This window comes from Emydura macquarii, unplaced genomic scaffold (assembly GCF_026122565.2).
Source record: "Emydura macquarii macquarii isolate MOO-44397 ecotype Brisbane River unplaced genomic scaffold, CSIRO-AGI_Emac_v2 contig_2768, whole genome shotgun sequence".
In the NCBI taxonomy this organism is placed as follows: Eukaryota; Metazoa; Chordata; order Testudines; family Chelidae; genus Emydura; species Emydura macquarii.
This window is the reverse complement of record NW_027132905.1, coordinates 46,151,672-46,222,991: the sequence shown is the minus strand read 5'-3', so window position 1 is coordinate 46,222,991 and position 71,320 is coordinate 46,151,672. Positions and strand designations below refer to the sequence as shown.

At 48.8% G+C, this 71,320-nt stretch overlaps 1 long non-coding RNA gene across 1 annotated transcript; it reads left to right on the top strand.

Annotated features, from left to right (window-relative positions):
• Positions 1 to 12,995: 12,995 nt before the first annotated feature.
• On the top strand, positions 12,996 to 65,125 carry LOC137165895 (uncharacterized). The gene is made up of 3 exons (XR_010923516.1): positions 12,996 to 13,207; positions 56,083 to 56,223; positions 64,707 to 65,125. It is a non-coding gene; the product is annotated as an uncharacterized lncRNA (long non-coding RNA).
• The last annotated feature ends 6,195 nt before the right edge of the window (positions 65,126 to 71,320 follow it).

The window sequence follows — 71,320 nt, the reverse complement described above, 5'->3', positions numbered from 1 at the left end:
AAAGGGCCATTCAGATTCTGGACTCATTGAGTGCCATCAAAATTATTCCTTGGTTGCATGAAGTTCACTGTTATCGGTGAGGCTAGAACCCGGATCTTTCTGTTCCGAAAGCAGAATGCTCAACCACGTGAGCTAAAATGGAACTTCTCTTTGAAATATCTAAGCTTTGATCCTCTTTATTAGCCAGCCATTTCTGGGCAAACTATCCACACTTCAGCCGGCCACTAGAAAGCAACAGAATATAAAGTCACTGGTGTGTGCATGCATACACGTACACACCTCTTCCTTTGATAGTCCTTGTGCTAACTGGTACAATTTAAATAAACACAAGAGTTAGGGTGAAAGTGCACATGAAAGGTGAAAATGTAACCAAAGGAAACACTTCCTTTGCAGAAAGTTACTGTATACTGATCTATCAGTATTCCTGTTAGATCTACCTATTAGAAGGGATATCTGTAGACTGACTCCAACCAATCTGTGTTTGATGATACATTTTTCCAATGCTGCGAAAGGACAAAGCATGGCTCAGAATTTTAGGCCAATCTTATGATAAATGGCATCACAGAAGATTATTTTGCAATGTCAGGGCCAAGCTACGGGAATTTGAGAGAGAATATTAATAACCCTTACCCTCTGCAAAACACTTTACAATGTGACTTGGCCCCGCAGCAGCCGAGTGAGTTGAATATATACTGAGACTTGACTGAGCCATCAAAGGGTCACTGTGTTAGGATTCAGTTACTTGGAAGCTTCTTCCACTCTTGCACGCAGACTGCCAGATGATGCCGCTCTCCTGGACTCTCGTGTAGGAGTAAGGAATTTATAATACCTTGATGGCTCTGTTGCAACTGCTGCTGGAATACTGCACCTGGTTCCGGTTCCTCAGTTCAAGAAGGATGTTAATAAATTAGAGAGAGTGCAGAGAAGAGTCACAAGAATGATTAAAGGATTGGAAAACATCCCATATAGTGATAGGCTATAGGAGCTCATTCTATTTAGCTTAACAAAGAGAAGATTGAGGGGTGACTTGATCACAATCTATAAGTATGTACAAGGGGAAGAAATATTTAATAATGGTCTATTCGGTCTAGCAGACAAATAGATAACACGATCCAATGACTGGAAGCTAAAGCTAGACAAATTTAGACTGGAAATAAGGCGTAAATTTTTAACGGAGGGTAATTAGCCATTGGAACAATGTACCCAGGGTCATGGGGGATTCTCCATCACTGGCCATTTTAAAATCAATACTGGACGTTTTTCTAAAAAAGATCTGCTCTAATTCAAACAGGAACTGTTTTGCGGGAGATTTCTGTCCTGTGCTATAGAGGAGATCAGACTAGATGATCACAGTGGTCCCTTCTGTCCTTGGAATCTATGAATCTGTGGAAAAGCTTCATGGATTCAAAGGGAGAGGAAGATTCCATGCATGCCCAGGGAAAGTGAGATGCAAAGATGAATATAGAGATACAATATTTAAAAAAAGAAATGAACAAGTAAGGGCTTGATCCAAAAGCAACGGGAGTCCTTTCAGTGACTTCAGTGAGCTTTGGCTCTGGCTCTGGCTGTTTTATATAGACATATTTAAAATTGTTAAGAAAGCTCAAAGATGATGATGAGATTGTAAACTTTCAGCGCTGGTGGCTAGATAGTGTACCACCATCCTCCGAAGGGATAGATGCTACATCAAGATGATCAGGGAATTATGTGCATAAAATAAATCCTCGGGCTTTAAGATAAGAACGCACTGCAGTTCCTTGAAGTGTGGTTCAAACTAAAATTTCTTTGCTAGCCCAGCTCAGATTTTCTTGCTTTTCCTTCCCGATATGTTCCAGCTGAATGCAGCTGATCATGTACTGTTCCAATCGTGATAAAAACAGGACACATCGGTGCCCACTAAGATCTCAATCCTGTAATCTAACCCCTGATGACAGATCTCTGCAGCCATGCAGGACCCCATTAGCTTCACTGGGACTGTGTGAGTGCCTTGGGGTCTGTCTGTGTGTAGCAGGTAGCAAGATAGGGACCTGAGTCTGCTTTTAGGGTGGGACTTCGGCAAGCGCTCAGCATTGGCCTAACTGTGCTCTCACTGAGATCCATGGGAGTTTTACCATAGGGGAGTTTTACTGTTGATTTCAATGGGGAGCATAGCTAGGCCCAAAGCTCAGCACTTTAGGAAGTCTCTCAGGAAAAGGATGATCAGAGAGGGGTGTTACTGTAAGCTCTGAGGAGGGGGAATCTCTTAGTTGGAGTTAGTGTTTTGATCAAACCTGTCTGAAGTGCTCAGTCCAAGGTGATTGGATTTGACATGAGAGCGAGCTGTTAATTTGACTGAATAAAGATAAAAGAATGCAGGCGTCGCTGGGTTTGCTGTTTATCTGGGCATTGTGTAATGCTGCAGAATCGGACCTGGCTCTTCACTTTTGCACAGAGATGCCAAGGGAGAAGTACAAATTTATTGTTAAAAACCAGTCAAAGGATCACACAGCAAACCCCTTGGGGAGGGCTTGGGTGCCAGGGTGTATGGGGTGGCTGGAAGGAACATGAAGAGTAAATTCCCCTTCAGTCCTGAAGGAGGCAGCCCCTCTTTGTCCAGAGGAGGGTCCATGGATTGTGATGGAAGTCTAAGATTTAATGAACAGAGAAGGCCTCCCCAAGGCAGCATTCAGCTGTGAGCACAAACTCATGGGGTTACCAGCCCCCTACATGGGAAGGACCTACCTAGGAGGTTGTCCAGCTTCGGGAGTAAATTTCTGTTTCCCTTGCAGTGCAGAGCAGAGCAGAGCGACAACATTGGGGGAGCCCCGGTTTGCGGGACAACTGAGAGTAACCCATGCCTCTTGCATCCCATGGCATGGTAGGGCCATATGGGAGTGGGTGAAGTCAGGGGAGTGTGAATTCACCCCAGGATGGGATAATCCTACATGGTTGGGATGCAGGATCCTCTAGTTATTTAATTTAGAAACAAAACGGGGAAATGAGAAATGCAGAAGTTGCAAAGAAAAGAAAAGCCCTTGGATTGCAGAAGGTCTGCGAGGTCCCACCAGGTCTGGATTGATTAGTATTCAGTATTTATAATATCACCATAATGGTAAAACAAAAGAAAACAAGCCCAGAGAATGCATTTTTAATCATCAATCATTGCTCTTTGTTTGTTGTGAATGAGCAGCAAGGGGAAATAGTCTCCCATAATCACCTCCCTTCACATCTCCTGCCATGCAGACCTCACCGGGTGTGCTAAAAGGGAAATAAATAAACAAGCAGCAGATCTCAAAATAAATCCAAGAGGCCAGGGTGCTACGTGGGTTATTGTGCCCACGCTCCAGGGGCTTTTTGAAGACACAAGGTGGGGGAGGGAGATGGAAAATGGGAGAACAAAGGGAAGGGGGGAGCGTGAAGAGAACATGCAGTGGAGAGAGGGGTGATATGAATTATAGGGGGAACCACACTGGAGAACGAAGAGTTTCTGAGCTGGACATCTCTAGCGCTCTCCATCCAAAGACCTCACGGCCCTTTGCAGAGAGCCATTCTTGGAGACTCACAGAATTCTGGAAGGCAGAGAAGCATCATGCTCCTTCCTTTACAGGTTAGGTGACTGAGGGTATGTCTACACGGCAGCTAAAAACCTGTGGCTGGCCAGTGTCAGTTGACTCGGGTGAAGGGGCTGTTAATTGCAGTGTAGATGTTACGGCTCAGGCTGGAGCCTGGACTCTAGGATCCACTGAGGTGGGTGGGGCAGCCTGAGACCGAACATCTGTAGTGCAATTAAACAGCTCTGCAAGCTGAGCCTCACGGCCCGAGCCAGCTGGCACGGGCCAGCCACGGGTGTCTAACTGCAGTGTAGATGTACCAGTTCAGGACGTTTTTCACAAGCAGCCTTTGCTGACTGAATCGAGGCTGATGAGCACCGTCCTCAAGAGTCAGGGATCCTCAGTAATGATGAAAATCAGGCGCTGGGTGTGTCAGGTTGAGCACCCAAAAAATGAAGGCACCCAAAATCAGAGGCTCATTTGGGGCTTAAGTGACTGGCCTGAGGCTACACAGGGAGGCACTGGCCAAGCCGGAAACAGAACCCAGCTCTCCTGGTGCCCAGCCCCCACGCCTTTAGCTCAAGATGCTTCCTCCCTATAGTAAAAAATTACAGTGAGAATGGCCAGGGATGCCATTCTTGATGCCCAGGTTGTCTCCTTCCCCTGTGTCCATCTCGGTGCCTTTTTCCACACTACTCTAAGCACCACCCCATGCCCATTCTCTAGACCCGCCAACAGAGCCGTGTCTTCCATGATTGCCACAAGAAGTGAAACATGAGCAACAAATCTCTGAGCTATTTTTTCCTCAGGGCTTCCCCACAAGGCCTGTCTTCTCTTCCCATTCTATTCAGGTTCTTATGCTGCACCCATCACCGTGGTATCGGAGCACCTGCTTTGTGTCTGGCTAATAGGCCCCCAACTGCGAATGTGAGGCATGTGCTTAACTTGACTCTCATGAGTAATCCCTTTGCAGCCAGTGGGGCTACTGGCCTGCATCAGTTCAGTGGGTGCATAAGTGTTTGCAGGATGGTATCCTTGGACTGTGAGCACCATAGGGACTGGGTTCGTTGTGTGTCTCCTAGAGAGCTCAGAACACTGTCAGCACTTACCAGGTAACCGGCAAGTGGATAAATTCATTAATAATGTAAGAAAAACAAGAAAAAATGAAACCTTCTCCCCCTCTCTTGATGACTGACACCATTACATAGGGACTGACTGGACAAGCTGATCTTGTCACATCTGACATGGCCAATGAAGGATCTCAAAGCACTTTGCCAACATTGCTTATTCCCCTTGCTCACATGGGCTGAAATTCACCCTTGTGCAGAAAACAAGGCCCGGGCACCACTGAAGTGCTGGAGCCCTGAGCACCTTCCATCTCCACTGAAGCTAATGGGAGTTGGGGCCACTCAGCCCCTCTAGTTGCCCATATCTTTACAAGATTGGGCCCATTATGCCTTTGGTATCATACTGGTGCTGAAGCAAGGTTCTGCCTGACTAAGGGCCTGATCCAGATTTCACCCGAAGCAATGTCTTGGGCTTTGGAGCAGGCTTTCAGGGCCCAATCCTGTTCCTGTGAAAGACAATAGTATACGCTGTCCCTTTTGATTATTGGAGCAGGGCCGGACCTTTGCTGAATCCACTCACCTGCACAGAATCTAGCTCAGGCCTGTTCCAAAATGGCAACAGCTGCCTCACAGCTTTCAGGGCTGGTGACCCCATGCCATCTCAGAGTGTTTAGCATGAAGCCAGTGAGATGAAAGCTTTGAGCCATCAGAACGGCCGGGCCCGTGAGGAACAGACACGCTAGATCTGAATCCAATTGAAAAATAATAAAAAGGTAATTACTTTGTCATTACTGGACACTGCTTTGTCTGGAGGGGGGAGGGTTCTTTTTGCACTTGTGCTATAAATAATGCTTTCCATTACCCTGTGAAGTGGACATACGCTCCCCACTAACTCCAGCTTAACCGTAGCTTTACACATGCCCGGTTGGCGCTGCCCACTTGTTAAACGCATCGCTCACATCCTGGCAGGCTGGCACAGATCTCTTGGAGTCAGTTACACAGCAGGCAGGGTGAGCCAGCTTGTTTGTGAGCCCACGCCCTGCTGCTGACGTGAGCAAGGAGGGCACAAATTAAAGCACGCCCGCAGATGGGAAAAAGGAACCCATTTCAGAATGATCTGTGTAGAAAAGTGTTTGAGCCCTAGAAGCTGCTGTTTTCATATGTTGCCAGATATAAACATCCCTGGTCCTCTGAAGTGTAGGAAGGAAGGACTTGACAGTACTCTCTTTGCTTTCTGTGCACTTATCTACAAGAGAAAATTGCACCTATTCCTCTTAAATTGGATTAGTTAAACCAGTGCTAGTCCTGTGTGAACACCCTGAGTTTATTTTAATTTAAATTGATTTGTAACCAATTTAAGTGACACTGAAATAAGCCTGATTTAAACCCAAATGAGAGCATCCCCTGGAGTTTTTAGTGGTTTCAAATCATACCTTGGGTTCAATAGATGCAACTTGCCATGTGGACAAGTCCATGTTTGCAAGGGGCATTGTGACTGATTCATTACCTGTCCACATGAGAAAGCAGGAGTGGTTTAAATGAGGTACAATTTTAAACTGATTTATTAAAAAACAAGCAATCCCCTGTGGACACTCTGATTTTGATTTAAACCATGCCTATTACACTTTAGCTTAATTTGGTTAAGAATTGGTCTGAGCGATACCCAACTAAGCGTCTCTTAAACTTGAATAAACTTGAATTCTCAAACAGATAAAAGTGACCACATAGTGCTTTGCACCAGTTTAACTTAAATCAGTTTGATTTACGTGAAACCCATACAACTTTCTAGGGCAAGGAAGGCTTTAGAGCTAAGGGCTGACAGTCAGGATGGTCCAGTTCTGTGCCTGGCTCTGCTACTGACTCACTGTGTGACCTTAAGCAAGACTGTGAGTCAGTTTTCCCTTCTATAAAGTGGGGACAATAAAACCTGGCTGGAATGGGGTTGATTAATTAGTGACTGTAAAGAACATTGAGTCTTGAAGGTGGTTCTGTATCAGTGCAAATTAATTGTTTTATTTTATTATTTAGTGTAGCTGTATTGTATTTGATTTGTATTCGTTTTATTCTCACGCACAGGATACTGCAAGCGCAACTTCACAGTCGGAGGAGTGAAACAACCTTTAATATTTAACCATTTGTTTACTGGTTTTATTGTTGTTGGTTATTGTTTTGTTTTATTTTATGAATTGCCTCTAGAGGCCTCAATGAGGCTGGGACCCCTATCTGTAGGCACTGGCCAGGCTCAGTACTAGGCAGTCTCTGCCTTGAGCAGCTTACAATCTAGGGAGAAGACAAACAAACAGTTCTAGGGTGATATATAAGCAGAATGTCAAAGGAAAGCACTTCAAGATCATGGATTAATTAAATCCCAGGCCTCCCTCTGGAACAAGTAAGTAAATAGCTGTGATCTCATTTTATAGACAGGGAAACAGGCACAGAGAGGTGAAGTAACGTGTCTGAGGTCATACAGTGAGTCAGTGGCGGAGGGGAGTTAAACTTCAGAAAATCCCATTCTAGTCATCAGGCCTTTACCAACTATAAATAACAGCAACAGGGCCAGATCCTCAGCTGGTGCAAATCAGCAAAGCTCTGCTTTGATTTACACCTGCTGAGAATCTGCCTTGCCGTTCTGTGGGCCTGGCACTTGACCGGCAATCTCAGCCTGATTACCTCGCTTTGTTTTGTTCATTTCTAAACACACAGTCTCTGATGTTTGAAAGTGACATGCAGTGTCAAAACAAAGCCAGTTCCTCATCTCGTGTGAACAGCCCTAGCCCCACTGCAGTCAGTGGAGTGAAGCCCATGGTCACCAGCTGAGGATGTGGCCCATCACACAGATGTTGATCGGTTGAAGATTGGGGGTTTTTCTTTTATTTTGGAGTTTTGTATAACTCACAAAAAAAAAGTTGCATGTAAGCAAATGGCACTTTGCAAACTGTGACTCTGTGATATGCTCTACTTGCTTTTGGTATTCTGACAGTAAAAACCAAAAATGAAACCAGATAGGATGATGCTATTTACCGTTGAAAAGTGGCGGCTACTTCTGCACAGTCATTTATTTATTTTCCGACAAAAAAAAAATCCCTATCACTTTTCTTCTGCATGTTTGCATGGCATCCACATTCTCCTGGCTGGGCTTGGGTGAGAAAAAGGGGGAATGGATTCTATGTTGGCGGGGCTGTAGGATACAGGACCTTTCACTGGGGCTGGTGTAGAGAAGGTCAGTGGTGACAGTCCCAAGGCTGTTTGGTGGCCTATGTGAAATAGATCATGGGGCTGAGTCCAGTTTGATTGGGACTCTGGACCCCTCACCACCCAGTGTCCAATTCTCCTTCGTTCACACATATGCCACTAACAGGCGGTAGGAGGAATTCACCACTATGCACAGGGCCAGCGCGTAGTGTATGCACCACTTACACCTTATGAGGGACTTAAAGTGACATAGGCCTTGTGTGGGCCTCTTCCCAGTGGGGAATGCTCACTAAGAGAGGAAGGGTGGTGTAATAGATAGAGCACTAAACTGGGATTCAGGATACTTAGGGTCTATTCCCTGCTCTGCCAGTGGGTGACCTGAGGCAAGTCACATCACCCTCTCTGTGCATCAGTTTCCCAGTCTAGAAAATAGGAGTAATGATACTGATCCTTTTTAAAGTACTTTGAGATTTGCTGATGAGAAGAGCTATTATTATCCACTCTGAGCAGGTCAGGAATGGGGCATCAAGGGGCGCCCTTATATAGGCCCCCTCTTACTTCGTTTAACTACAGCAGTAGCCAGGTCACAGCAGGATGAGCTGAGGACAGAGTTAGAGCCTTCTGCCTGACTTTCCAGGCCCTTGTCATTTTATCCAAGGCCTTTCTTGTGTTGTTTTTAATTTCACTTCCCTTGTGTGAATAATTTCTTAAGGGTAAGGCTGACTGCATGGTCAGAGCTCAGCCAGATGAGAGAATGTTCTGAGAAGGGGAGTATTGGTGATGGGATGGGGGGACTGGCATGGAAGGTTTGGGGCCTCCTAGGTGTTAATAAAAGAATCAGAGCAGGAAACATTAAGGCCTTGTCTACACTAAAAATGTTTTACTGGAAGACGTTCTGCTGGCATAATGCTACCTACAAAACTGTTTCTGCAGAGTGAATTCATGCTCAACCACTTACGCCAGTGCATTGTGTCCTCACAACATTAGGATGTATTGGCAAAATGTGTCTTGCATGGGGGCAGCATCCCAGTATAGTGCTGTATGAGTAACTGATTCATTCGTTCGGTGGCTAGATCTGAAAAAACAGGAATAATTTTCTTTGAAGAACATTTTTTCAAATTGTTCAGCAAAGCCAAAAAATCAGAAAATGCTGTTTGGGGTCAAACAAAATCTTTACTTTTGATGAGTTTTTTTTATCTTTTTTTTTTTTTTTTTAATGAAATGAAAGTAAAATTCTTAATGAAAAGTCGTTTCAACATGGAAAATTGAAATGTTTGAACTTCTTTGGAATTTTTGTTTTCAGCCAAAATGGCAACATGGATTTTCAACATGTTTCAGTTGACCTGAATCAGCATTTTTCAAAGAAAAAATGTTGCCCAGCTGTAACCTGGTGTTCTCTGTGCTGCCTTCTGGCATGCTGCCTTGTGGGAAATTGTCACTGTGTATTGTGGGGCAGCTCATTGCCATAGTATCTGGGCACCTTCCAATAGAGCATTAAGAAATCTAACTGGCACTTGTCACGGATGTACTTTAAATCTTGCAAGCACAAAGAATTTGGTAGGACTTGAAGGGAGTACATAGGGGAGAGCTTGGGCTCTAAATAAGGGACTAGACATAAATTTTGGCCCATGAGTTGCTGAAGACACTTTCTGCAAACTTCAGAATTATAAGTCCTCGTTCAGCTTTGTAATCAGTCGTTATTTTAAAGCCAACTCTCATGATTTTATCATGAGTGCCATGAAATTTGATTATTTTTTAAAGTCCCAGCTCCTGGAATCCTATGATTATATGAGAATCTCAGCTTTCATTAAAAATACAAGTAACTTCATAGCCTTCAAGACTGCAGACAAAAGCCTGAAAATGTGAACCCTCAGAGCTCAAACATCAGGAGGCAAATAACCTCCCCAACAAAGTATTATTATTATTTTTAAAAATCTCTTGATATTTAAACCTATCTCACAATTTGGGCGGGGTCTAACATAATTTTTGAAGCCTTGTGGTTGGCAGTACAGTACAGATGATTTATTGAGGACAGTGGGTGGGGTTGGCATTGTTATTTTTTATTTATTTTCAAGAAGAAAAGAAATGAAAACAAAAATCTATTCATGCGAACCAAAAGTAAATATGACTAAGCTATACTAGGAGCTCATGTATTGTAACTATGTGGCAAATCCCACTCAGCCCCTTCCTTGTATTTCCCAAACAGAACACTTTGGCCCTGACCTTCAAAATTGCTCAGTGGGGTGAGGGCCCCACAACTGCCAGGAGCCCCACTGAAGTCCTCACAGGCAGGGTGTCGCCAGCATGGAATCAGGACCTTTGTCTGGGCTCTTACCTATATGTGATTAGGATCCAGTCCTGCTGATGGTCTGCACACAAAACTCTCAAAGACTTAAAAGAAAGTGCCATCCGCAAGCCCCGATCCTGCAGAATCTTCCGTGCTTGCTTCACTTGACATCCTGTGACTCTGTTCTTGCAGTGTATAAAGTTAAGTGTGTAAGTCCATGCAGGGTCAGGGGCACTGTCAGGCATTGCCAAACTCAGATCATGATCCTGCAGTAGGATCCATGCAGGTAGAATTTTCCATCTACATGGAACCCTGATGAGTTCAGTGGGGCTTCAGGAGGGTTTTAGGGGCTGTCTCTGCAGATTCGTTTGGGACCTTAGTCTTGGTAAAAGCAAGGTCTTCCAAACCATAATGCCAGCGGAACTGTTTTCGTTGGTTAAATATGCTGATGGCAATGATTTTAAAACCAAGTCCCAGTGCCATCAGGAGGACTTAAGCAGGTATTTAACATTAAGCCATACAATGGATGGATGGACGGATGGACGTTTCGCAGCTGGGCCCCTACTGTTTTATTTCTGCTATAGATAAAGACATTTTACTTTTAGAAATGTGTGATTGCTAACCTGACAGCATCTCTCTAGCAGGTGAATTTAAGGTTGTTTTTTTAAAAGCAATTTATAAACATTTCCCACTCAGTCCCTCCACCAATCTCTCTCAGTACTTGTGTTATTTCAATTGAGTTTAAAAGCATATCCCTGTTTTCATCTCTATTTATTGCTTTCCCAGTGTTGGCAGGTAAAAATTGATAACTAAATCATAATGCATAATACACAATAGGTAAATAAAGAAAAGCCCCGATCCTGTAAATACATACGCTAGTGCTTGTCTTTACATACTTAGACCCTGCAGAAGTGGGTCTATTCACTGTGCGTAATGTTCACCATGTGCATAAGTCTTTGCAATATCGAGGCCTAAATATTTAATTAAACATACTAGTATTGCAAACCTCAACTGTTCAATATTCGTGAGTCAGGGCCCCACAAAATCATGAGATTGCCTCAAAATTCATAAGATTTTAAAAATAATTAATTTGGGTTTTTCTTATTTGCTCTCTGGCTCTGAGTCTTTAGGGTGTACTTGACCAACGTTTACGAGTTTTTCTGTGCAACTGTGAGAGCTAGAAACTTACTTAAAAAAAATATAAAGATGGATAGTCTCATGTAATCACATGGCTCCAGGAGCTGGGAGTTGAAGGAAAATGTCAAATATTTCAAGAATCACAATAAAAGCACACGAATTGACCGCCCTCCTCCAAACACTTATACACATAAGTAACTTTTACTCACATGAGTTATCTCACTGAAATCAGTGGGACTACTGAATTATAATTCTTTATTACTTATTTGTGTTGAGGTAGCACCTTGGAGCCCCAGTCATGGACCAGAACCCCATTGTGCTAGGTGCTGTACAAACATGGCAAAAAGACAGTCCCTGCCCCAAAGAGTTTACTGTCTAAGACCAGAGACAACAGGTCATGCCAGACAGGGGAGCACAAGGAATCAATGGGATGGTCCTGCCAGGAGCTCAGGGTGGATGTGCTGACATAGAACTCATTGTATGGAGTGGCTGGAATGAGGAAAGTTACTCAAGTGTTTACAGGGATGTGCCCTAATGCCCACCCCCACCTGCAACCCCATTGACTTCAGTGGGTCTACAGGCAGGGGTCCCCTGCCCAGAACAACATGCAAGATTGAGGCTTAAGTCTAGTTACACACACGGCTCATTCCTGCAGACATTGAAAGATACAGGTGTGATTTTACTATTGAACATTCTCCCAGTGAGTGCATGAAAGCACACTTCTACATGTTGGTAAGTATCTGCAGGATTGGGCCCTTAAACACAAAGCTAACAATGAAGGCCCCAATCCCTGTAGAGCGATCCACATGAATGGAGGAGGTTTGCCAGGGTGGATTGATTTGCAGGATCAGACCCATAAAATATAAATCACTATATAGCTCTGTAGATATGAACTATCTATAGAACTATCTGTCTTCCTATTTCTATATATATAAACTATCTATTTCATTCTTTCTACAGCTATGAACTGGTTTATTAAAATATAAGCTAACTTTAGAACTAAAAATCAAAGGATTTTATTTGAAATGTAAACTAAGGGCCTGATCCTGCAAACACTTATACATAGGAGTACTTGTAGGGATGTGAGTGCTCCCCTGGTGGGGTGATCTATCAGCTGACTTTGCAAAGCAGAGCAGATCCATGTACCTGGGCAGAGCCCCACTAAAGGCTGCTCCCCAGTGCAGGGGCCTGCTGGCACTGTGTGTATTCCAGTTACTCATGTGCATAGGTACTTGCAGGATCAGGGCCATAAACTATAATAAACACACAGAGCCATGTGCTAATGAAATCCAAGCTAAGGATATGAGCCATCCCCCAGGTTTATAAAATATAAACTAAAAGCTGTCACTTAAAAGGAATAGACCATCCCACAGGGAAAGAAAGGGTCTAAGCAAAATCTAGCCCAAGGAAACTAGGGTGGCAAAGTTTACCAGACTGCAAAAACTAAGAGCTTTACTACAACTTTCAGCGAGTTTCCTAAAGTTGGAGAGTTTAGAGATTCCCAGGTCAAAGCGCCAGTGGGCTGAGGGATCCGCCTGGGACAGGGGCAGGGCAAGGAAGTGCGCCGGTGACTGGAGAAGGCGGAGTTGCCCTTGCTTGTTGACTGGGAAGTGGGAACAACCCCTCCCTTTTTCTTGCCAGGGCAGCGGGATCCGGTCCGGGTTTTGCAGGTGCCCCTCCCTTGCTTGGGTGCCCTGCCTGCTTGGAGCTGAGTCCGTTCCATGCCCGGCTCCCTCTGCCGCTCTACCCCCCCCCCTTCCCCTGCCCAGCTCTGCCGGGGGCAGAGGGTGGCCGGGATCCAGCCCGGGTTTTGCGCGCCGCCCGCCCCCCTGTTAGAAATAGGAAAATTCAATAATCAAAGCGAAGGGGAGAGAGAGGAGGAAAAAAATCCGGGATCAGGGCAAGTTTGATGGCGCATGCGCGCTGCGGGCTCCATCCCAAACACACACATTTCCCTTGACTTGGAAAGTCACCCAAAGCCGCCCCAAGTGCAGGTAAGCCCGTCTGCTCTGCCCCGCCCCGGCCCCGGCCGGCGTCCAACTCTCCGGGGCAGGGGCGGCGGGGCGCAGCAAGGGGCACGGCCCTGGCAGGGAAGGGGGCGCGTGGCAGCGGCAGGTGGGCATTGCCCCGGGCGCCGCTCTGGAGGCGGGGGTGGCGGGCGCTGCAGGCTGCCTGGGGCTCCGGTGCGCTCCCGGCTGCGCTCCGTGTGCGGAGGGGCTGCGATCGCTGCTGCTGCTGCTGCCCGGGCACTTTGTGCGGCTGTTTGCTGGGGGCAGGACGCGGGGGGTGCGGCGCTGTGCCTCCCCCGGGAGTGAACGAGGGGAGGGGGCTGCGGGGCCCGGGACTGGGGGAGGGCGCCTGTGCTCCAGTCCGCTCCGCTCCGCTCCGCTGGGGGTGGCCGGGCCCCGGGGGAGGCAAAGCGGTGCCGGCTGCGGAGCGGAGTTGTTGGCCGCGGGAGGCCGGTTGTGCCGGACAATTTCTAGGACTTTTAAAATAGCCCTGGGAATGGGGGGGGGGGGGAGACACACGCGTGCGCCCCCCTCCGCCGCCCTTCCCTGCTCCCTGCCTGGGGCGCAGGTACCCCGCTTCCCTCGTGGCTACGCGAGGGGGTCCCAGCCCCATGGGGCGCAGCTCCGGCGGGGCGGGGAGGGGGGCAGCGGCCATGCCCCCTTGCTCTGTGCGAAGAGAAACTTGGACGAGAGGCGAAGGGAAAGCGCCGAGGGGGTGGCGTGAGGCTGGGGGGCCCCGGGTGGAGCCGGCCGGCCGCGGAGCCAGGCTGGAGGTCCCCGGGAGGAGGTGGCGGGCGGTCGGTGCCAGGGAAGTTTCTCCAAAGTGCTTGGCCCGGGCTGGACCTCGCCGGCTCCGGGCGCTCGGGTCCGGGAGCGGAGATGGAGCCGGAGCCGGAGCCGGAGCAGTCGGGGCTGGGAGGAAGGAGCCGTGCGCTCGCGGGCGGGGAGGTTCCCGGGGCCCCTCCGTGCGCTCCCTGGAGAGAGACGCTGGGGGCGGCTGGACGGTGGCGCTGGCTGCCTGGGCTCGGTGCGCGTTTGGGGGAGCCGGTGCCCGGCCCCCGGGAGCAGCAGCCGGTTATTTTTACCCGGTGGCATTTGCAGAACGCGCAGCTGATTTGCCAGCCCGAGCCAGGAAGTTTCTCCCCCCCCCGCCCCGCTTTTGTTTTCTTTTTCTTTCCTCTTTTCGGATCCGCTGCGGCCGGGAGCGGCTCCGGCTGCGCGGGGGGGCGGGGGGTGTTGCACTGCTGGGCTGGCGGGGGTAGCTGGGCTAATGCGTGCGGGGTGGGGGCAGCAGTCAGCGCAGGGGTGTAGTGAGGGGAGGCGGGGGGGCTCTGGGATCCGTGGGGTTTTGGTGAATGTCATTCTCCATGTTTGGAGGCTCCTAGGACAAGGGAACAGGTGTCCGACCCGTCAATCAAACTGCGGCCTGCCAGGAAAAGACACTTCGGGGCGTTGACAAAAGAGAATAAAAATCCTTGGAAACTCAGCAGAGCAGGGGTGCGTGTGCCTGCCCCCTGGGTAGGGAAGAGTTAATATCCCAGGGCACCGCCTGCTTCTGATCTGCCTCCCCAAATCTTTAATGGCTCTCCAGCCCATAAGGGTTACTCTGACATGGGGGTCTCCCTCTCTCGGACTCCCCAGGAAATTGGAAAGCAAGAACTACAGCACTTGTTCTTTGGGTCTATAAATCCAGAGAATCCTTCAGATTTGTACCTCCATAGCTGTGGTGGAAGGAAGTATAGTCTGGTAGTGGGGACATTGACCAGTAACTTGTTGGTGTTGATTTCATGGGAGATAAGTGTGTGTGTACCATGACAACCTTCCTGGAGTAGTGGAGAGAGTCCTTCCTTTTTGTTTTTCTGGGTTTATTTTGGGTTTTTTGGGGTGGGGGTCAGGAGACAGAGAGGAGGAGCTGTTGGGAAAATTGACACATTTGGTAAAGGGTGATGAAATTTGGAGTAAGGATAAGATTGGAAGGGGCTCTGATTCCAGCCTGGGGACTGGCTCACTGCACCTTCTGAGCAATTTGTTTGGAAAACTTTCTGGATGTGTCTGAGGATTGCTCTGAATCACTTGGGCGTACATCCATCTACCTCGATCTTTTTTTGTGGGAGTAAGGTCAAACTTTTGATGAACTTCATGCATAAATTCCATGTGCCCCCCTCCATCCATGCTTAGCTGCATATGCAGTCACTACAACCCTTTCCTTTGGAAAATGGTTTTCTCCCCCCACACCTAATTTACCTACATGTATTTATTTCTGTTGCTGTAATAACTTTTAAAGTGAAATAATCTCTTCCCAGGGCTTTGGACTTCTGCTTCTCAGTGGTTTCTCTGTCTCCCCTTCCTATACCCACTTTCTTATTTATATTTTGTTGCTACCTTGTTAGCTACCTTAGAAGCAGTTAGAAAGAGTTTATGGGGGAATATTGTTGAACTTCAGTAATCAAGTTTCCAGATCTTATGCCTCCTGTTTAATTTATTAGACTAGTTATTTATTCTGTTGATGATAATCTGTTGCTGGTTTCTATGGAGATGTTAAACTGATCTCTTTCAGAAATCAAACTCCATATGCACTAAAACGTTTAAAGGGGCAGTTTCCCCTTTTGTTTGCAGACTTTACCTTTTCAATGGCTCTATTGGCCTCCTTTATATTTTATATATTTTAAAAAGAGTCTGAAGTTGAAGCTTTGTGCAAGACAGAGCTTATTATGGCTAGCAGAAAGCGCTTTGATCCTTTAGTTGCATCATCATTTAAAACAGATCATTTTCCCCCCCATCATACCAGATAGAAGAACCCTTTCAAGATCAAAGAGTCCAGCTAAAAATTATTGTTTAAAAAAATAAAAAGGGGAAAAAGTGTTATATTAGGGTGTTGTTTCCTTAATTTGCTCATTTTCTTCTAAGAGATTTATTTTAGCAATGAAAACAAAAAACTTGTAGCAACTATATTGTTATTCTTATATCTCCAAAGCTTTTTAAATGTTAAAAATAAGTTCAAAGTCAAATATCTCTTAAGATAAAGTGCATGTTAGGGTATATTTATTACTTGTTTTCTAAATGTAGAAGGTCAGAATCCAGAAGGCTATCTTATTAAAGAAGGTTTTAATAGTCTTTGTTTCAGCTTAATGAGAGAGAAATATAAAAAGCATTTTCATTGTAACATTTATGTAGTTTTTAAAGGAGAATCTCTGCAATTTATTCATTTTGATTTTTTTTAATTAAAAAAAGATCCCCTCATTTTATTACATATAATCTAGAGGGATTGTACGTTTTGTTCGGAATTGAGTGGAGGAAAGGGAGACTGTCTTACATTTCTGACATACTTAAAAATTGTGAACTCACCATGAGCTCATGTATTTATCAAGCTGACAAACATGGTACAAAGCTATTGTGTTTTCTGCTCATCATCTTGGAGTAAAGTTGTAGGTTTTAAAAAGAAAATAATTACCCATACGATGCATTTTTAATATCAAAGTGAACTCCTTCACTTTTTCCTATCTGTGTCCTCAAAATGCTTCATCTCTCCTAAAGCACTCCCCTTTTTGTTTCAATACACTTCTGCATTTTTCTTTTTTTTAAAAATAGGCAAATAATTGCAACCAAAACAACCCTAAATATATGTTTAATTTCACGAGATAAGATTATTTTATCTGCAGTTGTTCGGTTTGTAATCTCTCCTTAATATTATTTTGGCTTATCATTGCAGTCGATCAGTTTATTTCTTTTTTAAACAAAATTTACAAAAATATTTTTTTTTATTTGTTTGATTTGAATTGCAAACAGAATTGACTCTGACAAGTAAAAGGAGGGGGGTAAGGAAACACTATGGCTTTAAACTCTGGAGTTTGCATATTCTCCTTGTATCTTTCCCCTTTGCTAATTATTGTGTTGTTTTCAGAGCAAATATGTCATATCCATGGCGACCAGGCAGGTTTATTGTCTTTCAGAAGCAATAGCTCACATAAGTAATTAATGACTTCTTTTTTTTTCCTCTGGCTTAGGTTAAACAGATCATTCAAGGAAAGTCATATCTCTCTCTCCCTCTCTTTTTTTTTCTCTCTTTTTTTTTTTAGCCCAGTGACATAAGAACATGAGTTAGAACAAGAAAATACTTTAACCAAGAAGTCAACAGCTTTTTTTCCCCCGTTTCTTTTTAAAAGCTGTAAGTGTCAGCTTTCCATACACATGACGTTGTCATTCTTGCAGTTTCAGAGCAAAGCCCTGGTGCAGGGAAAACCCATTGAAAGCTTGAGTTCAGTTGGTAGTTGTACAACAGAAAAAGGTGGCATGGGGGGAGTTATAAGGGGTGGGAAGGATATTTCTCCTTGAGGAAATCAGTGTGTGTGGATGGGAGGGAGAGAGTGACCCAAAAAACCAACGTTGTCTGGATCTGACCGATTGCAGTTCAAACAGTTTCCAGGAAAGAATTAATGACTTGATTTTATAGATACGTAGAGAGATATTTATTTGCTCCGTCCAAAACAGTGAAGCTAATTGAAAAATCAAACTTTTGAAAAAAAATTTAAGTGCACATAAACTTGAGCCTTAACTTACAGGAACCTATTGCAAATAGAGCTCCTTTTTTGCAGATAGTGTGTTTCAGGTGTAAGGGTGATCTTTCCCCTTTCCAATTCTGGTTTTTCCTATTAAACAGAATCTGCTATCTACCCTGCCCAGGGACTGGTTATCCAGTATGATTTACTGAGATGGTGATTCTTCCCTTCCCCCTCTCCCCCCTTCACCCTTGTTTATTTTTTGTTAATTTCATTTTCAGAAGGATTTATATACTGTCTATCTATATAACTTCCTGGGGAGATAAAAGCACTACTTGATTCCATAAACCAAAGCTTTTGTGTGCGTTGTATATTTAAAAAACAAAACAAAAAAATCCCCCAAACCAAACCCCATTGATTGAATCAGGTACTGTACTTTGCCAGTAATGAGTCCATATTCCACAACACTGCTACTTTAACTTTTAAAATCTGTTTCCTTTCTGGTTTGTAACACTAATCAAAGAGCCACTTCCTCCCAATTCTTTTACCGGCTTGGATTAATTAGAACCACTTGGATCATATTTTGTAAATTTTGTGTGGACGTTGTTTTGGGGTTGAGAAACATGGTCTCCTTGAACTAGGCACAGTTAGAATTCGGTATTATTCTTTTTTTTCCAAATCTGTATCTCACTCTTCCCTATCCTCCAGAGAAGGTGTGTAGGTTCAGTGATTGGAACCTACAGGCAGTAGACATTAACAATAACAATAAAAAACACAAAGAAGAAGAGAGATTTTGGTATCTAGTTTCTAGAGAGCAGAAGAGAAGCCCCTAAGTATTGTAAAGCTGAGGCTTCTACAGAGTTGATAATTGAGCCCTTAACCTTCTGATGTCTATATCAGAAAAACAGACTCTAGCAGAGGGAGACAAAGAATAAAAGCAAATACCGGGCAGAAGGGAGCTTGGGAGATTTCTGAAATATTAAAGTATAGATCAGGGTCACTTATAAATATACATATTACATTTCATTAGGTTCTGTTCTTTCTCCTTGGTGAAGTGCAGCTGGCTTAAAGGTGGCTTTGAAAGCACTCTGAGGTTTCGAATGCAGCTGTGCATCAGGGTGCTTCTGTGTGGAGTGAACAGATCGAATATGGGAAGACTTGTCTCTTAAAATAAAATAATAATGTCCGTTATTTTTTTTGAATTGACCGATTTGTAGTGGATTTTTGTAAATGAAAAGTTAAATAAATGGAAGTTGGGAGTTTTGCAGGCTGTGATTTCTTGGCTGTACTGAATGGACTGGAATCGAACCACTTCAGCCACCCGTCAGAGCAGTTGTTTCCATGTTCTGTCACTGTATTTATGTTTCATCTGTATGTTTGTATCTACAGATAGGGTGCCGGGGAACAAGGGGCAAGCAGGCACACAAGGGGGCCCTTAAAGTTAACTTGCTTTGGGTGTAGAAGACTGTCGCTTAAAAGAGAAGCAAGAGCGCATCGTAAATTTTGCTAAAATTAATCAACCGTTTAAGAGCTCCACATTAACGAGGTTTTCTAGGCAAGCAGCTTTCTTCTTCTTCTCCTTCTTCTTGTTACAAAGTCCAAGAGGGTTGGGGGGGGGGGGGCAAATGGGGAAGGAAGGGGGTGGAATTTGAGCAGAAATAATAAAAACAAAAAAGGCTGAATTTGTAGAATATAAATCCTCCTGTGTCCTTGATCCATATTGTCAGGATTTTTTTTTTTTTTTTGGTCGGATTTGTCCTGTGTGTCTTTGACGGAAAAGGCACGTAGAGAGAGAGAGAGAGAGAGAGAGTGAAGGGTGGGGGGGGGGGTAGGAGAGAGAGAGGGACGTGTCGCTGCTTTGGAGCTCATTATCATTCTTAATAAGTCTTAAGGAATAAAGAGGAGCATTGAGTGTAAATGCTGGGTAATCCTAACACTCCTCAAGGTGAGAGGAGTCTCGAGGACACAGAGAAAGAGCGAGGAGGAGGGGACTGGTGGTGGGGGGAGCAGGAGAGAAGCTGCCAACGAAAGTGGTCTCGGAAACCAGGCGTGGGCTAATGCAGATGGTGGCCATTGGGTGCTTTAGTTTTGTTGCACAGGCCTGTGCTGGGGAAAGTTCTCTCCGAGTTTCTCTCGGAGATGGAAAGAGCAGAGCTGGCCATCGAGACCAAAGCGTCGGCCTCTGAAGGCAGGACTCAGTGACAAAGTTCAGAATCGGGGCGAGGTTGCCTGTATCCTTTCCCCAGTTCCCCATTCTCTATGTCCGGTCTACCTGAAACCATGCTGTGATGGTTTACACTTGCTGCCCCTATGCACATCGTGCTGTGCTATTCTATTGGACGCTTTGCCATACCTCAAATATAGTTCTCGTCTTCCCAGTTCATGGCAGTCTCTGGCTCATGCTTTGTAGCAGGCTCCCCCTCCCCAGCCCTTTTTGTTTCCATCTCATAGGAACTCCCTTCTCTGTATTTCCTAAGGAATCTGCCTCCAGTTACGTTTGATTATAAGGGGAGGACATATCCCAGACGCACCGCTTCGGACACTAGGTGGCTTAAAGTATAGGAATGGTTCGGTAAGCTAGCTGGGAGAGAGGCTTTCGTTCTCTCCTCTGGTAATCTCCTTTAGTCAAACTTTCGGCTGCCAGAAAAATGCAGAGATGTCTTCAGATGGATCGTGGGCTCAGGCATCCTGTTGCCCCACAGCTGGGAAATGTGTCCATGAGCAGGTCGAAGCATCCAAGCCTTCGTGCAAGTGAGAGAGAAACTAGTAAAATGTGCTGAAGGGCTGGGCTGCCTGCGACCCCACCAAAAGGAATCAGGAAACCATTTGCTTCATTAAGGCCTCCACCATAATTGCGTGTTCACCACATCCATTGGAAAGAGCTTGCTTGTTTCTTTCAGAAGAATGGCTAGTGTCGCCCTGTTTGCAGGACTTTTCTCGACATGCTATGTGTATGCTGCGGTGCTGGGCACTTCAGAAATGCTCATAGCTACCTGCCCCTTTGCCTGATCTTTGTTTCCCATTCCAAGCCCAGTTGTAGACAGATGGGTGGGGTATGTACGGGAACTTGCCTACTATATCCTGGGCCTTGAGAGCTGGATTGTAGCAGATGCAGCTCTGCGTCTTTAGTTCCTTCTTGAGATTGCATGGTCCTGCCAGCTGAGTTCTTAGCACTTGAGAGCATTCCCTCTTCTGAGCCAGCAGTGTGAGCTGAACCTACCTCTGAGTGACCACGTGTACCCTGCACAAGACGGTCCGCTTGATGATGTGACTTTGATCAATCTGTGGGAGAGGCCTGAAATAGTAAGACCTCTACCCCTTTTAAGTCCTGAGTTCCTATGTTCATGTGCTTCGCTGCAGTACTGTTGCAATAGGTGAGCCCCAGGGCTAGTTCGCACTTGGCAAAGAATAGCTATAAACTGGGGCCAGACTGGCAATGCTAGGGACTGAAGGTTTCCATCCACAAAACAGCTCCATCCCGGATAGTGGCAGTGTCAGATTCTGCAGTGCCACCCTCCTCCAGGGCTCCCTCCTGAGCTGGGGTAGCACCTAGAGCTGAGATGGGGGTGTAGTCTCTATGGCCCATCCTGTCCTTGACCTGTCTTCTAAGACTGCCAACTAACTAGTGCCAATTGTGACAAGGAGGTGGAGCCTTTTGCCCTGGGAACTGCACTTAGGCCTGTCAAACTCATGTTTGGGCCACCAAAGATCTGTCAGATAGTAAATTTCACTCGCTGCCAACCTGGGCTGGAATAGAACTGGTGGCCTGGATGTAGAAAAGTCTGTGTGCCAGTGCCAATAACCTGAGCCGTCCGGCCCCCAGCTTCCTATGTTAGAAGACACGTGAGGCTGATGTTAGATTGCAGAGCAGCGAATTGGCTTGTGCCTTTGGAACTTTCTCTGTGCTTGACATTTTGCACAATGGGGCAATGTTTTCTCTCCAAAAAGAGCCTTATTTTCATTCTCCCATCGGTAATGCTGGAATGAAATAAAATTGGCCATACGGCACTTTGTTCTGCCTTATCTGGAGTCAATCTGTAGGCCTGGACATGTACAGAGGGTGGTCCAGCCTAGAAGTTGTTGGGAGGAAGTGATATAGAGTCCATGGGTTCTCCAGGAGCTCTTAGTTCTGAGTTCGCTCCTTTGGAAGGACCATATGGACAAGAAGCCTCGAACCCTCTTGGGATGGAGAAGATGTGGGTTATGACAGAAGCACTTTGGATTTTGCAGGGAGTCCTGTTGCGGTTGTACCCTGTTAAATCTTTGGAGAGACCGTGGGTACCATACAGTGTCTGTTCTCGAGACCTACGTGTGAATACTCCTGAACTTGGGCTTGGAGCGTGACTCCTGATACTCGTTAGTTCAAGAGGCTGGGAGGAAAGTCTAGTGGTTAATGCTGGGAGGCTAAAGAGCTGGATTCTCTTCCTGACTCTGCCACTGATTTGCTGTGTGACCTTGGGTGGGTCACTTCTTGTCTCTGACCCTCCATTTCCCCTGCTGTAAAACAGGGTTGGAAGCTCTGTTCAGTCACATTTTTAAAGTGGTTGGGCATCCTCTTGAAGAAGGTGCTATCGAAGGGCTGAGTGTCTGTAATGACGTGCTGGGGTATTCAGAGGGGGCAGGGAATGCGCATCCTGCCTCAGTAACCTGGGAAGCTGGTCTAGATTTAAATCTCTCTGGTTCTGCTCATCATGCTGATGGCAGGGAAGTGGGGGTGGGGCTTCCACCTCTAGCCCCTGCACTTCCTTCTTTGCACTTCTTTGCCCCTTATCAAGACACTGGGCAAAGCCTTCTGTGTCCTGGCTGCAGACAGGCTGAGCCCAGGGAGTGGGGGGCCATCCCTGGGAGATGTTCCCTTCCACCCAGCTCCGCCCGTCCCCAAGCCTGTGGGAGGGAGAGCTGTGCAGGTTATTGCTTGTCTGGTTGTCGGACAGGAAGGCTGGCAAAACAGCTCCCAGGCTGACTGCCATGGTCGCTCTGTCTGCAGAATGTCCTCTTGGTAGGACTGTTACTCAGTGACAAGGAACCAGCTCATTGGGGTCAAGGAACCAGCCCCTCTCACCAGCACCTCGGGTCGGGCCAGCTTTCTGCCGAGGTAGCCACACACTCTCCCACTGGTGAACCAGTGACAAAGTTCCCTTGGGTTATCCTAGCTTCTCAGCAGTGATTTGCAAACAGGCATTTGGAGATAAAGTGCTGGTGCCGTGCTAGGGGCCGGCGGGACAGATATGAAACACGGCAGGTTTATGAAAGAGAAGGTGTATGAAATGCAGCCTGCAGCTCTCGTTTCACTGCACTATGCCAAAACACACAGTTTCTTATTTCAGTAACTGTGATCTTTTGAGGAGGTTAATTTCCATGACGAACTCCAGGCCACGTGCTCAGAGGATTTATCTAATTAGACTGACACTTTTCTTTTAAAAAAGAAAATTAAGCTGCCCCTTGGAGGACTTAAGTATTTTAAACTGTGGGAGCAGCAGCAGGCAGCGTGATCTCTGCCCGCTGAGCAAGGAGAGAGGAAATTTCCCCCACCCCAGGCCTCTAGGTCAAAGCCCCCAACTGCTTTATTTTCTTAGATGGTGGCTGGATGCTAACAGAGCATTTGATCCTGCCTGAGTGACTTCCTAAAGCCTCATCTGGCTTCTTAATGCATGTAAACTCTGGCCATTCTGGGTGGCTGTGTGTTCAGGACAGAGTGGAAGGTAGAGACGACAGAGTCCTGTTGCTACATCTCAGCTGTGTCCAGGAAGACCTGCAGGGGGGAATCAGTCTTCACAAGCATGTCTGTCTGGTGGTTCTTATGTGGTCCCCATCACCACAGTCCTCGGTGTGCCTCACAGCCTTTAAAGTTGGAGTTAGCCACGCGACACCCCTGGGAGGTAGGGCAGTGCCGTAAGCCCCATTGCACCTGTGGGGAGCTGAAGCCCAGAGAAACAAACTAGCCCAAGGTGACACAGGAAGCCTGATAGGGAGCAGGGAATTAAACCCTGGTTTCCTGAATCCCGGGCTAGTGCCGTAACCACTGAACCAGCCTTCCTCTAAATCTGTTCAACTCTGGGGCTTCTGCTTTAATAATGTCTTTCAGGGTAGACCTGAGACTGATTGTAATGAGTATCAAGGGGGTTCTTAACTGAGGCTGTTGGGTGCAGACAGACCCTGTGGTTCTGTAGTTCAACAGTGACTGCCAGTGCGTCACCATGCAGGGTCTCTGGAAGTGCTGGTCTGTACTCGGGGGTGTGCTGCTGACTGCACTGCGCTATTCAACCCTGCATCTTGTGGGAGGATGGTGTTCAGGCTTCACGTGCAGTGACGTGTGAGCCTGCCCTGGTGGGGAAGCCTTGCACCCGGGGTGCCCCTGAGAGGCGGATTGCAGGGAGGGCTCTGTTCGGTGCCGTTTTCCTGCATTGAGCCCAGACAACTCACAGCGGAGCTGGTTGCGCTGCAGGCAGGAGTAGCTGAGCACTCGCTGGTGCCTGTGAAAGGGAACGGTGGCGACTGCTGGGTGTCTGCCATCCACAAGGGCCGGCTTGTGAGGCCCTCACTCACAATAGGTAATACTCGCTCTGCAGGTATTCTTACTGGTTTCCCTGGGGCTGCTCACACTGTAGCGTACTCGGTGCTGTGTGGTGTGAGTGAGGGTCTCGCAATCTGGCCCAACGGGATTTTTATTGTATATGCTACAAAACCCAGGTCACTGGAGTTCTGAAGAAGCCACAGTGGATCCAGGCTGAGAGTTTGTTTCGATGGGGCTTTGGAGGAATGGGGGAGAACAAAAACAGATGCACCCTTCGAGCCCCCACTCAGCTCCCGTCTTTTATATAAAGTTAAAGAAATAACAATAAAGATCAGTCGAAGATCAAACTGCTACAATCCTGTTGGCTGGGGCGTGAGTGCGCAGGCTTGGTCAACCATCCCTAACAAGTTAGGAGTTGTATAAACTCCCAGCTTACAGCTGTAAATTTACTCAATTTTAAATCCAGCCACAAGCTGGCTCAGCAGGATCTGAAACCGTCTGCTCCAGTAGTCCTGGTATGCTTGAAATTCACAACTTCTGGGGCTCCCAGCTTTGCTGAACACACACGCTCCTGCCCCATGCAAAGGGCCCGATCCTGGATCCCAGTGCACGTGGCTGTGCTATGATATAGGCAGGAAGAGGATCTCCCCAGCACAGCCTGTTCTGACTATTATTGCATCCTCGCTTAGCCCCAGCAACCTGTGCCCTCCACTCCATGGGGGAATGGCTGCCTGAGTCACATAGGCACAGATCCACTGGCCCTGCCTCCATTCCTCCCACCCCATCTTACTCCCCACAGATGCTCATGGGTGTTGAAAAGGGGTGTTCGGGGGAGCAGAGTGTGCACAGACTGCCTTGTGCAAGGTCTCAGAATACCGCCCTCTGCCTTTGCACAACAGAACTACATTCACTGGGTTGCTGCTGTGGGCAGGCTTTGGTCAATACACAGTCTAAGGCCTGCTCCTCTGGTCTTTATTCAGGCATGTGCCCTCTTGAGGTCTGTGGGCGTTGGCTTGAGCAGCGGTTGTTGTTGCAAAAAGTACCGAGTCCCGTTTAACCGATAGATCCATCGCCATGGGTAATTTCGAGGCAGGCGTAGCACTCCTGGGAAGCTGAGATTTTGGCCTTTCTGCCCTGTCCCCAATACAGACGGGCCTTGGGGTTATTTGCACTGAAGCAGAACTTGGCAAAAATATAAAATAAAATAAATGTTGGTGAAAACAGATCTCAAATAAGCAAAAATCAGCCAACCAGCAATGGCTGTGCTGCGCCCGTTAGTGCCTGACTCTATAGCACCCCCTCATCCTGCATCCTGGCTTCCCTCTTGTTGTTTGCCTCGTACATCTTGTTTTAAATCTGACTGCAAACTCTCTGGGGCAGGTGCTGTGTCTAGGTAAGGTCACATGGGCCCCAATCCCAGTAAGGGTCATTGAGCACTACTGCAATGCAAATAAAAATACTAATATCATGAGCAGTAATGAGGTTGTGCTTTCCAGCTGCTTGGTTGGAGTTGGCTTCAGCAGGACAGAGTCCAAGGCCTTCCAGCTCTGACTGCCAGGGTGAGGCAGTGTAAGGGGCTGCTAGCCCTGTTTTTTTTGTTTTGTTTTGTTTTGTCCTGTCCACTGGCCCTACGGTGGTGCTGAGAAGTGATCCCAGGTGCCATGGGTCTTCAGATGGCCCACGTTGCCTGCGTTTCTCCACTCTCAGTGGGTGCTGACTGCCAGGCCTGATCTGCTGTGGGAAGCCAGTGAGAAGTTGGAGGAATACTGTGAACAGCTAGGGGGTGTCTGGCAACCTGTGCTGGCTCCTTCTAATCACTAAGCCATGTGCCTGAGCCACTGTGAGCTTGGGGAGGGGGGAGGGGTATTTGTTCTGCATCAGCAGCAATGAAACGATTGCTGCAAAATCTGTATCATGCCAAGTCCTCCAGGATGGCATGGGAACGACATGGCCATTGTTCCTGATGGCTCCAGCCTGGTCCCTGTGTTTCAGGCTGAGCCAGCATGCATGTAGGCAAGTTCCTCTGCGTGTAGGGGGATGGAATCTCCCCTTCCTCCCTTGCCCAGTCTGAGGAGCTCCCTTAGCATGTGGCTTGGCCAGTGGATCTGTGAAGCTGTGGAGCCAGCAGCCATGCACCAACCACCTGTACGCATATGCTGCTGCTGAGTGGCATGCAAGAGGATGCAGAACCTAAATCAGGCTCTGCCACTTACTGGGCCTTCTACACCCATAGGGCTGGGCAAGAGGATTGTGCCTCCTCCATCCCCCCAAGAATTTGAAGCACTTTGCAAAGACAGGAGGAGGCTGAGAGTGACTACATCCTCAGTGCAGCCATTAGGGGAGCTGTTGGATGGGCCGGTTTGGCCATCTTAGCTTCACCAAACCCTAGCAGAACTTCCCAGTAGGCTGGGCAGAGGGAGACATGAGCAGAGATGATGTGGATGCAAGGCCAGCCCTATGAAGACACCAATCCTGATGCTTGTCAGGCCCCACACATTTGAACCGGTCTCCTCCTCGGTTGCTGCTCCTTCCCAGCATGTGTACTCCCTTCCTCACCCTATCACAGGTGGTGCCCTTCCCTGCTGTGCATCTTGAATGATAAACTAGGGCCCAGCTCTTTCAAAGTTGCTAATATCTCTTTGAAGTTGATGGACAGATCTGCCCACTCCTGACCCCAGTAACAGGTGCCCTGGCCCTCCTTGCTTGGACCCTGGTTCAGCAAAGCACAAAAGCATCTCCGTCATGTATCTGCCAGGCTGTACCTCTCCTGGATGTGGTGTGCGGGTTACTGATGTCCACCGGGGGCCAGGCTCTCTGACTTGGTGCAGGGCCCTTCAGAGTCTAGGTCTGTCCCTGGATGGATACAGGGGCTCCTGGGAAGACTGTCATGTTCCTCCCCACCCCCAGCACGGTTAGCGCTGGGGTTGGTGGAGCTAGCGGAGCTTCTTTCCCAAGAGTAGATGGAGGTGGACAAATGTGAACAGAGGGATTTGAGAAAGCTTCATGCCCCCTTCCTCATCAGTCACCATGGCCCCTGAAGGGTTAAGGTGACTCCTTGCTGCATCTGCTGGCAGGAAAGCGCCATCCCTGGCGTCCAGTTGGTGGTGTTGGTGCCACATTTTCTTGCTCTGGTTTTGATGAAAGCATGTAACTGGGAGCTCAGTGTGCAGAGGCTCCCAGTTGACAGGCACTGGGGCTGCCAAATTACCCTCACTGAGTAAACTCAGCAGCCCCTTGGCGTTGGTGGCAGAGGAGAAACACACTAACTAAATCCTTCTGCCCAGCTCGTAGCCTGTGTCCGCTTAGCTCTCTGGCCCCAATCTTGGCCATTGACACCCACAGTCCCCTGGAAGGGCCCTGGGAAGGACCCATTCCTGCCCCAGGGTGGCTGCTGCCCCCTCCATCTCATGTGTCCAAACCACAGAGCCCCGCAGAGCATTGGAACCTGCTTGGTGCTTTGGAACTGGATGGGATTCTTGGAAAAGACTCCAGCTGGTCCCGTGGGGCCTGATCCTGCATTGCAGTCTGTGAGGCTGCTTGTGTGAGTAAGGCGTGGCAGAATCTGGTCTTGGGACCCCAAATTGGACGTGGAGTACTGGACTCCCACCTGGCCACTGCACTCCGAAGTCTTGGTATGGAGGAAGAGAGGCTAAGCTACATAGAGTCTTATGAAGGAGCTCTACTTGTTGCCTTCTCCCACCCACCTGGAGCTCCTGCAGGAGTTTTCCCTACAGTGCATCTTCCAGTTGAAGTGATCCCAGCAATTCCTTGAGAGGTGGCTCCCCAGCCGAATGGACCTCGCCATCAGGAAGTCTCTCCTGATGTTAAATCCTGTCATACTAGTGGCTGAGAAGTTGCTGTGTCCTCACCAAGAATGTCTCCAGAGCAGGCATGTCCAAGCGTCCCTGTTACTACGCTACTGGAACCCCGAGGCAGCTGCAAAACTGAAATGGCTCTCGGGGGGGGATGGATGCTGGTTTATCTGTGTAGCTGGAGGAAAATACATTCAAATTTCTGCCCGAAGAGGCGATTCTGGCATGTGAGAAATTCAGCCAAGCTGATCAGGGTTGCTGTTCCAATATTTTTCCCTTTCCATCATGATCTATGGGAATCTACCCCATGACCAGCAAAGAAAATCTAGGTGAGGAAAACATATAAACCAGAAAATCTGGATTGTCTTTTCCTGGAAAAGCTTGGTCCCTTTTTCTCAGCCATCTCCATGCATCATGGGTTCTGTCATGAAATGATGCTGAGGTTGCGTAAGGGCAGAGGCTCTGTCTACATGAATGAAATTAGTACCAGTGTAACGATGCCCATGTGTAAATCCTTAACAGAGACCTGCTGCACCAGGCAGAGCAGGGTTGCACAGGGGCACCTTGATCCAGTAATGCAGCAAAGGAAGCTGCCCCTCTGCATGCATGGCTGTGCTGAGGGTTTGCCCCCATGCAGCTGTGTCGCTATAGTTACACTGGCGTGAATTTCCTTAGTGGTACCGGGCCTGCGTTTCAATTATCTGAACCGAATGCAAGCGTCTCATTCAAAGGAAAGCAAATAGCCAATCCAAACTCCTCCTCCCTCCACGCGGCCTGGCCTGCTCGCTATTATCAGCCTGACGAAGGGGAGTGAACAGGTGGAGGATAACAGTGCAATTAAGAGAGGCCAAAGTGCCTCGTAAAGTAAACAGAGAAGCAGCCCGCACTCCAGTTCCCCAAAATGCACTGTTGCGTTGTGGGGCCTTTTGTGTGCCATCAAACGCGGACAGCACACCTGCTCTCGCGGGGCATCGCCTAGAGTTTCGTTTGCAGCCACGCACTTGGTTATATTGTGGTAGTGCCTAGAGGCACCAACCCATTGTGCTCGGCATTTTGTAATAGTAGATCGTTCCCTGCCCCAAAGAGTTTACGGTCTAATCTGGTTACTCTTCGTCTGCGTAGCTAACTGTGTCGCAGACCTAATTTGTGTGCATTTCAAACAAAAAAAATCTGCCTCGTCGTCCATTGTTCCAAATTCCAGTACCTGCTCAGCCTTCACATTTTTTTCCTCTTTGGACTTTCGCAAAAGGAGAAGTCGCGCTTACCCAGGGCCTCGTTGCAAAGTCACCTCGTGTCACCAGAGGGATTTCTTTGATCCTTATGCGCTGGGGGAGTCTGCAGCGGTGGTGCTGCTAGCGTTTGCGTGCCATTAACTAAAAAGAGGCTCCGCTCCCCTGGTTACGCCAGCAGCCTGTGTGGAGAGAGCTGCAGCGTCTGCGTGACTCAGTTACTGGAATTGTGCTCAGCCAGCAATGCCTTTTGTCCTTTGCCCAAAACTTCATGCCAGTAAAAAAAAAGATAAAATTCTGCTCTTAGTTTTCCTTTCATCGCAGGTGGTGCCAGTTGGTTTTTGCTTTATTTATACAGGGCGGGGAGACAAGAAAAAGAAAACAAGGTGGAACTCGGACAAGACCCAAGAAATGTTTGAGTCTGACGAAAAACTTCCTTTTGTTGGGGGCTTGGCTGGGGAGGGCAGGGGGGGTGGAGAAAAAGAGAGAAAAGCGGGGAGGGAAGTGCAAAGCATCAGCTCAAACCAAGCCCAAATCCTCCCTCCTGGGTGGGTTTCTTCCTCCTGCTCTTTCTTGAATATTTAGTTATTTTGTTCACGTGGCTTGATTATGATAGGGACTGGAGCCCAGGTATAGGGGTTGTCTTGGGACTGTGAGGTGGAGCCATGCTGGGAGCAGGGTTACCATTGTCATTTGAGTCAACCTGGGGGAGGAATTTTTAAGTTTCTTCTTAGGCCATGTTGTTTGGTTGAGTGCTGGTGCCAGCCTATTGGCTAACTGGCATTGACGAGCAGAGGTGGGGGGAGCAGGCACAGGGCCTGGAAATTAAGATTAGCCCTCTTGGTTACGGAATAAAGCTGGCAAACATGACCCCTAATGGCCAAAAACCCAGAAGGCCAATAACTTGATCCCGTTTTTTTTTTTTTTTTAAATCACTATAAAGTTTTAAGCCAAATCTCATGATCTTTGAATGCTTGGCATTGGCAATATTACTTACTTAGGAAGCCTAATCACAGAACAGGACCCGACTGTGTCAGACGCTGTACAAACATAGAACAAAAAGATGGTCTCTGCTCCAATCTTATAAGAGACAACAGGTGGATACAGACAGGGGAAGCCCAAGGGAGCAATGAGACAATATTGCTGGGCCATGGTCTCAGCACCTCAACTACCTAATGGTTATTTTTCAGTTGTGAGTGACTTGAGGCAGATTTGAAACAGTGGCTTAGATGGTCTTCTCGTATCTCTTACGCCTACGCTGTGCTAGTCGAATTCTGTGGTCTGAAGCCCGTAGAATATTTGTAGAAGAGGAAAATGCACAGAATGATCTAACAACTGGTTAGAATAGAAGAGCATGTGAAAGGTTTAATAACTGTAGATCCATCCTGTTTGGTGCCAGTATGGACCCAGACAAACTGAAATGGTTCAACTAATCCTCCTGCTACTGGCCTGCAATGCACGGGTGACCTAGCAAAATCTCCCAGAATGCACTGCTTCTGAAAGAAGAGCTGGGAATTGTGGGATAGATGCCTGCAGGCTATTTGCCACTGACAGTGCTGAGGTGGGACAAAACAAGCTGATTTTAGCACGGCTCGTGTTTACACAGGTTCACTACATTTCGTTCATTAGTCCATGGTGTGGATGAGGTCTTGGCCTTGCAGTGCCCTTTGCTCGCCTCATTTTAACTCACTTTGGCTATAACTCTTCCCGTAATGGCAATAGGACTGTGTTTTCCTAGCCACACAAGCAATGAAAAACCTCCCTGGCAGGCAGCTGAGCTAGTGCGTGGTTCTCTGTATAGCACGGAGGGGCCCTAAATGCACACGCACGCACGTGTACCTGGAAACAAACCAAACCCTCTGTACTCAGCTGGGAATGTTCTTCTCCATGGTGCTGGCTGGTGTTCCCCAGCCATTCTCTTTCTCCCCTGTGAGTCTCAGGTACATGTTCAGACTTGTGATGACTTTGCTCTGCACCATCGTGGCATGGTAGCTGGGTGGTGAGTGAGGTGTTGTGGGCTGCAGTGTCCTTTCCTGGCCAAGGTGGAAGGAGAGGAGATACAATGTTTTCCACTTTTGTAGCATCTCCCACCCAAAGATCTCAGAGCGCTTTGCTAACATTAGTCACTGAAGCCGGGCAATTCACCTTTGAGACAGGTGTTATCTCTGTCTTACAGATGGGAAAAACTGTGGCCGAAGGGGGTTAAGTGACTTGTCCAACCCCACACAGTGGGTGGCAAGGCTGGGTAATAGGATCTAAATCTTCTGATGCCCAGCCTGTACTTTCATCACCAGACCACGCTCCCACTCATAAGACTTGTAAGATGTGAGAGGTCTCTCAGCTCAAATAAGTACAGGAGGAAGGGCAAGGGATTCTATTTAGATGGGCTGGTGTCATTGTGTGGATCCAGGCTGGCGCTGAGCTTCCCTGTGGGGTCCTATCCAAAACCTGCTAAGTTTCAGGTGATGGCAAAGAATCATGGACCCTTCCAGAGCATTAAAAAAAATCCTCAAGAAGTTAACTTTATTCAAACTTCTCCCTACTGCTGGAATAGCCTTGGGATGCACTCTTAGCCTGCCTCCCTAGCATGATCCTGGGTGCGCACTTCTCCAGCGCAGGCAGATGAGAAAATGCACTTCCAGTGTTGTCAGACAGAGCATCGGGTCCATCCTGAAAATGCTCTTCTCCTATACATCCAGCAGGGCCTGGGAGGCCAGTGACGTGCTGTACAATCCTGATTGAGTCACTCAGGGCCAGATTCTGAATTCAGTGAATCCCAGTGTAAATCTGGAGTCACTTCACTGCAATACATCGTGTTACTCCAGATTTACACTGGGGCAAGTGAGTTCAGAATCTCGTCTTCAGTCTCTCTGCACCTTAGTTTTCCCCTCTCTACATGGGGGTAATGAAGCTTACCCACCGTTATTAATGGTTTGATGGTCTTGGATGAAAGGCAGCTATGGAAGAGCAAATTATTATTAATAGATTTTGTCTAGACTAGGAGGTTTAGGAGTCATGGTCTGAGCGGGACCAGTAGAGAAGAGGGTAGAGGCACTGTCTGTAGACGGGGCTGTCTGGGGTTTGAGTACCATAGCTGACCACAGGGAATCTCTAGGGAACAGGCTGGCTGCAAGGAGGCCGGCAGCAGGGACCATGAGAGGGAGCGAGTGTTTTCATCCAGTCTGTTCCGAGCACAGGAATGACTGTGGGGAATGATTTCAAAGCCACTACTATGGAGATTAAGGGGATGAGAATGTAAATCTCAAGTAAAAAGGTAATTGAATGTAATAGCAAACACTGCTCAGGCTATGTTAATTTTAGCTCTTCCCCTAGATACAAGGCGCTGTATTAGTGTTTTATTACCATTTTGTTTGCACTAATAAAATAGTAAAATTTATTTCGAGGAAGTTGAAGGATGGTTTTACAATGCAAATTTGAAGAAATTGGACTTTTCGTTTACGCCACGGCTGTTTTAAACCCTGACGGGTGTAAATTAGCCTCCCAAGCCTGGGTGAAATCCATTGCTACAGCAGCCAGGGGGAGAGTTTGATGTGGAGGGCATGGGGAGAGACCCAACCCCAGTTCTTCAGAGAGGCATCTGATGGGATGGCAGGAAAGGCAGTCTGCCTGGGCCCCTCTGGGGGAGAGGAGGATTGGAGCAGGATTGGGAATGGGTGTTTGAAACCTGGTTTTTGCTTGCTAGCTGATTTCACCAGTTGTGATTGTCAAGAGTAGGTAGGGCAGGGTAGATATGTCTAGTGCCCCCTGTAGGCCATGCATGGACTACAGATCAAAGGGACATGAGAAGCAGGGATGGGTTAATTAGAGCTGTATCAATGCAAAGTATTTATCAGCTGTTCCAAAGTTTTGGACGGCCTCTGCTTCCTAGCACAAACAACCCTTCCTCCCAGCTCACCTGGTCTTCCTTGTGCTTCTGAGTCCTTGATCTTCCTCTCACCGTATGGGCCCAGCCCTGCTCATCCGCTGGCTGTGCACTGTCCTGCTTCTGATTCACTGCTGAGTCATGGCACCTCCAGTGGTCAGGCCCACATCCCAAGGATCCTGACTTAATCATTCCCTTCTGCAGTGAGGAGGCCTCAACATTATCAAACCGGAAAGGAAGGAAGGAGGCTCTGATTCTCCATGGCTCTGCACTTCGTGTCGTCATCTGCACCAAGTGGTGTAAAAGTCTGCCATTCTGATCTGTGTTTAGCTGCCACTTGATGCCAGGGTAGATGACACCACAAGGTGCAAGGCAGTACAGAATCAGGCCGAGAGAGCAGCATTGGGCTCCAAAAGGGGGGAATTGGCTGAATGACCTGTGGAGATGGGTGATTCAATTTGGAGACTGAAGCGCCAAACGTGAAGCTAACCAGTTTCTCCAAACCTTTCTGGGGCTTACACCAGGAGACTGGAAATCTCACAAGGATGCGTTTTCTAGTAAGACTTCAGGCACTTCCTGCACCTTGTTTGGTCCAGAAAGGACAGATGTGGGCGGAAATGGAGCCTTGGTGCAGGATCTCAACCTAATGTTCTTCAGGCCTTGGAGGTTCACTTCTGGTTCTAGGTGACGTCGAGGATTTAAAAAAATAATCAGATCTATCTTGTGCATCCCCAGATCTCTAAGCAGCAGTAGCATGAAATGACCATGCTGAGTTTCTAGGGAGTTGGTAACTGAAGGTTCTATCTTTGTTCGATGGTCCAAGGTCCTCTGGCTGCTTGCCTGGTGGGGCAAACAGTTCTGCTGGAGTAGACCAATGGATCTTATCTCTCGCACGCTGGTTGCTGGATTTCTATAAAGGGACTAAGATGTTGATTTTTTGATGCTGAGTCAAGAACCTGCTGCAAAAAGCCTCCCAAACCCCCAAAATGAAGTGAAATGAACCAGTGAGGGTTGGGGACATCATTGGAATGGGAAATGGGCATGAGAGGCAAAGAACTGCCTGTGGAATGGTCAAAGTACCGCTGAACCTGTTTCCTTTAGTGCCCATGGGACTGACGGACCCACAAAGTATCCCTTGTTCCCAAGTGTTTCCTGCCTACCAGTGTTAGCACTTCTGCCACCCGCCTGACCTTGCTGCTGTGGGCCGCTCCAAACATTATGTTTGGTGTCCTGCCATCTGATCTGTCTCAGAGAATGCTGCCACCGTTGAACAAGTGGCACAGTATGGGCTTGGAAGGGAAAAATATAGTGCCTCCATCCTGCTGTACAGCCAGACAAATCTCCCAGCATCCCTTTGGGGCATGAGTATTGTCAGATCGACTGCAGGCTCTTCAGGGCAGAGATCATCCTTTATACTGTTTGTACAGCAGGACGGGGCTCTGGATCTCTGGATCCTGATTATTACTACTATTAATAATTTGTATTCCATGAGCGTCATCCCCACGTGGGGAAACTGCGGCGCAGCAAGTTTCCATGACTTTCCCAAAGGAGAGCGAGTGGCAAAGCTGTGGGTATAGGAGTCCAGACTCCCAGCCTTGTACTCTGACAATATTCCCTGCTGTGTGAGTACCAGAGAGGGCAACAGAAGCTCTTAAATCTTTTTGCTGCCCCAACTGTGGCAAAAAGAAAGTTGGGTGAGCAGGGCTGGTAGATAGAAAGAGCAGGGGGAGATGGGAGGTGGGCTGCTATAGTGGATGTGGCAGAGGGGGAGCCGGTTTTGACAGTATTACTGAAGAAAGCAAAGTCTCTTCCTTTGGCATTGAATTGGTTTCCTATTCCAAGTGAGTCCACGGAGCGGCAGGGCTGTGTACCCAAGGATTTCCGTAGAGCATTAAGCAGAGGGGTTATGCTCTGGGTGGATTTCAATCGAAAACTATAATTACATCAAATAGCAAGCGGAAACGGAAAAAGAGGATTACAGACTATCCTGAATGCTGCTGGCTGAACCTGTTTCATTATGCACACCCGCACAGGGTGGCATGTGCATGTGCAGTAATCCCTCCTTTCCCATTTCCTTTGGCTCTTCGATGCAGTGAGGGGCTTTTGTGTTGATATGGCTGCTTGGGGGAAGGATGGAATTCACATGGTCTGGATTCAGTCCTCCTCCAGAACATTTCCTGGCCCTAGGCAACGAATGGGCCAGCCAGACACACTCCCTAGCCCCACTCACTTTCCTTCTCCTTTCCCAGTTTGTTCTTGGCCTAGCATGTTAGGATCATCAGTACTCAAGCCCAGGGGGATGAAATCCAAATCCATGGGGGTCTGGTGTGCTCAGGAATGGAAATGGGATGGAAGGGCCTTCTCATCAGGTCTAGGGTGTAAGCTAAACTCCAGCTCAGGTTGATAGGGCCCATCTGATAGCTATTCTGTCAGCCATATTAAATGAGATTGGAGCATGGAAAGGGGGCTCTCGGTCTAGCTCATAGTGGAGAGGTGCTGCACCATTGAGGGGTCGCGCTCAGCGCTGTTTGACCTCACTGGCAGCCGCAGCAGGGAGGCCAAAGAGTGGATGGGGCAGGGAGGTTAAGCTCCCCTTTCGCTCCCCCAGGGTTGAGATGCAGAGTTGGGACAGTGGGGGGGAAACGTGTGCTGAGGGGAGAGGCCTTCAGTCCCCAGGGCTGCCTGACGGACTCCTTTCATCAGCATTAAATGCACAGGAGTTATACCCTGTTTTAAAATCAGAATTCATTCCCATCTCCCTGGGCCTCAGTCGCCTCAGAAGTCACCTCTCCACTGGATAGCAGCCATGTGCCATACATGGTCCCTCTTCAGGGTTAGGACCTGTTCTCTTATTTCACAGTCCTAGAACTGTTGCTTCCTCTGGACTCTCTAATTCAGGTTTCCTGGACCTGTTGAAATGTACTGTGAATTCTAACTTGCTGCTTCTGCCTCCTGGCATCAGTATATCTGTCAGCTGCCTTCTCCTAGTCTTTGTCTGCCTCTGGTTCCCTTGAATCGCTCTCCCCATCTATCTCTTTCTTCCTGTCTCAGGCCGTGTGTGTCTCTATTTGCCTGATCACACACCTGAGTTTGGGAGGATGCGTTACTGAGCTTGCTGGGATGGCTGAATGTGTTTGCCAGACAGTGGGGATGAGGTGTTAAATCCCTTTGCTGCCTTCCCAGGCCTGCTTCCTCAGATGGCTTTCCAGACACTTAATCCCAGAATCTACAGCCCAGCTCAGTCCGTTTGATGGGATCTTTTCTTTTCCATTGATGCTAAATTGGCGAGGCTCAGCAGTGCAGCTGGATCTTGCTTTCAGCCGCTGAAGAGCACCGCACTCTGCTTCGCTGGAAGGGGGCTTGGCTCCCATCTCACCCAAGCCTTAGCTCTTCGTGGCTCACAGCAAGAATGGATGGCAAGGATTTGTGGCCCATGGAGGAGATGCTTGGATGCAAGCAGTTGCCATGGGCAGGAGGCTTGTGTAGGCCCCAGTAAGAGGCACAAGAAGGCCGGCAGCCAGGTAGATCCGAGGTCTAGGACTGGTGGCAGAAATGTGCAGGATGTGACTTTACCAGATTCCATGCACTGAATCAGAAGCATTTTAAGAACCAGCACCTGTAAGCCTGTAAACATTTAATCTTGTCTGAATCACACAACTGATAGCATCTTGCGCTACTGAAGCGGGTGGCTTAATGGTCTGAGCAGCAAGTTGGAAAGGCTTATCCTCCCAGCAACCACTGCTTTGAGACTGGGTGGGGCTGATTCTACACTTTGTTCTGCTGGGAGTTGCTGTGCTGTTTCTCCTGTGAAAGACTCACAAAATACTTTTAAACTCCAAGGGCCTGATTTCCCCTCCTCTCATACATTGGTGTGGCTTCCTTGACTTAGTGCTATTGTTCATGGCCTCTGCAGAGAGCCAGCACAAGACCTAAATACTACTTACGTTTTATTTAAATCCTATTGATGCACCTGAAATGGAGCATATACCTTGTGCTGGCTCTTTGCACAGCGTGAATTTCATCCAGCGATCAGAGTTGGTCCCTTGACCTTGACCAAAGCTTTCCTCACCACACCACACCGCTGTGCAGAGCACTGGCTGCTATCATCCACTCCAGAGGTGGCTGCATTTTGGTGGTACACATCTAGTCATAAAGTAGTTAGTGATGAAAGTATCTTTATAATTGTAAGATGATATTTTTTTCTTATAGACTCTTCATTTCTCCATATGGGAATAATATGAAACAGTGAATCATAAAATACTGTCAAAACCCCATCTTTAAAAATACCCTTTCATTTTATATATCAAAGGAACCTGGCCGAGTGTGTGTGTGTGTGTAATTATATAATATATATATATAAGGGAAGGAGGGAGTTACCAAACATACTGGATCAAATTTTGCTCCATTCTACTGATGTAAATCTGGAGTATCTATTTTTAAGAGAATTTCATCCACTGTGAAAAATGTTTTTGTGGGGTTTTTTCCTTGTAATATCAGTGAATTTTTAAAAACATCGGTGAAAATTTGCTCTGAAACCCAAAAAGGCATCAGTGCTAATGCAGCAATACCAGAAACTGAAACTGACAAGTTGTTTCATTGTCTAAACTGGGTATGATGGGGGAAAATAAATAGGGAGAAGTAAATTAGATTAAAACATAATACATTTTGTCTTAATCTCAGCTGCTGATGGTAATAAAGGCTGGGAAATAAAAAGGCCCAAATTCACTGCTGTTATAAGCAGCTATAGAGCTGCCCCAGTTCATGCCAGCAGTGAATTTAACCTATGACTTCTGTGGCACTGTAAAGTCAGATTCTGTGAGTACTTATGCAATGAAGTCAGTGGGACTCCCCCCATTCTTGTCTTTGTCTAAACTCCAATTACCTTTCAGCAGCTGGTACAGCCTTCACATATAACAAATAAAAGGTTCTGGCTTTAAAGGGATGTTTTGCAGGCGAGAAAAAATAGACTGGGAGGGATACGGGGGAACAGAATGTGGAGTAGTTCAGGCACTTAGAACCTGATTTTCAGAAGTGCTGAGCATCCTGAACTCTAGCTGAAGTTTATGGTAGTGCTCAGGATCTTGGAAAAATCAGGTCCTTACTGTTTTTTTAGGGTCAGGGTATGTTCTGTGGGCCTATGCCATCTCCATGAACCAGATTCTGCTATCCTTGCTCACGCCAATTACAACATAGATTTCAATAGGACCACTTGAGAAGAACTTGAGCTACAGTTCAATGAGAGCAAGGGTATTGGAATCTAGCCCCTGGAGAGCTGCTGTGCTAATAGGAGGGATCTCACCTGGGGAAAATGATCTTCATGAGTTACCAGTTTTATCAGCAATGCAGCCTTTTTATACAGGGAGGAGAGACATTCCATCCAGTCCTGCCAGCTCAGCGGTGTAAAGAGGTGGAATTCACTAGGAAAATCTTGTTGACAGCAGAGCCTTACTCACAGAGGTGCTCCCATTTTTGTACTCTGTCTTTTACAGCAGGCTGTTCATTAAAATACAAAATTAAGCAACAGGGTTTTTTTGTGTTTTGGTTTCTGCTGTACGGGCTAATTGCATGACTTTTTATTTTGTGATGTAACTTCTGGGAACACCCATTGTGCCTCACAAAGTTGTTTGTTGGCAAAACAGTTTTTGTTTTATTGAATTCAAGAATCAGGAGAATTAAACCACTCAAAGAAGTAGTCAGATACACGTATAAAAAGAAACGCAAGACATTTAGGATAGATCTCAGCTATTTAAAGAAAAGGAGAGGGCCCACTATGGACCTGGATTCTTATTTATTCTAAAACTCCCTTTTCACCACTCTCTGGCAGTGGATAAGTGCTTTACAATGACCCAAAATATACCGTATTTCCCCATGTATAAGATACCTTTTTTCGAAAAATTTGGGGTCTAAAAACTGGGTGCGTCTTATACAGTGGTACTTACCGGTGATGTACCGTAATACATTTATTTTCAAATTTCGGGCCCCAAAATTAAGGTGCATCTTATACATGGGAGCGTCTTATACATGGGGAAATATGGTAACTTATTTCCATTTTAAGGCCCCTCTATGCAGTTTGTAAAGGGGCCTTATTGGAAATTATGATGATTTTCACTCCAATCCTGCAAACGCTCATGCTCATGCTTAACTTTATTCACATGATGAGTCAATGGAATGATTCATGAAAATAAAGTTAAGCTTGTGTGTAAGTGTTTGCAAGGATCGGGTCTATATCGGACAGTAGAGAAGTCACATCTCTTAAACAATTACAGTCATATTATTCCTGGTCATCATCATGTCATATTGGGAATTGTATTACAGTAATAAATTAAAAAAAATAATCCCTAAGTAGTGGGGGGAAAATGAAAAACTCTGTTAAGGGCTTTTAAATGTTGCTGCCACTGTAGGTATCAGTCATACAATCTGCATCTCCTTGATCTTGGGTGGATGAAGATTAGGAATCTCTATACAAAGGTGTGTATTTGAGAAGCAAGTAGTGCAGCAGCTGATCTCTCATTCTAAATAAGATTATTTGCCCTAAAATATCAAGATATTTTTTTTGGTAAAACTACAACAACAAAAACATTTTTACAACAAGAATGACTAGTCAAAAAGGTTACATTAAAAAAAATTCCAGTGGAAAATATTGCTTTTAAATTAATTCCTGGACTGTTTGCAATCCAAATGTTGCAGCCTGGAGAATTTGGAAGTGAAATTGACTAATAATACAGGAGAAACTGACTTCATTTATTTACTTTTTTCTTGTTCAGGAGAGAAATGCTAAAAGCAAACATGCAGCATTAATATTGAAAAGTAGAAAGGTTTAAAACATTTATTTTAGCAGTAAGTGATCTAAGACTTTGTTTGCATGCAAATGTTGTATCAATTTAACTTAAGGTACGCTTTTTTAACTGATTTAGTTAAACTGGCACACACTTTTATTTCAGTTCATCATAAGTCAATTAAGACAGGGTTCAGCTAAACCAAAATAAGCCCCTCTAAGCCAAAATAAAATGGACAGAGATGTTTGCGCTGGTTTAATTAAACACTGGTGCAAGTTTATGTGTAGACAACCCCATATACACATTACCTTAAGAAATTTCAATAAAACTGGAAATGTTGCTGATCAGGGTAATAATTAAAAAGAAACAAACAAGGAAATTCACCCAAGAAAATATTTGTGAATGAAAGTAAATATATTATTAGAAATAATAATTAAAAACCCCAAACAGTGATGCTCATCTGAGCTATGATTGCCTTTGAAATAAAATTAACAAGCATCATGAAAACAACAAGCAATTCACCCAGCAAGAATTAGGTGGAAGGAACTTCACTTGACTGCTTCCCAGCAGGTGGAGGGGCTGGACAGCTTTTCTCTCCACTCAGAAGGAACTTACCTAGGGATTTCCTGCCTCCTGTTGTTTTCTGCCAAACAATTGGGGCTGGTTTTCCCAAGAAGGGTGTGATAGGTGTGCCCCAATATTCTGCATGTGACCAGTCTCACCTGTGGACTGAAAACCTGTGGTTGCTTCTTGGCACAGGTGAATGCAGGTTTCTGTAGAGGCAAGTGCTTTTTTGCATTTTGCAGTCTTCGGGAAATTTTGACCTTGAACATCGCTTTTGTAGAGGGAGTTTCCCAGGTTTTGCTACTGTACGTAACTTCTGAACACCTAGTGTGGGCGTCTATATACTGCCATTTAGTCCAGAAACAGGTAGGTCTGGAGTCGAATAACACTGTGGTGGGAGTTGACTCAGCCTCTCTGTTTCCTTTAGGATGCAGAGAGCTGCTACTGTGTCCTTACTTAACCTCCAGGATACTGGCTATCTGGAGAGCCTGGCTGTCTTTGCACTGTTGCTACTCCCAAAGGGTGATCTTCTGGCCTAAGGACTGCCCTGGGCTGCTGCCTTGCTGAACATCTCTGGATTTGGAGATGTCTCTGAATATAGTTTTTTTAGAAGCCTTAACAGCCACAGGCATATATTTGAGAACCGGTTGCTTAAAGGAGAGTATACTCTAATGATGAGAGCACAGGCTGAGAGTTGTCCCTGCTCTGACACAAAATCACAGTGTGACCCTGGGCAAGCTGCTTCCTCTCCCTTTCCCCCCCTCTATATGAGGGGGGTAAGAATTCCCCTAGAGTATCTCACAGGGTGAATTTACGAGGAGACCCTCAGAGGGAAACCTCTATTATGTGCTGCGCACATGACTGTGTGCACATGGTCATTTCATGCCAGAAGCCTGATGACATCTCTGCGCTCTCAGGCCCTGAGTCACTTTTTCAGTGAAATAACTTCTAGCTTTTAAAACTAGCAAGAGCAATTAGCCTGCTCTAGGGACCAATAGCCGGCAACATGTCACTTTAAAAAATGGATCTGGTGGTGGGGACCTCTAAGGGTTTATATCAGGTTAGAATATTTCTGCTGTAAGTGACGTCTGCTGACAGGCCATATTCTGGGTTCTCTGAGCAAGTCAGAGTGGGTAATACTGGCTGAATGTCATGGTTGTAGGGCTATTGGTCTGATGTCATATTAACAGTACTAATATATATTGTAGCATGTCTGTGTGAGTGTATATAGTGTCTGTATGTGTGTGTAATTTATTTCTACATCTGTGTCTATGTATATAATTTACTATGTCTATCTGCGTGTGTATATAATACATATATGGCATATTACTATCACACATGTCGTAGAATACTGCAGATCCACTTATCAAACAGGCTGGGTAGGCAGAAGGCTCTGATTACTCCCTGAGGATTTGGGGAGGGACTGGATGACTGTGAGATACTAATAAAAGCCACTGGTTCAAATCTGTACAAGTCACCACCCGAGAGACATTGTATGAACCATTGTGCTCTTGCTCAGTTCCAAGTGGACAGGTATTATCACTGGAGCTTTTTGTCATCGGTCTCAGCAGATAGACCAAGAAGGAAGGACGGCCTTGTGGGTACAACACTGGACTGGGTCTCAGGAGACCTGGATCCTATTTTCAGCTCTGCCACAGACTTGTTGTGGCAACTTGGCAAGTCACTTAATCTCCCAGCGCCCTAGTTTCCCCATCTGTAAAATGGAGATGATGACACTACCCTGCCTTCGGTGCACTGAGAGGCCAAATCCTGAATGTTAAGGAAGCGCTTGGGTGTTACAGTGATGGGGTGGCTGTGTAAGCACCTAAGAGAAAGATGCAGTAGGCCTAGAGATTGAATTGCATTCTCTCCCCCAGAGGTAGTCCAGGCAGGTCAGGACTAAGTTGGCAGGGCAAGGCTGGGGAAGCTGGCGCTGCTGCCCTGCCATCCCTGTTCTGAAGATTCAGTCTCCAGGGCTGCCACTCCTTGCCTTTCACCAGAACCAAATTCACTTTCAGTTCTCCACTGGGAGGCAGGAATGTCCCCCATATCATTGTGCAGCTTGGGGTGCAGCTGGATTGGTTACACTCCCCTTATAATACCCCGTCTCAAGCTAAGATCACCACCTGCACCCATGAAGTGGATGAAGGTTCCTTGGCTTTTCAGCCTTGTGCCTAGGGGCATGTAACCTAGTTTGGGGAAGGGGAGAGTGCCCGCTGCAGACATCACTGCTCGTGTGTACTTAGAGAAGAGAGGATTTCTGGCTGTCCTCCACACAGCCTCCCTCCCTCGGAAGCCGAGCAGTGTGACATACAGGGCAGCTCCTGGTCAGACCCTGTATTTCTGCTGCCTTAGCTGCTGTTATAAATTCTTCGCTCCCAGCCTTTCACTTCTGATATTTTACTTTAGCCAAATAAAAGCCGGTTTCGTTATCTCCGGCTCCCTGCAGACGCGGCAGCTTCAGTCTGTGAAATATGCTCGCTCCCTTAAAGGGAGGATGGGAGACCTGCTGCTGGGAATCCAAGGTGGGGAAAGGTTCCGGGAACAGGATCCAGTCTTTTGCCTGAGTTTCAGAGCTTTCTGCGTCCCTGTGTATGTGTGAGCAACGTGCGGGGAGAACAGATGGAGCGTCACACTCCCAGCCTCCAAATGAAGTGGGCCTATGCCAGGGGACTAGGCGTTGGAATTAGGTTGTGCACACGCTGGGCACTCAGGTTGGGGGAATGGGGCGAGTTCATCTTTCCAGCCTCTGAGTGTAATAGGGCCCACGAGTCAGCTCTTTTTGATTGCTTGGACCTGAATAGTGCTACAGAGAAATTTGCTCCCATAGCTGCTGGGGTTCAAAGCATTTGAAAATGCCCGAAGCTGGGAATGGCCGACAGATGGATCACTTGATGACGACCTGTCCTGTTCATTCCCTCTGAAGCACCTGACACTGGCCACTGTCGGAAGGCAGGCTACTGGGCTGGAGGGACCATTGGTCTGACCTAGTATGGCCGTTCTTATGTTCTGTATGTCCTTGTGAGTGCAAGAAGGACAGGAGGTGGAAGCCCCATTAGATCTGGCCCTGGATGTGAAGGGATGATCCCATTTCCCAGAGCTCCGCGAGCCGTCTCTCCCATCCCTGCCATTCCCTGGCATCAGCCAAGGTTGACTGAAGCCTGGCAGGCCCTAGACCTCTTCCCCTGGGTGGAGGCAGCATCACACTTCAGCAAGATGGCTGCTTTTTGCGGGAGGAGCCCTAAGATCAGCCTCGCTGAGGGGGAGCCCTAAGATCAGCCTCGCTGAGGGGCAGCCCTGCGGATCAGATAGTTCATCGCAGGAAGCTCGGTGGAAGACTTTGCCTGCAGATCCCACACAACAGCATCCTCACCCATCCTGGGCCAGCCTAGGTCACTTGGCTCTCTACAGGCCTGGGAAGCACAAATGATGCCTTTGGGAATCCCTCTGGCATGTCAGTCCAGCCTCCCCTCCCCGCACACACACTACAAAGCAGGTCCACAGAGTCCTTGCTGTCAATAAAGGGGAAGGGCAGGGAGCCCCTCCCTGTGGGGGCTGCCCCCTTCTGTGGCCCTGCGGGGGGAGGGCGAGGTTGAGACCCAGCCAGCAGGCAGGTGGGTGAGAACGATGCTGGACGCCAAGGCCAGTCCTGCTGATGTGGCCCTTTCTCCTGCAGCGAATCATAAAATATGGCTCAAATTTTCATTACGGGCTCTATTGATTATCTTTTGGGATGGATGAATTACAGGGAACATTACATTTAAAAAAAAAAAAAGGCAATATTTGAATGAGTCTGGGAGGTCGATGCCAGAAAGGCTGACGCACCAAGCCTTACCGGCACTCGCCACCTCCCCTGGCCTGCTAGGCCTCGGGCCTGGCCCTCTCTCTGTGCCCTCAGGGAAGGACCTGCCCTGCGTGGAGTCTCCAGACCCTGCTCTTGGGGAGCAGTGAATTCTGCAGAGCTCAGGGGGTGTTTATATGGGGGGCTGTGTGGGCTAGTGGTTAGAGCACCTGGCTGCTACTCCAGACTCCTGGCTGCTGTTGCTGTGTGGCTCAGGGGAAGGCTGTGGCTAGCTCTGCCTTTAGTCTCTCTGGTGCTGGAGGTGCTGACTGATCAGAGGGCAGGTGGAGTTGAGGCCTCTGTCTCAGGCACTTTGGATGGAAAGACAAAGGAGCCATTGGGTATGGGGAGGGTGGCAGTTCATCTCAATAGAAAACCCCTGGGCCAAATTCTGATCTGGTGTAAATGGTGCCTGGAAGTACATGGAGTCTCCCCGTCTTACGCCAGGTTTGAACAGGTCTCCTGACGCCAAGAGTAAAATATCACTAGAGATCCAGGGCCTGGTAGGAAGGGGGCTTCACTCCGAGCCATCTTCTCCGTCCCTCAGCTCATCCCACTCTTCATGGGTCTCCCCCAAACTCCTTCTGCCCTCTGCTTCCCCCTCAGCTCCTGGGCTTGTTGGCCGGTGAGTCTGTTTTCATTTGGCTGGAGGAGGCTGACTGGATTGCGAGGAGTTAGCCTGCTGTAGTGGGTCTGCAATGCAGTGTCCATCAGCCCATCAGAAAAGGCCTCCCAGACCCTGCAACCTCCTCTCTCCTCAGGAAAGTGAATTGGTCCCTCTCGAATCCCTGTGCTGCTCTTACAGTCCTGGCCTGGCCTGAACGCGGGTTGTTTGCTGACACTGGCAGCGCCCCGGGTTAGGGCTGGTGCTGCCAACATCTGGGTTTTGGGGCAGGGCTCAGGAGCAAGCCATGGGGGCTGATCTTTTTAAAGCATCAGGACGTTGTGTGTTCTGCCCGTTCCATGCCCCGTATCAAGCGATGCTGCCCTAGGATGGCTCTGGTAGGCACCTGTCAGCAGCCTCACATTGGTCCCACGTTGCTGGATTAAAGAGTGGCACTGCCCCGGGGGCCGGGGGTTGAAGATGCTGGAGTGGGACAAAGGGTTGATATGTGCAGACAGCTCTGCTCTGCGACCCTGCTTTAATCCAAGGGGATTCTCTCTCGCCCTAGCTCCAGGGTTCAGTGCTTCTTGGGGGCTGGGCGTAATAGCACATGCTGTGGTGTGTGGGTCAGGAGTGACAGCATGGTGATCTGACCTTTGACCCCTGACAGGAGCATGAGCTGATTCGAGCCCCCCACCCAAATGGGCGGGTACATCTTGCTGACTGCCTGGCCCTGCCAGCCCCAGTCTTTGGGAGGGCCTGGCTTGGAACCTCATGTTTCTCCAAGTCTCTGGACGTTCCTTCAGCCCATTGTGGCTTAGTCATCCTCCCTCCTTAGCCCAAAGTCCCGTTGAACGCTAGCCTGCACGCTGCGTTGGCCTTGTGGATGGGTTGAGGGAGGGGTCCACTGGGGCTTTCGCCATTGGTGGCTTCTCCGGTTGAACTTGGAGTGGTTCAGATTGAAGAAAGAGCAGGTCAGGGGACTGTTGGGTGAACACCAGCCCTCTGCAGAGGCCACAGCATCACTTAGTCCTTTAATAAGCCTGCCCTCGGCCAAAATCCACCTTGGCGTGGCCAAACCCTGGGTCTTTGTAGCTGAAAGGTGAGGAGTGACAGATGCTGCCACCCCAGTTCGTGGGGCTCTCCTTTTCCTGGGTGGCAGGATGGGGAGGCCTGGATCAGATACCGAGAGGCCCCGGTGGCTTTTGAAATCCCCTCTTTTCTCTCCATTTTTGTGTTGTTTTCGTGTTCTCAGTGCAATCAGGCTGGCAGCTGCTGCGTCTCAGGAATTTTGTTTTCTTTTGTAAGACTGTGAAGAATGCAGCCAGGGTCCCTCTCTGGGCAGCCGCCTTCGTATGTCAGGCACGGTCCGCCCCATAAGGAAAACGTCTCCTCCACTCCACATAGTTACCTGTGTCCAAACAGATACAGCCCGCATGCTCCTATCGCTAGCTGAGCTGGCCTGGGAAGACACCTGTTCTACTCCCTTCTGCATTTTCTTTGCTCCTTCTTGTTTGTTCCTTTTGTGGTCCAGAACGAAAACACAAAGCACAGTCACTGCTCATCGCCTGTAACATTTGCACATGCGTTATGCTGGTGTCTTGTATTCGTGATTGCCCATTTGTCCGTGTGTGTGTGTGTGTCTGTCTGGTCATGTGGCTATCTCATGGCTCTTTGTTAGCATGCATTTGTGTGTGTGTGTGTGTGCGCGCGCGCAAGCGAGCACTCATACTGGTTTGGATCTGTTTCTGGTTATGGGTGTGTCTGCACTGGTGACTTTGTAAAGGAGTGTGTGTTTATGTGTATGCATATGTTCTTATTTGATTAAGAGAGTGAGATGTAGTGTGACCACAACTGTGTGTGTGTGTGTGTGTGTGTGTGTGTGTGCGTGTGTGCGTGCGCGTCACTTCAAAATAAAATGGTACGACTGGAAGATCAGGGTCAAGCTTTTATGCCAGTGAGTTGCACACCTGGGCACTAGTGTCAGGGTGCACGCTCTTGGGCGCTCCGTGCACACTCTGTGTGTGCGTTGTTTCACTTGCCAGCAGCTCACAGTGGATTTCACAAGCCATCCACAAAGCTTTGGTTTCACCTGGGCTAATGCAAAAAGGTGGTGGTTTCCATGGCTCCCCGGCCTCACTATGGCGACACACCCTTTTCTGTGTGAGCTGGTTCCCTGGAGTCGATTGTTTTTTTGGCAAACAGCTCTGTAAACTCCTCCAACAATTAAAATGAAAAGAAGGAAAAAAATAATGAAACATGGAGTGAGACGGCAAACAGGTCGGAGCAACTCACCCAGCCAGCCCCATCCCCACTGGCTCATGCAGCCAGCCCCAAGCCCCCAGTGCCAGGCAGGGAGAAAGAGAGAGGAAGGGGCCCTGGACTCAGCCCTGAGAAGTGCCTGGATTGTGCCAGCCCCCCAAACTGCAGTGAACTAACAAACACAAAGGAAAAGGTCACGTTATTCATTTTTTTTATGATGTTGCAAATGCCTCTCAGGGAGGGGAGCCAGCACAGATGCCAGCTCGATTCATTTAAATATTTACCAATCCCATGGTTTTTTTTTTTAATTGTGTACGTGTTTGCTCTGTTTGTGTCCCATAAAATACCTGGTGTTTTGGGCGTACTCCGTTTACAGGGCGCATGAGATCACACTGGAAAAATGCAGGGAAAAACATTTTCATGCCACGACACATCAGATACAATTTTGTATTAAGATGAGGATTTTTCTGCCTTTTTTTTTTTTTTTTTTTTTTTTTAAATCTCCAAAATCTGGGTAAAAGGGTTTTCCTTTGTTTTATTTTCATTTTTTGTTTTTCTAAAAAAAATAGTTCCCTCAGTAATTTGAAAATAGGCTTTTGCCCCTCTCTCACTCTGCCAAGAGGTGCTGAGGAAACCCAGCTGGACCCCTCAGAGAAAAGAATGTGTCATTTTCATGAAATCAGAGATGCTGCCAGGCTAGTGTTTTACTAGGCTAGTGTTTACTGTTGGGTCCAGTGAGTAGGGCAATGGACTGGGATGCAGGAGGCTTGGGTTCTCTTCCCAGCCCTGCCACCGATCTGCTGGCTGACCTTGGGCAAGTCACTTCGCTTCTCTGTGCCACAATTTCCCTTCCCACCTTTTGTCCATCTATTAAATTATAAACGCTTTGGGGCAGGAACTGTCTCTCACTCTGTGTATGTACAATGCCTAGCACAGCTGGGGCCTCTAGGCACTACCATAATACGCATAAATAACTACTACTAGATGGATGGTTAGTGCTGTGAGCCCACAGTGCCAGTTGCGGGAGGGTAGTCTGTCTAACGTGTGACTCTGCTCTATTCAGTGCCAGCTGGGCAAAGAAGTAGGGGGCTTATGTGCCACAGCAATGAGCTTAGTATAAATGCCGAGTGAGAGAGGGGGTCAGCATGGCACATTCCCCCCAGCCAGTATTCTCGATCAGATCTCTGTTGGGTGGATTTTTTTGTGGGTTCAGTCAATGAAGGAAATACTGACATCTCCTCCACTACTCCCTTTTAATTGCGCTCCGGGAGAGGTCTGCTCGGGCCTCATTTTTAAGCCCGGACTGGACCCAAGCCCATCCAAACGGAGTCCAACCTTTATCCCCTAATCCTGAGTCAGCGCTGCTGCTCCCACCTCCTGCCCCTGGCACAGCAGTAGCTGTGTGCTCTGCTCCTGCCGGCCACTGCCCCCTGTTGCACTGCGCAGAGAGAGAGAGGCTCAGCCACTCCGCAGCATGCTCGCTCTGCAGTGCGCGGTGCAGCGGCCAGCAGGACAGAGACGTGCACCCGCTGCAGCGTTGACCCGCAGGCAGGAGAACCATTAGCTTCGGGCTGGGTTACATGGCTCTGCTTTCCATACCCGCCACGTCAGACTCTGATCCCGGTTACATCGGGGTCCATGTAGAGCGGCCCCATTGAAACTAATGGCGCTGTCCCAGACTGACCAATGTATCTGGTACCAGGATACGTCCCCCTCACTCCAGCCTTTCCACTGTAGCTGGTTTGCAAACCACAGTGAAAGGATGTGGCTCAAAGGGGAGAGTCTTGGGGTAGGGGCCTTTCTTTGTAATGTGTCTATAAAGCACTGTGCAACTGCAGTGCGCCTCGCTCCTCACGTTCCATCCCACCATCCTTCCCGCGGGCACCAGTATAGGCAGCAGGTCTGGAGAGACAAGCTGGGAAGAGCCTTCACCTGGTGGCAGTCGAGAAAGGCGTGGGAAGAGGGGCAATGTCACCAGCTGTGACTGACGCTCTGCTGGTGCTGGTTCTGAGATTCCATGGGCACGCTCGCACTGTTAAATGCCCAAGGGCTGTGAACTGGGGCGGGGGAGGAGTGGAGAAGGGAGGGGGGGCGTTGTTAAAATTTGAAACCTCCAGTCCTGCTCCACCACAGCTTGCCAGGAGCAGGGGCGGGTCTGGGTGCCTGGGTGAGTGTGCAGGCCGGGAGCCCTTGTCCAGGCCGGGGCCTCAGCCAGAATCTGAAGTTGGACCTGTTACTGTTGAGTGCAGGAAAGTGAAAGAGACCGATTGTGTGTGCGCATGCATATGTGTGTGTGCGCCAGCGCACTATGGCGAGTGCCATTCCTTCAATGTGCTAGGAAAACGCCAACGCGTAGGATGGCAGGGAACAAATCAAGAATTACCCAATGGGTACAGTTCTACCACTGGGCTCTTTAATCACTTTATTACTTTTCTATTTCTTCTTGTTGCTGTAATTGTTACAAAATATCTTGGCTTTGGGAGGGGCCCAGGACTCCAGGGCCCAATTGCATTTGCCCTGATTCGGAAAGTGGGTCATGTTGCTTGGTTTGGGGAGGAGATATTCATCTTGCTTAGTATGATATTTATTAGGAGATAGCGTGTCTGCGTTCCCTTCCATGTTGCATAGAAAATTGCTCTGCGGGGGGGAGCATGTGAAGTTCCCACACGCCCCATGCCTGCTACCATTGTGCCGAAATTTACTGCACCTCAGTTATCTGTTTCCACCGCCTGTGTTTTCAGCTCAGATAGAGTCTGAGATGATGTGATGGTGAAAGAAGACAGGGCCAGGTAAGGGATAGCTGCTCCGGCAGAGCTTCCCTGCAGGAATCCTACAACTAGGGAAGAAGAATTCTCTCTTTAAACACAGTCTGCACCCTGACCTTGGTGAAACTCCTGCTACTGGAGTGAGAGAGGTTTTTAGAGTGAAATTCTGTCCTCCCTGAAGTCTGGGAGCTTTGCCATTGACGTCTGTGGGACCAGAATTTCACCTTTTAGTCCTTGTGCCCGTTCAGTGGGGCGAGAGAAGTAAGAGCCTTTGAAGACTCTAGTTCCAAAAGGACCACAGTGAGATCCAGAAACATTTGCTAGGCCAAAGTCATTACTGCTGTGAACCCACTGAAACCAGTGGAGTTACACCAGGCATTCGTATGGACCCACTGTGTCTCAGCCCAGCCTACTGGAACTTCTAGTGGACATTGATAGCTCAAGTCAGGAATCCGTCACCCTGATGCCAAGCTCTGTCCTCAGGTGCATGCATGTCCTTTGCTGCTTCCCTGGTCTCCTAGTCTTGTTTCTGTCACTACTTTGAGACCATTGGAAGAGGCCTAGAGAGGCAGGTCATCTGCTCCCTAAGGACCAGTAGCAATCCCCACTGAACAGTTACTGGACCTCATGCTAGTCCTTTCAGTGGAATCCACTGTTACAATCATTGATGAGTCCAGTCTGTTTCCAGGAGTCCCCATAAATGGATGTGAAGACCAAGTCCCCTCTTCCAGGAGACAGTGGTTCATCCAGCTGAGAACTAAATCCACACTTGGACTTGACTTTCTCGCTTGTCCAAGCAGAGTGCTGGCTGTTGGAATCCATTGATGGAGCAGATGAGGACTCCAGTGGCTTTCCTCTAGAGAAACCCCAAACTGTTACAGGAATTGTTTCTCCCAGCTCTTGGGTGGGCTATGGCAGCTGTTTGAGAGGGCACAGCCACACTACACAATCATTTTGCACCGGTAGTGAAGAAGTGAATGTTATCCAATTGAAACTGCAAGGGGAATGTCTCCAGGGCCCTGGGCCCAAACTCCTATTCTTTGGGAGAAGTGCTGTAGGATCGGTAATGCTCAAGACCTTGGCTTTACACCTCATCTTAAATACATCCCCTTCAGCAGTATGTTAGTTCAGTAGTGAGATGGAATAGAACCATCTGACTTGCCTATGTTATTTTTTGCACCCCCTGCATGCTCCTGCACTAGGAGATGGGGCAGTGTTCTTCTGTCACTGATCCTTTCATCCCTGGAGCTGAAGATGGATGTGTAGAAGGGGTTTCTTCTCTCACCCACAGGTGGGGAAGACAGCAAAAGCCTTGGTGCAAGAACTGGCATCTAGAGTTGCCAGTTTTTGGCTGGATGTATTCCTGGAGGTTTCATCACACAACATAATTTTAATTCCTGGAGACTCCAGGAGAGTTGTGGAGGGTTGGCAACCCAACGATCGTTAATGAGCCCTCTGCTACTGGCACGTTTTTACTGCATTGTACCTCCCTGCCTCCCCATTCTCTCTGGGCTGTTGATGCCCAAATGTAGGAGATCTTGATTTCTTTTTCTCTTTCCCTCCCCAGCAAAGCCTGGTGATATGTACAAGTGGGGAGGCAATTCTGGCTTGTACTTGAGATGTCTTATCGTCACAGCTACAAGTGAAGATCTGACTTCATCTCATTCCCCATTAGGCCGGCAGGACTGTCCTGTGTCTCTGCCCTTCCCAGCCACAAGTGGTCCATTGTAGCTCTATGAACTCATTGCACTGTAAGATGCAGCTCTCCAAAAGCCAACTGCTCCTGCACTAACAGCAATGAAAAGCCCCCAGCCCTAGAGTATATTTCCTGTGGCTGTACCTGTTAGTAGAAAGGAAGAAACTCAGCGAAGAGGCGGATTGACTGTACATCCAGCACTGCTCCAGCAGGGTCCAGTTCCTGCGCTAGGAGCTCTGCTGGTGCTCGGGGGCAATCGGTAAATGTGGCTGACCTATTGGTCTGGCTGGGCCAACACTGCTGTTTGGTGGAGAGTCACCCTTGGGGTTACCAAAGGGAAGAACTGGCAGCCCCGGTCACTCATCGGGCGTGAATTGGCACGACTCCAGCGAAGTCAGGGGAACGGCCCTAATTTGCACCAGCTAAGGATCTGGCCCCAGATCTTTAAAAAGGGGGAGAGACAGAGGGAGCGGAACAGAGACCAGACAGACCCATTTTAAAGCCTTCTGGAAACTTCAGGGGGTCTTCTGTGGCCTCACTATTTCCTCCTGCTTTCCCAGAGCTCCCTTGGGGGGGACTCTACATTCTTGTGGCCATGGGGTGAGTGTGGCCCTGTGGAGAGGGTTGTGGCCAGCCTCTAGCACCACGCTCCCCTCCGAGCAGTGCCGTGTTTCTCATTAGCAGCTCCCCTCTCCCTGTGCCCTTCCTGTGCATGGGCAGACCCATGGCAGCATTCTTAGCCTCCCTCCAATGCAACGGAAGAGGTTAACCCATCCCCAGCTATGGGATCACAGAAGGAGAGACTCCACTGCACATGGGCAGAGAGTGGATGTCCATCACTTCCAGTGGTCCTGATGGGGTTTTCAAACCGTCATTTAGCCTCGCAGTCCGTCAGGAGGTGGCTTAGAGTCGGTGCTGTGGCAAGGGAGGGCGCAGAGAGGTGAAGTGACTTGCCCAAGGTCACAGAGAGCTCGGCTCGGAACACAGGTGTCCTGACCCCTTAGGCCGAAACCTTAACCATAAGACCATCCTTCCTGCTATTGGACTGAACCTCTTTCCAGCCGGTGGGGATGGGATGATCCTGTGTCAGAGGCCCCATGTCGGCTGTGGTCTCCGTGGCTCTTCTCTCACCCTTCTGGGGCAGCTCCATGAGGACTGGAAACTTTCCCTTCTAGGAAGCCTAAGTCTGATCTGGAGGGTGTCTTCCTGGCCCGCTCAAAGGCCAACTGGGGCGCTCATTTGTTGGACTCTGAGCATGCCCGGCTGGTGCTGCGGGCATGGGTCCCCCTCCTCAGCCTCACAATTGTCCTCAGCTCCATCATGGCTGCCAGCTCTCTGGCTGAGCAGAGCTGCCTGGTGGGGGCTCACCTTTTGAACCTGCTCAGTGCTGTTCTGTATCTGACCAGAGGAGAGGCGCTGATTTCCCATGCACCCCATACCCTATCCCTGCCTCAGGGAACAAGCGTCCTGCCTGGCTTGTACTCTGAGTGCCTACTGGGCCCGGCCCATCAGTCAGCTGGCTTCCCCGCTTGGCAGCATGAAGCACAGACACTTCCGTTGATGCAAGCCGGGCTCCACCCGTGGCATCCCATTGCTTTACAGCGCTGTTGGAGGGACCCAGAGCTGATAAATCACAATCTGATAGGGTCTTTATTACCTTTCTCGCTAAATGGTTATAAAGGGCCAGTCTCCATTGCTGTGGCCTCTAGGTAGCAGAGACCCTAAAGCACTCAGGAAATATAGAATTCACTTCAGCCACCTCTGAAGTGCAGCCACTTCTGGGGTGTGACTTCGCAACTGTTCATGGCAAGAAATGAAGAAGGGATAAAATATCCAGTTGCAGGGCTTTAGGATTTCCTAAATTGGAGTCTGGCCAGGACATTGGGATTCATCCCCCATCTGCTCCTATCAGAAGTGCCCTGGGATCTTGAATGAGCTGTCAGGACCATGGAGTGACAGGGATGCAGCTGGGCTAAGTGACCGCTCCCTTTAGTGGATGGTGTTAGGAACCGTCCCCGTGGGACACTTGGCATCCTAACTTTGATGTCACCTTTTGATTTTCCGTGAGGTTCTCCTGGACACTCATCAGAAGGTGCTAATGTTTTGATATTAAAATATACCCTTTAAAAATAAAGCAAAAAGCAAAAAAAAAAAAAAAAAAAAACCCAGAGGAAATTGACTTCCCAAAAATTACACTAAACTAACACTCGGGCCTGGCATGAATCCATTGCAGCCAGGAAACTTGAGTTAACCAGCTTGCTGCCATGGTGCTGGGAGGGGCTGGGATTCGCAGCACAGCCTCAGAGCAGGAGTGTAGCATCAGGACTTGCATCTGAATGGGTGTCCCTGGGCTGGCCCGGGTACCTGTGGCAGAGTTGCAGTGGGCATTTTCATGCAATACTGGGCACCTGCAATCCTGCTGAGTGGGGTATTCCTTCCAAGATGTGTCTGGCACTTTGTACATTGTGGACAGGGTCCGGCTGCTTAGATCTGACAATGATACCGTGCTTGTCCAAGGGACTCTTTGTCAGTTTGTGACCAGCTGTATGTGCTCCTGGAGACGAGGATCCCAGCGACACAGTGGGCTAGGCCTTGGATCCATGCAAACCTGCACTCGGCTTTTCTTTGGAAATGTGCGTTCAAATCTTAACTCAGGTCACAAGAGAGGGTGATGTTTGCTCTCTTCCTAGTTCCATTTGTGTGTACTACTGGGTGGCACAATTCAGTGTGATTGGCAGTTTCTGCTCAGGCTAGGCTTAGGGCTGGATTTGCTGGGGTGCTGCGGGTCACGACTGGGATGCAGTGGTGGGGTCCTTTGGGGGCCCAGCCCTGCAGTTGGATGCACAGGGAGCGCTCTGTGCAATAGGCTTAGTGGAGGGGGCTGCCGGTCCTGTGTGCGCTGTACTGGAGGGAGGGATACTTCCTGGCACTGTGCTTCACTCAGTACAGCGCTTTCAGCACAGCGTGTGTATGAGAGCTGGTGTCACTCCTCAAGTTTCGTGAAAGAAAATCAACAGGCTCTTGTGCCTGCTGCTGCGAACAGCCAGGCATGATGCAGAGAGAGCAAGACGGAGATCCAGCCCCAGCGCTGAAACTGCTGGCATCGGTGGGTCGTGAGCCAGGCACCGCATGTTGCTTTAACCCAGCGCTTGGGTGGGAATTTTCACAGCTTTGGGTTGTCACAAAGGGGGGACTCTGTGTCCCAGCTGTGAGCATCTCTGGTTTCAGGGGGGAGTTGGTCTGTGTTAAGGCTGAAAATATTTACAGGTTTGGAAGTTGATACACAAACAGGAAAAGCCCTTTTAAAAAGTGAGTGTAGTGGATATTCAAAACAGGGATTGCCATGGAAACGCCACAATATTTGCTTAAATTGACACAAAGGTTGCTGGTTGCAGGGTTCTGACTTCTTTGGCTCCGTTTTCTTTGGCCCGGCACCTATCACAAATTGATCTCAACAATCCCCCTTTGTTTTGCTGCTTTTATTTTTATCTGACGGAAATGAAAAAAATGTCCAGCCTAGAAATCCTACCTCCCAGATCAGCCTGATGCGCCGATAAAATATTGTGACAGAGACCTCTTTTGGTTTGGTTTGGTTTTGGTAAAGAAGGTAAAAGTTTGTTCTTTTTTTTGTTCCCTCTAAAGAAGAAAACGGATGGTGATTGGCTTAGGTGGTTACAGTCCTGGCATGTGAGGGGAGGAGGGCAAGAAATGTGCTGAGGTGGAGTAATAGATCCAAGAAGAGCAGGAATTGAGAAAAGGATGGCCTAGTGGTTAAGACAGTAGACTGGGACTTGAGAGATCTGGTGTCTGTTTTAGGCTCCGCCACAGAGTCACGCTATGACTCTCTATGTGCCTCGGTTCCCCATGTGTAAACTGCAAATTATCCTTTCTTTTCTGGCTAGATGGCAAGCTCTGCGGAGGTAGGGGTTCTGTCACTGCATAAATGTACAGCACCTAGCACAGCAGAGCCGTGCTTCTGCAGTACAAGTAATAGTGAATGACGTGTAAGTTTAGGGGGTGGAACTGCTGTGTTATAGGGGCAGCAAATGCTGCTGAGGAGGTTTCAGGGGAAGTCCTTCTCAACAAGTGGCATGACAGTGGAGTCTATCTTTGCACTTGGTCAGCACCCAGCTCTTCCCTAGAGTGGGTTGGCCACGTGGTTGCAGGAGATCTGTGGCTCAACACCCGACCGGTGACCACGCAAAGGGTCTGTAACTTGGCCTCTGATTGGTTATCTCACAAGATGGCTGTGCCATGCCAGATCGGCCAAGGTCTGTTACATCTCCCCCAGCTGGGTTGTCGGGGCTGACCGAGTGCCGAGTTCTGTGGGTGGCCACTTGTACCCACTCAGGACACAGATTGGGCGAGCGATATGCAGAGGCTGGGTAAATAATACACCGTTCATTTCTCTTCCTCAGGGCAAAGAGACTTCACTAAGTGAAGGGAACTCATCAAACTTGCACTGTGTCCATCAAGGACTTCTGGAAAAAAGCTCCTGATTCCCATCCTGGCTGTATAGGTTGGAATGGACTTCAAGCCCAGTGACTTGTGGATGCAAGGTACTGACTTCCCTCTGTAATCTGGTCCTCTTGGTTTGAGCTGTGACCAGAATCTGGATGGTCTCTGGCTGACTTTTGAGTTTCCATGGGCTTTGGTGGTTCCCCTAGGATGCATTTCTGGTATGGAGAGACTGTATTTAAGTTGAGCTGCAGGAGCTTGTTTGTGGGTCATGTATTCAGCATGGTGGTGGGATTGCCATGGAAACGCCACAATATTCGCTTAAATTGACGCACAGGTGGCTGGTTCCAGGGTTCTGACTTCTTTAACTCCATTTGGGTTGGCTTATAGGCAGGACTGCAGCGTCCCCAGCATCGAGGGTATGACACACCCCTGATAACACAGCCCATTTGTGCACAGATGGAGGGTTTGATGGCACCTCATACAGGAATGGGTCATTTTGAACCACTTCTCTCTTAGCTACCAGTGCCATGGCTGATAGGGTGGAGTGTCTCCTGGGCAAGGGGCTTCAGAAGACGGATTCCCTTGGCAGGGGATAGAACAGGGCAGGTCATGACGTTTGAGTCTGGGGTTCTTACATCTGCTGATATTCACATGTTGGGCTCTGAAGTCTCCTCCTGAGTGTCCTTGTGTCCAGCATTGGCTCTTGGCTGGGGGATCTGCCAGGCTGGGCTGGAAACAGTTCCTCTGCCTGAACAACTAGGGCATGAGGCAGTCTCAGATGTAACTGGAGACAACAGCTTGAGAATGTCTGTGCTGTGGAGCTCAGGGGTCTGTAACACTGGGGGTCGCATGGGCTATGAGGGTGGGACTCTGCCTATTTAAAAACCATTTTAGCCTCTTCACTGCTGGCTCCCATTGCAGCCACTCTGCTGTGGCCAAACGCAGTAGTGTTTTCTGTGGTGCTGGTGTTCCAGTGGCATGGTGGTTAGTCATAGGGGCCGTGGGATAGGTACGGTGGTCTGTGCCACGTGGTTCAAATAGCGGTGTCCTTCAAGCATTTCCCTAACACAGAACTGGTGCAGCGTGACCCAAGAAAGCACATATTCCGTGGATAACATTTGTGTCTCTGATGATGGCCAGGGCTTAGTAGGGGGGTTGGAAGGTGCTGCCACATCGGGTTTGCTGCTGATGGGAGGTATGTGGGTACTATGCGGGGATGATTTTGCCAGAGGTTATCTCCCCAAGTTGTCGCCGCCCTGATGGCAGCATTGAGAGGGGAGAATAGCAAAAAACATCTGAATGATGCTCATTCTTAGAGGTGCTCAGTGGATTTATGCATCATGTCGTCTCTCTGGAGACCCCGGGTCACGTTCCCTATAGGCCCCAAGGGAGATATTGCTCTGCCATGGTATTCCGGGCCACTGTGAGTCAGAAGAGTCCCAGCTGTGTGTGTGGGACTCCCAGCTGTGTGTGTGGGACTTCAGGACTTGGAGTAGTGTGGGGAGGGGAGGGTGCAACGGAAGAGCCAAGGGGGCAGCACTGGACTGGCACAGGACGAGAAAGGATTGGATCTTGAGAGATCAGCATTCAAGCCTGAGCTCTGCCAGAGGTTTCTTGGGCAGCATGGGGGGCAATTATTTATGTTCTCCGTGCCTCTGTTCTGTAAGTACAAGGATGCTGCAGGTCAGGATGTTGATGCATCGGTGTTCTCTGCTTGCTCGGCGCCGCCCCCCTGTCCAGCGCTAAAACTTCCCCAGGGCCGGACATGGCTGATTTTGAGCTGTTTAGGTAGAGGGTGCTCAAGGCTTTATCCCTGGGGAGAAGGCACTGAGCACTCTGGCCTCTGTGCACCCTGCTAGAGCCATTGCAACCCTTTGGGTCCAGAGGCAACAGGTCTTGTTGCTCAAGGCCCCAGCCTGTTGATGAGATTTCCATGCTCTACTGCTGTCAGGGCCGAAGGAGCAGAGATGGAGAATGGGGGATTGAGACAAGGGAGCCTTGTGGGCTTCCCAAGTCAGATGCGAATACTAGGACTTGGTTGTGGCAGGTGAAACTCCACCCATTTATCCTAGCGTCCGACCACAAATGCACAGCCATGTGCCTTCCCACACCCTGGTGAGAACTGAGTGCAGGCTGCTCAGTCATCTCTGCTCTGTAACTGGTGAATGGGCACATCCTGTCTGAGGAGAGGGGGAAATCAGAAGTGATCAGACCATTAGAAATATATATATGTACTACTTGCCTGGGATCAGTGAAATGTTCCCAGTCCAGACAGTGCCTCCAGGTAAATGCTATAACATATCTATTGACTCAATCATACAGTATCTACCAATACTATACTCTCCTGGGGCTATACAGTATCTGCTGTAATGTTCTTACCTGGGTTAGAATAACCAGGACCTACCAGTAACAAGCTAGGACATGCAGTCTTTACTGGTAACATGCTATAACGTACCCAGCTAGGCTGCAGTGTCCCTACCAGTATTGGTAAGCTGTAAACATTTGGAGATAGGAATAGGGGTGCAGACTCTCCAACTCCGCTGAAATGTATTGGGCACAAAAAGCTGTGGGAGGCAGGACGGTTGGTGGTGGCAGGTGTATCAGAGGGTAGGTGGTGTCCATTTTTCCAGCAACATGCCTGGATTTTGTCCCCTTCTACCTCTGCTCAGCAGAAATAAGACCTTTCTGGGTTGCTGTGGAGGGCAGGGAGAAGTGACTCCTGCTGCTAGTTGTGCCCAGTATAAAGCAGTGCTGAGCTGCCAGTTTGGGCATGCGATCCCCTTTGTCTTACTTTCTGCATCTCCTCTGGGTCGCTGCCCACTTACCTGTCTCAGTTATACAGAGAGAGGAGCATAGAACAGCCCAGACAAGATACAGCCAGAGCGACAGGAGTTGCTATTCCGGGTCAGTGTGTGGGTCCATCCAGTCTGGCCTCCTGCCCTGGATAGGGACTTCAGAGCCCCTGACTCTTCTACAGCATCTACATTGTTTCCCCTGGGTTTGCCGTGTGCTGTTGCATCCTGCTGCCATCACCCATGACATGGGTTGTGCATGAAATGCCAAACCTGTGGAAAGCTGCGCCGATTCCCTTGGTATGTGTGTGGTGGTGGAGCTGGGAGTGCAGAGCCCTCACAAAGCTAATTGGTTTGTATCTTAGATGCATCCCCAAATAGTTTGTCTGGGGGTAGCCGCTCACCCCCAGAATGAAGTGGTGTTAGCATACCAGCCTGTTGAGCATACTATGTGCCAAGTTAATTAGATTCACCAGGCCCTTTAAAGCAAGTTCTGATTGGACCAAAGATTTAGCCTGGCTGGGTTGTTATGGACCAGTCTGAGCCTCAGCTCCCATCCAAACAAAGCCGACCAAGCTTTGCTTGGGTGGGTGCTCTCACACTCGGCCCTGCGGTCTGCCCCGGCAGGACCCAGTGGTGCTTGGACAGAGCCCTTCCAGTGTGGCTAAGCGGTGGAGAGAGAGGATGTTAAAAGCCTGTCTGGGATAAGAGCAGGGTTGTCACATCCATCTGCTCAGAGCCTGACGAGCAGCAGATCCATATTGTTAACATATTGTCTGCCATATGGACTGGCTCAGCTCTCCAGGAACGCTTGGGAGACCTGACCTCTAGTGTGACAAGATGTGAGCATGAAGGACGGGTTGACAACAGCCCTTGGGTCTCAGAGTGTGAAACTGTGTTTCAGCCACTTCCGCTGCCTTTTGCTGTGCTCGCACATGCTCGCTCTCTGAGGGTTTTTTCCTCCCTCCCCTGTTTTCCGCATCCCTGGTCTGCACTAGATCAATGACCTTCACTCATAACCAGACTGGACAGTTCTAACTCCCTCCCCCAGGCCTTCGATCAGATGTTTGGTTGACGGCTGTGGAAGGCTGAATGGGGGGAAGCCAAAGGAAGGGAAAGAAAGATCATGTGTTCAACAGGCCTGGTACCCACCCCTGCCATCTCTGGTCTTGGAGCAGGACTGGGGCCCAAACCTGAAAGGTCCTGGGCACCCCCTATTCCCAATGATATTGGGAGATGTAGGTGCTTAGTGTCAGTTGAGGATCTGGCCCTTACTGGGGACCTAAATGGATCAGAGGGGCTCAGAAGTATTCAGACTTATGGAGCGAAACCTCGGATAAGCACAGGCCGACTCCCTTCCAACCTGCCTGCTGTTCCAAGTAGCCCTCTGGCATCATGCATCCAGCCAACTGGGTCACTGGACTGTCCCCTGCCCAATGGGAAGATCTTTTACTGGATGATCAGCTCACGGCTTTGCAGGCAGTAAATAGGTGGGCTGTGCAGCACTCTTCCGGGTGCTCCTCCATCCATGATGCTAGGTGGGAGCAGGTCTGCTAGAGCCCGGAGGGGACACCAGTGTGCGCATGCACATGCACAAGGGCATGCAGTAGTGCAGATGCTTGCCCTGTGATCATCCCATACTGAGGCCATCCCCTGAGAGCCTGAGAACCCACACCAGCAGCTCGGGAGTGGCCAGTGCTTAGGCAGACAGGCTGCTTTGAGAGGGTCTGGATTTCCACCCTGCCTCCCCCACTGCCTCAATCTGTTCTCCTGGCCTTACTCTAGCCATGTTCTCCTGGAGCTACTGGGGTGGGATGGGACGGGGCAGTCTGGCCCTCTGCACTGAGTGTCCACCACCAGGACTTCTGCCTTCTCGCTCCAGCCCAGGCTGCTGGGGTGAAATCCTGGCCCCATTAAAGTCCATGGGAGCTTTGCCATTAACTTCAGTGAAGTCAGGATTTTACCCTTGGGTCCCAAAAAGAGATTCTTTTTGTCAGCACCTTTATCCTGACCCCAGAGTTTGTTTGTGTTTTCAAATTGGTTCTTGGGGGTTCTTCAGCACCTAGCGCAACAGGGCCCCAAACCCTGACTGGGACCTCTGGCCATGAGGTAATGCAGATTGCTAATAAAGAGCAGCCAGACCCTCCACTTCCAGCTAATGCTTCCAGCCTAGAGGTGAATGAATTCATGTATTCTTTAAATTCACCGTTTTGCTCTTTGTTCAATGGTGGGCAATCTCCCCCGCAGAGAGCCTCTTTCAGATACTTCTGATGGGGCAGCATTTTCCTTTTCTTTTTCCAAGGAAATTGGAGATATTTTCTAAAGTCTCATGGTGCCTAGTTTCCTGGGCTGCTGAATGCTTCCACTTGGAATCATCGCCACTAAAAATCAGCCTCATTGGGTATGTCTACACTGCAATAAAAAATCCGAGGCTGGCCTGGGCCAGCTGAATCAGGCTTACAGGGCTCAGGCTGCGGGGCCATGAAATTGCAGTGTGGACGTTCAGGCTCAGCCTGGAGCCCGGGTTCCGAGACCCTCCCCCTCTCTGGGTCTCGGAGTCCGGGCTCCAGCTCAAGCCCAAACCCAAATGTCTATGCTGCTATTTTTAGCCATACGGACCAAGCCCCATGAGCCCCAGTCAGCTGCCCTGGGCTTTGAGACTCGGCGCTGTGGGTTTTTTATCACAGTGTAGACACACCCACTGAGACCAGAGTCCACAACAAAACGCAGGCATCATGACTCCTCCTCTTTCACCCTAACCACTTTGCCTGCCCTCAGTTGAAGAGGAGGGTGAAATCCTGACCTTAGTGAAGTCCCTCGCAAAACTCCCATTGACATATATGGGCTGGGATCTCATGCCTGCACCCCTAGGGAAAGCAATACCTCTCCAGGATCTTTGTCTCCGACTGCAGATCCTTCCCACCCCACATACACGTAATCCTATGAACATTAATAGTGTGAACACTGAGAGGCCTACTGAGATATTGCAAAATAAACCACAGGCAGGAGTCTTAGTTTATTTACGTACGCTTTAGTGATGTAACAAATCTGATTTTGTGCTAATAATGAGTCAGTAGTAGAGTTGGTAGGAGAATGGAGATTTTCTGACTCTTTTAGCCTTAGACCGTGCTTCTTCTCTGAGCTTAATAAAGCCAAGGCTAGTGCTTTCTGGTGTAATAAACAGCCACGTGTGCTAACAGGTTGCTGCACTTTTTTTAGAAGAATAAGTAGAAGCAAAGTTTAATAAAAGCCTTGTAGTCTGCAGTACAGGGTCTCGCTAACTTTAGGATCACCTTCATCTCTGGTGTAGGACAATCAGACAGATCAAAAGGCCATCAGCAGGGTGTACTACACAGCAAGTTTATACTTCAGTTCATTTGCATAGCATGATTTGATTGGCTACAAAATAGTACAGCACTACTGACTTTGTGGAATTCACCAGGAAAAAAAACGCGATTGGAAGGAATTTGAACCAATCAATGCTAAATATGCAAATGAATTTCCAGACATAATACTGTAAAAACCATGGTTCCAAGGAATCTATTGATAAAACCAAAAATTTAAAAAATGAGCAAATAAAGTAAAGTAAACGTGACCCCTTCTGATGCATTCCTCCGTGGGGTACATTCCAAAGCTAAGGGTCCATCCATGGGCATGTAAACAGTCCGTAGGACAGCATTGGAGGTGGGGCTTATCCTACTAGTTGGGTTGAACATGCTAAAACAGTTTTGATATATTACCTTTGTCTAATAACTTTACATTTTAATTCTAGGGTGTTTGTTGTTTTGGAGAGGTTTTAATTCCACTGGTTTATTAACTAGTTAAAGTAATTTTAAAAATACGGGCCAGATGGTGTAAATCAACTTTAAGCAATGGGGCTACGCCAGTTTACACTAGCTGGGTTGATGGTCTATTTGTTGTGATTCTCATTGACTTGATTATTGTGTGTCCTATCGCTTTAAAGCCCAGAGAAACAGAAAGGGGTCAGAAGTGAAGTGAGCAAACAGTATGGCTAACACCAAGAGTTGAAAAATCACAAGTCAGGCCCCCAAAATCATGAGATTGGCTTAAAAATCGAGATATGTAAAAAGATAATACATTTGGGATTCTTTTCATTCGCCCTCTGGTTGCTCTGTCTTTAGGGTGCACATGATTCACATTTTCAAGCTATTCCCTCCAGCCCTGAGGGCTGGAAATGCACCTTTTTACCCTTTTTACTTTTGGCTGGGAGAGTGGGAGTTTGGCCATGGAGTTAGGGGAAAAGGGAGAGGGCAGTGGGGTCTCAGAGGACACCAGGAAATGGCCCCTTCCATTTCTAATGCACACATGGTCACATACGTAAACACAGCTCTGGTCAAGTCAAATCCATTGGGGGAGCAGCAGAGAAGGTCATTACTGTAACAGAAGAGCTGTTCCCACACCCCAACTCTATGCCCTGTTGGGACCCAAACACAGCATTTCCCTGCTCTACCTTCCACCACCGTGAGGGCCCAGGATGCTTGGCTACCAGTTTATCAGAGCCATCGGAACTTGGCCAGGACAGCGTTCTCCCCTGCAGGCTATGCTCTACACCTCTCCATCCAGTCCCAAATGGTCCCAGGTAAAGATAAACCTGGATCAAAACATTCCCCAGTTTGGGCCTCTCACTAGTTCCAAGAGGAGAGGCTTCACCATGTCCCTGGGGAGTGTTCTCCAAGCCTGCAGAGCTCACTGTCTGCCTCTCCCAACTCCTCTGTGCTCAGCCCTGAGGAGAGATGAAAATGGCTCCAGGGGGGAGAGTGAGCAGGCTCGGAGGAGAAGGATGTTGTCGAGCTTCCCTCCTGGAAGGTTTCTGAAGCCCCTTCCCAGGTGTGATGGCAAGATCCCTGTCACTGGGCCCCACTTGCTGGTGCTACCTCACAATGGCCCATGGGCACCATATCCAGGCTGCCCGGGCAGTGCACTGAACTATGCAGTCAAATCCATCAACCTGTTTTAACCTGCCACGTCAGCTGCCCTCTGTCACCCCTGCCATTCATTCCCCTATGCCACTCTTTATGGGCTCACTGGAAACCAAAGGAGATTTTTCTTTCCCTTGTTTGCTTCACTTCATTACTCCCATCTGTTCCTCTAGCCCCTCGGTTCCTTTCTTTGCTGGAGCCCTGGAGATTTGCTGCTCTCTGCTGGTGCATTGGGCTGCCCCTCTGGACGGGGGGTTGTTCAGGAAGGGGGTTCAGTTCACAGGCCTGCGCTGGAGGGGTTGCCTCTTCAAATTAATCAGAGTTTTCTCCTCCAGAAGTGCTACTGTGGAAAAGCAATTAGCGCAGCCTGGTTTTTTATTAAGTAATCTGTGGTAAGAGCTGGTAATGAAGTTTAGGGCCGTTGTGACTCAATATTTCAGCCTCACTGGGTTGAGTCAAAGCAATCCAACCTGGGAGCGTGTTTGACGGAGAGCCAGTCATCAGCAGCGGTTGCGCTAAGGCTCTCTAGCCACAAGCTGGCTGGTGCAGCATTTCCAACTTGTAGCACCACTGCTGGCCCTCAGGCACTGATGGCTGGGGGTGAGTCTGTGTAGGGAAGGGGCACATGCTAAACAGGAGGAATGGCTTTCTCAGGCCAAAGATGCCCGTTTTATAGATGGGGAAACTGAGGCACTTTGACGGGGGAGTGACATGCTCATGGTCAGTTGGGGACAGAACCGAAGACTCCTGTCTCGCAGTGGCCTGTCCTAACCACTAGGCTGTGCTGCCTCTCAGTTGCTTTCCTAACTTCTCAGGTGTAATTATATGCATCAAACGTTTTTCCTCTAGTCTAAAGGAACAGTATGGAGGGTCAGCGGGGGAGAAGAGAGCCAGTGCCACATGCCCCCAGACCATGGGCCTGAAGATTTTCAAACTGCTGGAAGAAACGAAAACCTTCAATGGTGAAGGGAGAAATGACACCTGCCATTCGCTTTTCCGAGCAATTCACACTTTCACATGTCCATTGACATGCTGGGCACCCCGGCATGCTGCGCCAGAGTGGGGGGATGCAAGCAGCTGCGAAAGCATCGCACTTCCCCCTTTGAGAAGGCAAGAGAGGAAAAGGGATGTTGTTACTTTAAACAGCCACATGCCAAGCATCTGCTGGCCTGTTTTATCTGAAGTCCGACCGCATGTTGTTCCAGGGCCGATCCGCTTTAGCTGATTAATAATCTGACAGGAGCCACCCAAGGGATTAGCTTCTGAGACGAGCTAGGCCAAACCCCCAGCAAATGAGCCCCACGTTCCCTAGGGACCAAGAGGTGACTTGGGGGGCGGGGGCAGGGGACTGCACCCCTAGCAGCAGGGTGACGAAGCCTTGAAGGGGATTTATGGCATCTGGGAGGGTGAAGGGAAGCGAAGGGTTACGATTTCTGAGATGTAAACTAATAAATCAGTTAGTTGAGGGGGGAGCACCAAATTAAAAGATAACGTCTTAAAGGAGCAGCATTAATGATGCTGCTTGGAAGGGCAGGGGTGGGGGGGGCTCTGAAGGCAGACTGGGAGGATTCCCGTGCAGCCCAGTTGCAGCTTCCTTCCTGTTGGGTGTGGCTGGTGGGGAGAGAGGAAGGAGATAGTGGCAAAAGAAGTGACACCTGCTCTGTCCAAAGTTTCATGCAAGTGAGTGAGCGATCTCTTGGCTTTTATGAGCAGCAAATCCCAGCCCCCACCCCACCCTGAAGAAGGGGCAGAGAGGGGAGCCCAGGCCCCTCTGCCCCCTTTGGGTGCACATGATCACTGAAAGTGGGGGCTGCAGGAAGCCCACCTGGCATGCATGGTCCCACCCTGAAGAACTTCCAATCGAAGCTTAGACACGGGGCGTGTGACAGTGGAGGAGGATGGAGAGGGTTCGGACAATCGGGTCATGCAGCTTCACTGGTTGGTTGCACACCTGTTGTCGTGCAGATCATACAGATCTCCAAGTATGAAAACCACCTGCTTTTGTGAGGCTGCCCCCTCTGCTAGTTAACCCTGCTGGCCTGATCACTTGGCTGGGATACTGGGCTTCTGAGCTCTGATCCCGGCTCTGACACTGATTCTCTCTGTGGCCTTGGGCAAGTCACTTCCAACTTGGTTTCAGAGGGGATGGGCACCACCGCAATGCCCACGGATGTCAGTTGAGAGCTGCAGGTCCTCAAGCTCTCTGCTTTCCCTGTCTGTATACCGAGGACAACAGTGTGGGCCCACCTGGAGCAGGTGTGGGTGGGGATCAGTTAGTTCCTGTCTAAAAAGCGCTCTGAATATGGAAAGCGCCAAGGTGTTGCTTCTCTCATAAACTCACCCCTGAAGGATCTGAAGGTCATTCAGGCAGGGACCTGGTTCTGAGCCCCCTCCTGCTTCATGTTTCTCCTGGGGCACAGAGAGGTCTGGGATTTAGTGGTGGTTCAGAAAGGCCTTTTTGGTCATGTCTTTTATTGCAGCTGTTAGGAGAACAAGCCAAGGAGAGATGTGGTGTGTCCTAATGGATGAGGCAGTGGCCTGGGAAACAAGAGACTGGGGTCTATTCCCAGCTCTGACTGCTGTGTGGGCAAGTCACTTCACCGCTTTCTGCCTCAGTTTCCCCTCCCCCCATCTTTTGTCTTGTCTTGTAAGCTCTTTGGGGCAAGGACTTTCTCTCACTGTTTGCACAGTGCCCCAGGTCTGTCGGCTGTGCAGTGATGCAAACAATAATATAGGGTGACATTTTCCTAAGCCTTTCCAAGGGGACTCGAAGTTGTTTCCCCTTGTGATGGTGGCAGACATAATCTAGTGCAGGAGGGCACTGAACCTGAAGCAGACCGTGAAAAGCCCTTCTTTTCTGTGGGGGCTTGAGGAAAAGACTTGGAATCCTTAGCAAAGGTCCAGCTGTCAGCATTGCTCCTGCAGGGCCGGCAGGCATCCTGTCTTGGGTCTGAGTTAGGTGTAGGCTTGTGTCACCCAGCAGCTCTAGTGAGATCGTCCTTTCTGTTTTAAGTGGCACCCCATCTCTGAAGACACCAGCGGGCCTAAGAAGTTCTAACGAACCCCACCAGTCTTAAAGAAACCCAGTGGGGATGGGAGCTCAGTTTGAGGTTCCCTTTGCCAGCCTGGGGGGATGAATAGCAGGTATTGCTATTGATATGGTGTTGGCTGCGGATGGCTGTCCAGTGCTGACAGTGTCTTGGTGCCGTGGAGGAGCCCCCCTGCAGGGCTCATGCATGAAGTCTGGGGATTGCTGATCCTGTGGCACAGGTGGAAATGGAGCTGGCTTTGCTGACTTCCCTCAAGTATGCATGTGTGTTGCTGGGGTCTGAGCACCCTCCATGCCCACCAGCTGCGGTGGGGGGGCTGAGCACCATGCCCAAGATAAAGCCAGTGGGACTTCCCTGCTTCTCATCCTCCCTCCGGCAGCGTCTTGTGGTGGGAGTGTGTGGAGAGGCTCTTCCGGAGGCTGAGCTGGCAGTCGCGCCGCCACCACCTCTTACACACACAGCCGCGGTTTGGCCTCCTTTCTGTGAAGCTGCCAATTGCCCACGCTGCCTCCTGACCAACATCATTAGCGCGGGTATTTATATTTCATTAACGACATTAAGCCAAAACGGTATTAAAAGCAACACCAGTGATAAATAGCTTATTAATAAACAGGGAGCCGGCTGCACCGCGCGCAAATTCAATCCCTTCCTTAAACAGCTCTCTCACAACTCAAGCTAGCCGTTTAACCCTTGCCATTCTGGAAGAGATTGAAAGACTGTCTGGGGGAGACAGGAACGGGGAAGATGGGGTAGGTAAAATCAAGCTTGGGACCAGTGCAGTATAGCACAGCTTGCCCCGTGTTAAGGCAGCTGATTGGGAATGACGGGGGGGAGGGGAAGAGGAGATCTTTCAAAAATCAGTTTGGTATCTCATAGCTCCGCTGTCAGGATGGGCTGTAGACTCTGCAAAGCCTTCGGTGCATTTCAAACAGCAGCAGAACAGGGAGCATGAAAGCAAAAACCTCGTGAGATTTAAGACCAAGGGGAACATCTCTATTTGATTTTGCACTGTTCCCTCCTCCGCCCGCGCTCCGTGGGAACTCTCCAGCTCGCACCCAACTCCGGCCTGCTGCAGCGAACTCGGAAGACAGCCAGCCCTGTCCTCCCTTCTCCACGCATGTTTATTCTGGGGATTAAGAATTTTAGAAATGTGGCTTTTCTGGTCAGGTTGTCAATCAGTTAATTATTATTTTTTGTTTTTGTTCCCCCCCCCATTATTCTGCAAAATGACTCCACTTCCCCCCCCAAATACAAAGGCTCCTTTATTGCTTTCTGTTTCCTCCTTCCAGCAATAAATAGAAACTTGGATCACTTCAGAGTTTGGCTCCCCATGTCCCTCAAACCACTTCTCCTAGCTTGGTCTTTTCGCTTTGTACAGACTCATCCCCATGCCCACAACCCAAACCTGCTCCTGTGCACACTGCAGCCACACAAGGGAGTGCTCTGGCATGCTCGTTCACACTGGTACCCTCATGTTCTACACGACACCTTTCACTGTCTCCTGTTCCACCCCACTCCCACTCCCTGTCACTCACATAGCACACAAAGCATTCTCTCACTGGCTCGTGCACAGTGCATGCAGTCTCTCTAATGCAGCGTGCACACTCATGCCACACTCTCCATGTGCCTAGTCTTGCACATGCACCACATGGATGGGCTTGTACACAACTCATTCTTTCTCATGTACTCCACAGACAATGCACACAGACACTCATGCACTCTGACGTGCTCCCAACATGCCAGTCTTGCACACGCCGCTACCATGCACAGGAGACTTCATCTCCACAACACATGCGGATTCCCTTGCACACTTTTAGGCCTCCTCGAAGCCACATCCACAATGCTAGTAAGGCTCGCTCTGACTTCACACATCTGCAGACTCAAGCTGCAGTGATTGCAGGGCTAGTGCCCTAACCTAGTGGTCTCTCTGCTTTTAACCACCTGTTGGCTTGTATCCTTCAAGGCTCCTGGTTTTAGAGGGATGAGCAGTCTCTGCCATGGACCTAGGCCCCATCCCCACCTGGATCCTTCCTGAACATGCAGAGGATGGAGGGAGAGATGGTGGGACCTGGACTGTAACCAGTGCAGGATTTGGTGTCACCTTCTAGAGCTATATGCCCAGTTCCAGACCACAGCAATTGCCTTGAACTTCCTAATCTGGGCTCAGCCAGAGTCTCTCCTCTTTCTTCTCTCCCAGCCTGCAGACTCTGCAGCTGGGGCTGGGGGGGAAAGGCTGCAAAGATGCTGCAGTTTGGAAGGGAAAGAGAGAAGAGATGTGGCTGCAGGGTGGTCTTTCCTGTATAACCATCTGGCTGTGTCTAGTACAAGATGAAGAGCTAATTAACTAGAAGGGGCGGCTTGCAGTGTGTGTTTGCGTCAGTGTGGCTAGGGCATCGAGTGGTGTGTCTGTGCGTGTCTGTTGGTCAGCAGAGCCATGGATCGGGTGTGTACTGATAGGGTCCGGTCTCTTCCTGCATATTCCAGCTCCCTAGAATATGGACTGTGAAGGAGACAGGAACTGAATGGAGAACAGGAAGGAATAGGAGACTAGAAGAAAAAGTTTCTTCATTTTGCCTCTAGAGAGAAATTTTGTACAGACATCAAGAGCCCTGTTAGGGTAGGAGGCTTGAACACTTGAGGGGAGCATGGAACCCGGAGGCTGGGGACTCCCTGGTGGTAGATTTGGAACTCTTTTTATTTGTGTTTATTTTTGTATGTGATGGCAGTGAAACAAACTTTGTCCTGGGATCCAATCCTCTTTGGGTCACGAGTAAAGCTGGTTTGGTGGCTTCATTCAATCCCAACAGTTTGACACAGCTGATGTGAGAGGTCTAGGACTGGGATAGCAAGGTCAGGATTGAGGGGCTTTTGCAGAGCAGGGTTGGGAGCCCGTGACCGGAATAGCAGGGGGGCTGAGGCTCCAAACTGAGGTGCATTGGCAGAACCATGTAGGGAGAGAAGCTTGCACAGAACCTGTCTACACCATGCCTGGCTTATCCCAGCAAGATCTTTCATTCACTCTTATGAGCACTGAGACTCACAGATATTTCAAAGCAGGGAGGAGTGAAGGGGAAGAAAACAGGCATCAAGATAATCATGATTTCCCCAGAGCCCTTCAGGGAAATCGGAGGCTGGCATCCACCAGCATCTCTTCTGTCTCGCTCTTGCTACAGCATCAAGGGTAAACAAAGAAGCAGCGCAGCTTCCCCGAGCTAGTCCTGCAGCCCCCGCTGCTGCATGGAATGCAGGGCCAGAGGGATTCTTCCTTCTGGGTCATGAGAGGAAATGGACTGCACCCACCCCAGCTGCCATGTCAGGGCATTGGAAGGAGACGTGGCGAAGAGTGAGGCCAATGAACTCGGCACAAAATTGTGAGACCGTTCTGGTCCCAAATGGCTGGAAAAGGTGTCTTGGCGTGGAGGAGACCCAGCAGCCTGTGGGAGAGTCACCCAGCTCCATGTGAGAGGCTTGACAGTGGAAAGCGGGATTGAGAGAAGCAGAAATGCCTCTGAGTGTGCGATTGCTGCACTGCGGGGGCTTCTACCAGGCTTTGGAGTCGTGCACCCTGAAGGAGTCCCTGGAAATAGCCCTGAAGGAATCCTCCAAAGGGAGGCCACCCTCCCAACCTCACCCTGAATGGAGGCCTTCTTGAGAGAGGCCTAAATTGTTGCTTCTCTAGGGAGGATGCCAAGTCTCTTAAAGGCGGAGGGTGGTAAAATATGGTCTCTTTCTCCTTGTTCCCACTCCCTCACTGAGCTATTCCCTCATATGCGTTGAAGGATCAGGGGTTGCATGTTGATCCCCATTACCTTCAAGATCTGAGGTTGTTTTTTTTTGTTTTTTTTAAACTCGAGTGGTGTGAGATTTTGCATCCCTTCCTCATGCTGCTTCCTCCTTTGTCTGCATGGCTCTCTGCGTCTCAGTGGCTTTTTACCAAAACCCTGAGGTACTGGGAGCTTTGGATGATGGCTTGATTTCCCATATTGGATGTCCTCTCCCTCTGGAGGAGACTAGCCCCTGCTCTTGGGGAAAGCTTGTGCTCCCTGCCATGTTTCTGCAGAGGCTTGTTTCGTGGGAAGTTCTTATGCTGCTCTTATTCTGAGGAGCATCACTTGGTCAGTCAGCAATGAAATCCCTGAGGACGTTGTCTGGAGTCAGCTTCACGTCCGTATTCTGCTTCACACCCTGGCAGTGTAAAGAAGAGGAGTTCCCTCACTCCCAGCCCAGCCTTATTGCTCTGGTAGGCTGGGGGTCTCCTGGGAGCTGTAGTGAGTTTTCTTTGTGACCCCTGAGGGCTGATCCCAAGCAGAATCCCAAAAATGTCTCTTGTGTCCAACCCACCCCTCCCCTCCCCTCCCCTCCCAGCTCTTCCATGTGCCCCAGGAGCTGTTTGTTCCATCGTGCTTTCATACA